General features: G+C 33.2%; 7 protein-coding genes across 12 annotated transcripts; 4 read left to right on the forward strand and 3 right to left on the reverse strand.

Moving 5' to 3' along the window:
• Positions 1–6,958: 6,958 nt before the first annotated feature.
• LOC108474238 (protein EMBRYO SAC DEVELOPMENT ARREST 30-like) lies at positions 6,959–12,406 on the forward strand. The gene is made up of 11 exons (XM_017776179.2): positions 6,959–7,430; positions 7,540–7,760; positions 7,887–7,971; positions 8,586–8,656; positions 8,737–8,825; positions 8,907–9,150; positions 9,344–9,456; positions 9,660–9,750; positions 9,890–10,018; positions 10,772–11,325; positions 11,482–12,406. The coding sequence occupies exons 2-11, from the start codon at positions 7,596–7,598 to the stop codon at positions 11,906–11,908; spliced, it is 1,968 nt and encodes a 655-aa protein (XP_017631668.1). The 5' UTR covers positions 6,959–7,430; positions 7,540–7,595; the 3' UTR covers positions 11,909–12,406.
• A 328-nt stretch (positions 12,407–12,734) lies between these two features.
• LOC108474239 (syntaxin-132-like) lies at positions 12,735–17,465 on the reverse strand. Of its 2 annotated transcripts, none has more exons than XM_017776180.2 (13): positions 17,153–17,463; positions 16,457–16,558; positions 16,222–16,278; positions 15,663–15,711; positions 15,364–15,452; positions 15,190–15,263; positions 14,446–14,488; positions 14,309–14,369; positions 14,193–14,218; positions 14,035–14,112; positions 13,630–13,710; positions 13,181–13,246; positions 12,735–13,081 (listed from the first exon to the last, which is right to left on the reverse strand). In XM_017776180.2, exons 1-13 carry the CDS (start codon positions 17,168–17,170, stop codon positions 12,896–12,898), a joined length of 930 nt encoding a protein of 309 aa, XP_017631669.1. In that variant the 5' UTR covers positions 17,171–17,463; the 3' UTR covers positions 12,735–12,895. The 2 variants fall into 2 exon arrangements, 1 of the variants encoding a protein (XP_017631669.1); XR_001869878.2 differs by having other exon boundaries at positions 12,927–13,081; positions 13,181–13,350; positions 17,153–17,465.
• An 898-nt stretch (positions 17,466–18,363) lies between these two features.
• Positions 18,364–19,731, forward strand: LOC128283553 (uncharacterized). Of its 2 annotated transcripts, none has more exons than XM_053020962.1 (2): positions 18,364–18,558; positions 18,943–19,731. In XM_053020962.1, exon 2 carries the CDS (start codon positions 19,045–19,047, stop codon positions 19,540–19,542), a length of 498 nt encoding a protein of 165 aa, XP_052876922.1. In that variant the 5' UTR covers positions 18,364–18,558; positions 18,943–19,044; the 3' UTR covers positions 19,543–19,731. The 2 variants fall into 2 exon arrangements, with proteins under 2 accessions (XP_052876922.1, XP_052876921.1); XM_053020961.1 differs by having other exon boundaries at positions 18,365–18,558; positions 18,955–19,731.
• An 8,357-nt stretch (positions 19,732–28,088) lies between these two features.
• Positions 28,089–31,942, forward strand: LOC108471703 (uncharacterized). 3 transcript variants are annotated; one of them, XM_053020865.1, is made up of 2 exons: positions 28,089–28,312; positions 29,850–31,942. In XM_053020865.1, exons 1-2 carry the CDS (start codon positions 28,255–28,257, stop codon positions 31,619–31,621), a joined length of 1,830 nt encoding a protein of 609 aa, XP_052876825.1. In that variant the 5' UTR covers positions 28,089–28,254; the 3' UTR covers positions 31,622–31,942. The 3 variants fall into 3 exon arrangements, with proteins under 3 accessions (XP_052876825.1, XP_052876827.1, XP_052876826.1); XM_053020867.1 differs by having other exon boundaries at positions 28,118–28,418; positions 29,906–31,942; XM_053020866.1 differs by having other exon boundaries at positions 28,119–28,418.
• A 561-nt stretch (positions 31,943–32,503) lies between these two features.
• LOC108470765 (uncharacterized) lies at positions 32,504–35,558 on the forward strand. Of its 2 annotated transcripts, none has more exons than XR_001869381.2 (3): positions 32,504–32,671; positions 33,175–33,288; positions 33,705–35,558. XR_001869381.2 is itself a non-coding variant. In XM_053021925.1 (3 exons), the coding sequence occupies exons 1-3, from the start codon at positions 32,580–32,582 to the stop codon at positions 34,011–34,013; spliced, it is 525 nt and encodes a 174-aa protein (XP_052877885.1). In that variant the 5' UTR covers positions 32,504–32,579; the 3' UTR covers positions 34,014–35,558. The 2 variants fall into 2 exon arrangements, 1 of the variants encoding a protein (XP_052877885.1); XM_053021925.1 differs by having other exon boundaries at positions 33,695–35,558.
• On the reverse strand, positions 35,503–38,846 carry LOC108470764 (uncharacterized). Its single transcript, XM_017772210.2, has 10 exons — positions 38,685–38,846; positions 38,039–38,291; positions 37,743–37,947; positions 37,580–37,670; positions 37,352–37,497; positions 37,016–37,259; positions 36,839–36,943; positions 36,583–36,765; positions 36,290–36,494; positions 35,503–36,202 (listed from the first exon to the last, which is right to left on the reverse strand). The coding sequence occupies exons 2-10, from the start codon at positions 38,268–38,270 to the stop codon at positions 35,715–35,717; spliced, it is 1,899 nt and encodes a 632-aa protein (XP_017627699.1). The 5' UTR covers positions 38,271–38,291; positions 38,685–38,846; the 3' UTR covers positions 35,503–35,714.
• A 3,623-nt stretch (positions 38,847–42,469) lies between these two features.
• LOC108472448 (uncharacterized) lies at positions 42,470–46,416 on the reverse strand. The gene is made up of 10 exons (XM_017773973.2): positions 46,193–46,416; positions 45,595–45,840; positions 45,285–45,489; positions 45,103–45,193; positions 44,852–44,997; positions 44,060–44,303; positions 43,841–43,945; positions 43,587–43,769; positions 43,240–43,444; positions 42,470–43,154 (listed from the first exon to the last, which is right to left on the reverse strand). Exons 2-10 carry the CDS (start codon positions 45,818–45,820, stop codon positions 42,625–42,627), a joined length of 1,935 nt encoding a protein of 644 aa, XP_017629462.1. The 5' UTR covers positions 45,821–45,840; positions 46,193–46,416; the 3' UTR covers positions 42,470–42,624.
• Between the last annotated feature and the right edge of the window lie 24,448 nt (positions 46,417–70,864).

The following is a 70,864-nucleotide window of genomic DNA, read 5'->3' on the forward strand; positions in this document are numbered from 1 at the left end:
GCACATGATGTTTTGGTTGTGAACTAAGTGATGAATATGTTTGTTTAAAGAAGAAGATGTTGAAGAATGATTGTGAAATTGCAAGCACATTCGGCCTAGCACACATATGAGTGCTTGATGCTATAATATAAGTTTTGAGCTACAATATGCAAAGCATTAACTAGTAAAATGCATGCTGTTTTTGTGAGGTATTAAGTGCATAATTGGCCTCAACATGGACATGAATATTCGGCCTTAGGTAGCCTATTGAAGGCCTTAGCTTTTCCTTGATGCTCGAATGAATTGTATTGAATTGCTTGATGTAGTATAAAACGTGCATGACCATTGTGTATTCAAGCTAAAGGGTGGCCATATGACCATTTAAACTCCTTGTCATATTCGCCATAAGCTAGCACAATGAGGTTTTAATAAATTGAATTTGTTTGAATTAGCTCAAGAGCTTAGAGGGCCACAATTGGACAAGGGAAGGAAAAAGTGATCGAATAGCCGTAAAAGCCGTTCGACAACATCCGAGGTAAGTCCTCAAGAAGTGACCTTAATTGAATTATGTGGAATGAAATATGGATGTATTGATTATTGATTTATGTGTGTATGAGTATTCGAATGATACCCGGCTAAGTCCCAAGGCGATTATGCTAATGATTATAATTGTGTTTGAGCCTTAGTAACGAAAATGAAATATGTATGTCCAATGATTATTGATGTATGTGTGCATGAGAAATTGAATAATATCCGGCTAAGCCCCAAGACAATTATGCTGGAAATTATAACCGGTTAAGACCAAGGCAATGGTGCTAGTGGCTATATCTGGCTAAGACCAAGGCATTCGTATGAGTCATTCTATCCGGCTAAGACCAAGGCATTTGTGCAATCGTGATATCCGGTTAAGTCCCGTAGGCCTTGGTGCGGGTTACCATATCCGGCTATGTCCCAAGGCGTTTGAACGAGTAGCTATATCCGGTTAAGCTCAAGGTATGTGATTTGAAAATTATAAGCTTGCTGGAAAATTTCAGCTAATACACTTGTGAAATTTCCCAATAACAAGGTAGGTGTGGTGTGTGCTTATGCTGCTAGGAGTAAGAGCGTATGCATATCCGCTCCTATGATGGAACGAGTTATCGGCCTTAACGAAGCCGTTAATTGTGTATGAACCTAAGAGTTGGGATGGTGAAGTAAGTATGATTATGTGAATGTGTATTAGTGAAATGATGTATTTGGTTATGTGAATGTAATGCTTTAATTAAAGCTGATTTTATTCCTTGAGACTTACTAAGCATAAAAATGCTTACCCGTTGCTTTGGCTCTCTGTCTTATAGATTTTGCTCGATAGCAATCGGATTCGGGATCATTAAAGTCAAGTCATCCACACTATCAACGCCTCTATTTTGGTATAAATTTTGGTTGAACTTTGAAATGGCATGTATAGGACTACCCTTGTTGGTTTAAAATGTGGTGATGTATATGTATACGGCCATGCGAAAATGGCTCGTAAAAGTGAAGAATGAACTTAGACTATTTGCGGTTTGTATATATATATATGGTGTCATGATGTGACTATGAATTGGAAATGGGAATGTTCGTCACATGATCAGCCATTGGCATGGTTAAAATGATCATATGTGGACCTATGTATGGCAAGACTAGTTGGTTCATGGAGACTACAAAATAGGTAAGACCTACCTTAAAAAACAGATGCTGCCAGCTGCAGTAACGTGAATGTGAAAAATCACCAAAATTTGTAGGAATGGTATTAAATAGTGAATCAGCTATGTAAATTAATCTTGATGAGTCTATTTTCATATGGAAGAAACGAAATGGTCATAGGAGTTACTTGTTAAGAGATATTAAAGCTATTGTGAGACAGGGCCAGAATGGTTTCTGGGTCCCCTGTCGCAACTTTAAAATTTACTATAAATTATGCAGAAAGAATTAGGAGTCATGCCTTATATGTGCAGATTCCATTTTGAGTCTAGTTTCATTAGAAATAAACGGCACCAGTATTAAAGCCCTGTACAGAGAGATATTCAAGTTGTAACGCGCGAAGGTCAGAGCAGTCGATCCCTGTAACATGGGTGACTTTAACTAATAAACTGTACCAATTGGCCCGACCAAAATTCTAGAAATAAATCCATGGATGGATATATGAGTCTAAATTCATGGAAAATTTACGAAACCAGTTTCCGAGTTTTGAAACTCGAGATATGATTTTTAAGGTGACAGTGACGCAGTTTTCCAGCCCGACTGGAAATGTCAAATTGGTGGGCAAAATATGTGGACTTGGCTTGTTAACCCCTCGTGTCCGACACCGGTGATGGTCTCGGGATCGGGGTGTTACAAAATTCATTACCAACACATATATCAAAATGACCAAAGTTCCTATACATGCCATATACTTAAAATACTTAATTTCAAATGTACTAAAGAGATAGTTGGATAGTGTGATGAAGTCTTCGATGGTCCTCGAATCTGAGCTAGCTTTGAATTCACTATAAGACATGGAAAATTAAACAATTTAAACTATAAAGCTTAGTAAGCTCGTATGAAGATATTAAGCAATACTTACCATTTAATTTACCATTCAAAATATGCATATAACATACCACAAAATTATTAACCACAATGTTAACATGTATTCAATCATCTATATAATCATGAGCTCACTTCTTTCATATGTTCGATGTATATATAGTTTCTGTACATACCTGTTCTGATACGTATCTATTCTCACTATTTCATATCTTCGATATATCGGTTGAACCATTTGGAATAATACATGATACTCAGGAATCTCGCACCCTAAGTGCCAATATTTATAGTCGAAGCTATCTCAATAAATCTTGCACCAAAGTGCCAATACATAGCTATCTCAATATCATATCTCAATAATGTTCACTTTCGAGCTATCAACAGGTCTGCTCAAATAAGTTGATGGTCATGACATAACTACACAGTGCTGCTCACATAAGCTGACGAGAATCTGCAACACATGCTGGATAACTCAGCCACCAGTAGAACGTACGAACCAGCACCCAAAACAATAATAATCCCTAATGACACGTCATTCGTATCTTAATCTATTCCTAAGGTTCAACCGGGATTTCCTCACTTGCCGATTCATCGTCGAACATGTCCGTAGATTCGTACTCACAATTTATGCAATATCAAAGCATTTAAAACACAATTATAACAAAGCTTATTACATACAAACTTACCTCGAATGTAAAAACGATGAATTAAGTTGATTAATCCGAAACCTTATTCTTTCCCTAATCTAAATTCGTATTTCGACTTCTTGACCTAAATATAATCAAAATTAACTTATTTAATAGTCACTCTATTCAATTTAATTCAAAAACACACAATAAGGAATTTTTACATTTTTACCCCTAAGATTTTAACATTTTTACAATTTAGTCCTTATTTCATAAAATCACAAATTCATGCAATTCAACCAAAACCCATGCTATCCAAATTTCAATTAGGTCCCTATCAGTCCATATTTTTTTTATTTATTTCACACTTTAACCATGAATTTTACACATTTTACAATTTAACCTCTAATTGACAATTTTGCCAAAAATCACTTTACAAATATTGTTTATCTAATAACAAGCATGCATTTTCTATCATTAAACACCAAAATACCCATAGATTCATCAATGTAAAAAACCCTAAACCTTTAACAGTTTTGCAAAATAGTCCCTAGGCTAGCTAATTAAGCTGCAATAATCTCAAAAACATAGAAATCATTAAAAACGAGACAAAATTGAACTTACATGCATGAAAATTTTCTTGGCCGAATATCAAGCTTCTCCCATGGCTAATTTAGGTTGAATTTTCGGTGGAGGAAATATACTAAGGAAGATGATGGCTTTGTTTTTGTTATTTTACTTAATTCAATTCATTAAATTACTAAACTAAACTTAACTATTAACATTAAAACACTAGATAAAAATGTCCATAAATGTCCACCAACTAAAAAATTGGTCTAATTACAACATAAAGATCTCCACCTTAATATTCCATAGATGTTAGACACCTTTAACTAATAGAACACAAGTTTTACATTTTACGCGATTTAGTCCTTTTTATCAAATTAAACACTCAAACGATAAAAATTCTTAACTAAATTTTCACACAATCATAATATCATGCTGTAAATATTAAAATAATAATAAAATAATTATTTTGACTTCAAATTTTTGGTCTTGAAACCACTGTTCCAATTTGACTGAAAATGGGCTGTTACAAAAGAATTGAGCACAAAGGTTGTTTGATTGATCTTTAAGCTTTGATAATCTCTTTAATTGTTGTAGGGTATTTTGAAGTTGTTATTTATACCCTCTAATTGATTTCAAACTTTTGAGGTTGTTGTGGTAGTCAATAGAGTCGTTGGGGATGTGAAAACTAAAGCATTTAATACACTTGTAACAACGAGTATCGAGACCAGATAAAAATTTATTGATATTTTTTGCAATAAATGCTAAATTCAATTACCGTTGGAGTTTAACGATCGATACCAAAACAATTTTTGTCGATACTTTATGAAATGGTATCGATACCGTATCAATACTTTGTTGATTTTGTTAAAAACATAACGCCATTTTGGTATCATTTATTTAAAGGGTATCAATATTTCAAAATTATTAATACTTGGCCAAAAAGGTATCGATACTTTTTGGCTTGGAGCAATTCTGATTTGTTTGAAAAACAATTTTATTTGTTAAAATCATTTTAACTTGATTTTAAAGTTGTTTCAAAAATTTTCTAAGAGTTAAAAGTAAATATGCAAAAAATTTCTCTTAGAATTTAAATTGAAAAATCATTTTGTCAATTTTGTTCAATTTTAAATTTTATTCAAAAACACTTTAATTTGTTATATCAAAATATTTTATCAAATAAAGCTTGCATTAACAATTAAAAATGAGCCCTAAGGGATGAAATGAATACGATGAGTCACCATACTCCAGAAATGAGCAGAATGGTATAAAAACCAAAGCAAAAGAGATTAATATCATGGTACATAAATGATATGATCTTATTGACATATTGTATAAATGCATAAATGAATGCTTAATCATGGAATGGTATGGAATTGGTATGAATTGAATGATTGTTAATGGTTTAATAAGTTGAAGATATATATGTAAAAATGTTTGTAAAGTTGTTTTGGACTTGTTATAGGTATGTTACATATGCAAATTGATGATAGAAAATTGCTTGTCACTTTGGCACATGAATTGGTTGAATATTAAGTGCATATAAGCATGTTTTATCTTGAGATGTATTGTTAATGCTTGTTATATATATCTTGAATAAAAAATGTACCACTGAGCATTATTGCTCAGTAGACGGTTTTTTTTTTCTGTGTGCAAGTTCAGGTGTTTCTTAAAGTCCCAAGATTTGAAGTCAGCATCTACAGTACCGTTTCTAACTCAACAAAGTTTGTATAGAGCATTTCATTTTGGTATTTTGGCATGTTGTTAGGGACATTTTGTTTAATGTCACAAATGGTTAAGTTGTAAATGCATGTGTTAATTATGTGAATTGATTAGTGTATATGCTTATAAAAGATGTGGTAATGTTGAACATGGCGTTTTAGGCTTGTTTTAATGAGGAATGGTTGAAATTGAAGTCTTGAGTTTTGTAATACATGGTTGATGATGTTTTGGTAAGGTTCATTTAGGTACCAATTTGAAGTTTTTGAGTTGTAGGGATTACGTCGCGATGACATACCCCCAATTTCGTGACAAGAATTAGTTTAGGGCTCACTTACGATGATGTAGCCTTTAGGTCACAACAAGCCCTAGTCAAAAAGTCACATCACAACGAGAAAACCCCCAAAGTCGCCACATCAACTCAAAATTTTGTAACATTTATAATTCGATCCTAATTTAATAAAAGAGCTTTCGTAGGCTTGTCTAAAGCCCATAATTGATAATGCATTGTATATTTAACATGAATTACTTGTATTTAAATATATTTTGACATTGAATTGGATATTATTGATTGTAGTTGCTTTGACAATGAATGTGACAAATTGAACTCGAACTCGACGATCGGGTTGGGTATTGAGGTGTTACAAATAGAAGTGGATTTGTATGAATGGAAGTGGACTTGTATCGGTAGATGTCCCAAGTATCAATAAAAGTTTGGAGGAATGCTTGGGGTGCTCTCTAACTTGCTTTTATCGGTAGAGCTTCCTCTAAGTATCAATGCAATTTCTCATAGTTTAAAACACTTAAAAATATTTTGGATTGACCAAAAAGCATTTAGATAAATTATAACACATTTAAAACATGTTTTAGAGTAGTTTTACAAGTCTTTGAAATGCTTTGAAAATATTTAACAAAATTTTAATAATTATTTTCACCAAATGAATTAGGAAATATAAATAAAAAATTATCTTAAATATTGCTATATTAAAACTTATGACATCAAAGCTAACAAACATTATTTAAGGATCAAACACAAGACCGACAAATTCAAGTGAAAATTTCTTATCACTCCACCAATAATAATTTGTTAAAATACTTTTAGAAATATATGTTTTAATATAAAACATTTCCACTCACCCATATCGTGGGTGTGATAAAATCTATTACTAATAATGTTGTTGATTAAGTTGGTGTCATAAATTAACTCAATACTAACTTAGGAATGATGATAACACCATTATAAATAATTGCATTCATTTAATATTCTTAATCTGATTTACTCACATTTTAATCTAATTTTTTTAATTTTAAGTTTGTAAATATTTTACGTGGCATTATTTATTAATTTTAAACAATATATTTTATTATTTATTTATGTTATTTTAAACACCTGATTTTCAAACTCATAAAATTTTGTTTGTAATAGTTTTTTTGGTCAAACTTTTAAAAATAATTAAATAAATTAATAGTAATACACTCAAAAACTATTTTACCCATTTTTCTATAAAAATTTAGAAGTGAAGAACTGAGAAAAAAAAAAAAGACAAAAAAGAAGGGGGTTAAAGAATAGATTTGGTTGGTACTTCCTCTAGTAAAAGATACCACTTGAATCACTTCTATTCCTCTCTTCTGTTGCTTTCACACTTCGCTGACACCCCCAGTTATCAAAAACAACGACCTTCCTTTCTGATTTACGCTTCCGTATATACCACTTAACCCTCCTTACATTTTATTTATTTATTTTTCTCTTTTGTCACTTTCCTAGAATTTCCCTTTTTTTTTTTAGTTTCCCTTTCCAAAGAGACAAATCTGTTTTAAATCTTAATCTGGGTCCTTCAAGTTTAGCCTTAGATCCTTTGTTTCTTTTTCAGATTTGAACTCTACCCATTTCCAGTTCTCTATTTTCCTGTACAAATCAAAGGGGGAAAAAAGTTTAAATCTTGGATTTCGAGAATTGGGTTCTCTTCACTGGGAGCTTATACTACATTCCAGGTAACAAAAAACTGTAGTTTTCTTTTTTTAATTATACTTTTGTTTGACTTGTTTGAGTGTCCTTTTAAATTTGGAAGGTTGATATGTTTATTGGATTTCTGGACAATAGGGGGAATTGGGTGTTAAATTCAACATCCAACAAGTAACTTTCTTTTATGAGCTAAGATGGTGTTCAAATCCAAGATTAAATGGGTTGCATTATTAGTTTTGACTTTATCATTGGGATCAATGGTGGCTCATCTTTCAATGACAAAGTTTTCAAGTATGAATTTAATCCAGTATAGCGCAAAAGATGCTTTAAGCCATGATTTTCCTAACATTGTATCGCCTGTAAGTTCTTTTTTTTTTTTTTTTTTGCGGATTTGGATTCAGATTTTAAATGTTCTATCTTCATTTGTTTGCCTGTAATAATGTTGATTTGATGATCTTTATTTTGTTCTTTTATGTTGATGAAAGGTCATCAGAAATAAGAGACTATGGGGTACTGTCAGGTCCTTGGAGTCTTTGCAGCCATATGCAAACCCAAGAAACAGCTATCCTGGTATTGGATTTTGCTTAAACCTCGTAATTATGTATTTATGCTTATTTAGTGCCAATATTTAACTTAACATTCCCATCTATTTCATCGAGTAACTTTGTTCAATTGATATGATTTTGGAATGGAATAATGATGGATGTATCTTGGTGATGACAATCTAACTAGAACTTGCACTTTGGATCATATTTTTAGCATTCTTAAGTATCACATTGCCTGAATCGATATCTGAATGGAAATTCGTGATTAATTGAAAAAAGATGGAAAGATGCGGATAGCTGAAGTTTCAAGAATGTCATAGCACTGTCAATATTGAAACGTGAATGAGGAGTTTCGTTTTGATGATAAAGATGAAAGATACAGATTACATTTATTGTAGTTTGTTTAAGTCTGATAGAACTGGTTTGTAATAGAGGCAGGCAATCTAAAGAGTTGCTAACTACGAACTGTTAATAGGTTTCCTATAAGAACAAGGAAAGATTGAGATTTTCTACGATAGTGTAGTCTGAAAAGAACTATTTGGAGAAAAGTCCATGTAATCTGTTTTTTTTTTTTTTTTTGTCCTTGTTGCTTGATAATTTGTTTGGTCTGTTAGCGACTGATCATCTCTCTTTTAACAGTTCCTAATGAAAATACTAATGGTTTCATCTTTGCAAAGATCTTTGGTGGATTCGAGAAGATAAGATCTTCGGTATGATCTATTAGATCCACTAAAGTTATCTTAGTACTATACTTTGTTGGCCGTTCATAACATTTTTGTTAAATTTTTAGATATGTGATCTTGTCACCATATCCAGGCTTCTAAATGCTACTCTTGTAATTCCAGAGATACAAGAAAGCACTCGTTCAAAACAAATCAGGTATAGTCACTTACTGATTTTTGTTATTCATTTTTAGGCCCAATATGAAATATATTCTTATCCCCTTTCGTTATTATACAGTTATAAATTCAAGAGTTTCTCCTATCTTTATGACGAGGAGCAATTCATTGCCTCACTTAAAAATGATGTGAATATCGTAAGAAGCCTGCCTGAGCATTTGAAGGCTGCAAGAAGAAGCAATGAGTTCCCTATTTTCAAGCCCAAAAATTCAGCTTCTCCAAATTTTTACATCAAGGAAATATTACCAAACTTAAAGAAAGCCAAGGTTGTTGGGTTGATTATTACAGAAGGAGGATGCCTACAGGTAGATGAAAGTCTTATAATTGTACATAAACATATGTATCAGAACTGCGAAAAAAAGGGTTCAAGCAAGCATGATGTGTATACGTTAAATATTTGTTTTTTGAAAAATGTTCACTGTTTCTGGTGATTTTCATGCTTTCTGATTATATGTCAATATATAAGATTAATATTAAAGCAGTAACGTTACCTTTCAGTCGATTCTTCCACCTAGTATGTCCGAGTTTCAGAGGCTTAGATGCAGGGTTGCTTTTCATGCACTCCAGTTTCGTTCTGAAATTCAGACCCTTGGTCGACAGATGGTAGAGAGGTATAATTTTCGTTTGCCTTTTTGCTAAAGCCTTAAGAAATGAGACTGCGAGTGTGAAATACATGAAACTGATCCATTGAGCTCGAGATTTATCTGATTCCTTGTGCTACTTGTCTTTTGCTTGTTAACATGTCTGGAACTATAACCACACAACTATTGAATGCCTGCTTTTGATGAATCCGAGCTTTGTAACCTTCCTGCAGGCTACGAGCGTGGGGACAACCGTTCTTATCATATCATCCTGGTTTAGTAAGGGATACCTTGGCATATCATGGCTGTGCTGAACTTTTCCAGGTCTGCTGTTTACACCTCTTCTTTCCGCCATCCTTTTTGTCTAGCCTAGGTTGCATCTTTTCTTTTCAAGCATTTGATTGACATATTTGTCCAACTTTCTGCATTTTTCATTCATCTTTAGCGTTGGTGTTTGTTGTAGGATGTTCATACAGAACTTATACAATACCGAAGGGCACAGATGATCAGGCAAGGGATCATTAGTGACAAACTAAACGTTGACTCCCACTTGCACAGAGAAAATGGTTCGTGTCCTCTCATTCCTGAAGAGGTATGCTACAAATTGAATTCACTGTTGCAGCCCTGGGTCATGCTAATGCTTTGTATGTGTTTATTTGTGTACTATTCCTTGATAGTCCCAACAATTCCTTGTTTCTCTCCTTTTTGAAGTTCTTCTGATTGAAAATTAAATATCAAGGTTTATATGCACTAATTATTGAGGGTTTTTTTTTCCAATAAATATTGTTAAGTTTTTATTGGTTCTCCTAATAATGAGAGCGAACTATGATAAAATGTGGATTCTAATGCAGTCTTTATTGGTTCTGAATTCTAATTTGTTTCGAAAAAATGGTGATTAGCAAAGACTCAGTAACCACTTAAGAAAGCTCTAAGCTAGCGCTGCTAAAAATGAGGGAAACAGCTTTGAAACAGAGAAGTGCTAATTGATTGAAATCTTTTGCTTTATTAGCATATGTGGCAACAGCCTTGGAACCACATACATATTCGGTGATGATAAATGCTACGTAGGGCTGGAAAAATACAATGGAGAGAAAAAACAGGACTGAAAGAGATGGAAAACCAGGAGAGAAAACGAGAGGGGTGGAAATAGAGAACAAGTTGGAAACAAATTGATTCGAATGATCAAATACTATTGTAGCACATTACCTTAATGAAATAGGAAATCTAATCTAACCTTTTTCAAAGTATAGCCTAAAAAGGGCTTAAGGTAGTCCATCATCGAGAAGACATAAGGATGTTTAGTGATATTCTTCACTTATATTTGCCTATTCCCTAATTTTTGCAGGTTGGACTTCTTCTTCGTGCAATGGGCTATCCTTCTAAAACAATTATATACTTGGCAGGTTCTCAAACTTTTGGTGGTCAACGTCTTCTGATCCCTCTACGTGCTATGTTTGCAAACCTAGTAGATCGGACTTCATTGTGCAGCAAGACGGAGTTGTCAGACTTGGTTGGTCCTGAAACACCTCTTCCTTCTGATATTTTTCAACTACCTCGTCCTAAAAGTGAGTCGGAACTTAAAGAAGAGTGGAACAGGGCTGGTCCCCGGCCCCGGCCCCTTCCTCCACCTCCTGAGAGGCGCATATATCCACATGAAAAAGAAGGCTGGTATGGCTGGATTACTGAGACAGACAAAGAACCAAACCCATCACCAAGGGATCTTAAGATGCAGGCTCACCGGTTACTTTGGGATGCCCTTGATTATATAATATCTGTGGAAGCAGATGCATTCTTTCCTGGTTTTAACAACGATGGTAGTGGATGGCCGGATTTCTCAGGATTGGTTATGGGACAGAGGTTGTACGAGAGGGCTTCTTCTAGAACTTATCGACCAGACAGGTTTGATATGCAGATGCATTCATTAATATTTTTGAATTAATTAAAGCAGTATTTTATCCCCCCTTATTCCTTTTTCCTTTAATGGTAAGAGAGAAAAGAATTTCGTAAGTTGCACAATTTTCCTGTAACACCATCCTTTGTATTTTGTTCGGACAGGAAAACTATTGCTGCGCTTTTTGACATTACCCGTGATAATATGTACCATCCCAAGCATGACTGGACACTCTCTGTCAAGGAACATCTCAACAAAAGTTTGAGCGAAGAAGGCCTCATCCGGCAATCGCTGTTGTCAAAGCCAAACTCTTTCCTATCGCATCCACTTTCTGAATGCTCTTGTAGAATTTCTTCTCTCGAAATAACAAAACAAACAGAAGGCAAAGACGGCAGGGTTTTATATGGAGATGAACATGAGTGCCCCAAATGGATGCAGTCAGCTGAGGCTGTAGGGGTACAAAATGACGACATTGAATCAGCTGAAGATGATAATGATGTGGTCGAACAGCAAGAACGCAATGGCCCTGATTTCACGACTAACTTAACTTCTATGATCGATCATGATGAAGAATGGGATCCTAATGACTAACTGGATTATACAGATGAGTAGATAACGCAATTTCCTCTTTTATAGCACCACCTGGCAGAATTGAGCATACGGTGAAATTCTTCCGTAATGAAAATTTTCGTGACTTGGAGGGTAACAACCGAAACCATTCTTTCATTTCATAGTTCCCCTATAGTATTTTGAGACAAATAAGGTAGTCAAATTTTGTCTTTTTGAGTAGATTCTTTCAAAGTTATCCGGTCATAGAAAACCAAAGATTTTATTTATATGGCTTACACATCAAAGTTTTCTAACATGAGAACAGTGGAAAGATTTGATATGCAGTGATGAATTACAGTCTGTGTCGAAAAAAAAAAAAGAAAAAGATTCTTTTCTCCTTCAGAAGCTGAAATCCTTTGTGATCTTTGAAATGGTGCAACATTTCCTGTTGTGCCCTTTTTTTATTGTTGAAAGTGTAAATTTGTATTGTTATGATCATTCTTTTATTATGGATTAATTGAAATTTATTAAATTTTTTTATATGGTGATTAAAGGCAAATATTGTTAAAGATTAAAAGAACTGGGTTGCAGAGAATTGAAGTAAATTTAGTTTCATTTCAAGTTATAACACTGAGCTTTTTAATCATTTTAAGTTCAATGCTTTAAGTTTAAAATAAAATCAATTTAATATAAAATCTTAATCATTGGAATTGTTTTTCCAACATTTTGATAAGACAAATATAAATAATTTACTTTCCTCTATTTTAACTATTGATGCTAATATCCCACAAAATATACAACTACTATCAATTTGACAACTTTCAATACATTTCCATTATTAAAACATATCTCTATATAAATCAATCAATACCATAACATTATATTCTATTTTTATATCAAAGGAATATTATATAAAATTTTCAAATTTATCAACCAACAAAGAGACATGGGGCCGCAATGTTGACCCAATTCACACATATATTTACATACATACATACATACATACAAATTAATTGCACACAACACAATCTAAGCAGCTTTTTCTTTTTCTTTTTTGCTGTTCCAGGGCTTGAGCACAGCAAGTGCAATAATTACAAAAATTATGAGAACGAGTATAACTGCAATGCACCTCCACTTCCTGTTGCTCTTCTGTTTCTCCCTCGCCTTTACCAACACCTTATGCCCCGACTGCACGTGATCAACTGCATTCGAGACCTGGAAATTTCGAAATGGCAAGGGGAAAAATGGTTCTTCTAAGGATTATCTAGATTGCTGATGTCTTTGATCAAAGATTCTATGGAAGGGTTCAGCTACCTGCGTTTCTATGTCATCTAGCATGTCTCCTTGTGCGTTAACCAGAACCGCCATATCCAAAAATACCTGCATAAGGAACATTACTGATAATGTATTCCAAAAATACGTCCTCTGCCATATGTGATCTTCAATGCAACTTCAGTCCTATGGTGATCTGTATTTTCATGCATCTGCTCATATTGAACAACTGTACATATTTAAAACATATCCGAAGGGAATTGCTCCAAAACCACAAATTCAAAAGATCTGATAATAAACCCGCATACACACATAGGACAAGGATAGTCCGTATAGGTAGTTTATATGCTTTTTACCATGACAGTAAAAGCAAAAACGCCTATGAATATGACTATTAAGATACTTTTTTTGCAAGTACAGGCATGGTCCCGAATTTTTATTATTATTTTGATGAAACCAATGCCCCTCAAGGCAACAAGCTGATTAAGTACCTGCTGTAAATCAAGAAGCTTTTTCTCCATATCTTTTACTGCATCATGGCGCTCTTGAATTTCGGACACAGTGCTCATGACCTGCAAACGCACCCAAATTTAATTTAGCCATAACCAATTTCTAGTCACTTATATTTCACCAAACCACAGTCCAACTAAGTCCAATATGGATTGTGTCACTGCAACATGAGATGGCATACAAGAGAATACTGAAAATCAGTCCTCAAGCTGTCAAATGAATGTTTGATTTTGGAACTCTTATAATAGTATAAATCATTATCCTTCCAATAAATTCCACAAAACAAAAGAAGGCTCTAGAAATGAACAATAAGTATTATCTTTGTGAAATTGCTGAAGTAAGAAGCTATACTAGTAAAGGAAGAAATAAGGAAAAGTAAGACAAACCTGGCCTCGCCCTTGCTGCTGAATTGCTTTCTGGAATATTTGTTCGCTATCTCCAGTATCTATCAATCTGTCAATTGTCTGTACCATGTGCAACAATCAGACATGCTCTGAACAGGATAGAGAGTTATTCATAATACAAGGAGTGAAGCTTATCATACCTCTTCATCTGGCCTTGTGCCTGTCACTGGAAATCATAATAACCAGTGCAGATAAATATTAGCTGCATATCATGCAATATTGTAGCGGTTAATAAGTATCAGTTGAACATCTTAACCTGTGAAAACACGTCGCTCAATAACCTCTCGGTACTCTTGCTGGATTCTCTCCTTAAGAATCTGCAATAGCATGTAGGAAGAACTTAGAAATACCGGTTCAACAAATAATATCTTAAAGCATCAAAATCTGACCTACCTGAAACTCAGCCATTTTGTCTTTCAACTTCTTTTTCACGGCACTGCAGCAAAAACATGGCTGTTATGGGGTTAAATTCATAGTTTCTTTTCTACTTTAGGACGGGACTTGGAGGGTATAGCATCGAAATCATTAATATGTTGGACTATATTAAACTACAAGTTAAGAAACAGTCACTGCTCTTTCTTATACAGCCCTAATCATGAACCGGATGTAGTGACTATTTGAAACACCATGACAAGTGTAATCATAAAGAAATATGGCACAAAAACAAGCTTCAGGAACTGAAGAGTACAGTCAATCCATAAGTTACTTCCAACAAAAGCTATAAAAAGGCTTTCAATATAATATGCTAACAACACATGTTCCAACATTATGGAAAGCTTTGCCATTATAGCTCTGCTGCTCCAGCAATGAATACAATTAAATTTTAGTTTTTTGTTTTATACTTCTAGTATGTTTAACAAATAAAATGAAATAACAATTTATACTATCACCAGTCATACGCGTTGCAAGAAATTAAGCAGAACCAATCATTTTATTTTTTAAGTATCAACAAAATAGTAAGCAGTCATGGATCCTTAGAACCTGTGTCAGATTTCATCAAACTAATCATGGCAGCAAAAGCCAAATAAACTGACTTCTGCTTATCATATTTTAGATCCACATTACAAGTACTCATAACAGTTTCGATCATGTATTAAAAGGGACTAAAATAAAATAACAAAAAGGATGGTATATTACAGAGTTGTTGCAACCCTTGACCGGTCAACACCTGATCCCTTTCCGCATCCACGCTTCTGCCTATTGGCTAAATTCTGTCCAACATCAAAAAAAAGAATAAAAGAATAAAAAAAAAAAGAAATGATAAATCAATCAGGCAGCAATAAACAAAATAAAAGCAGTAATTAGTCTTACATCTTTATCCAGTTCATCAATTTTCCCCTTTATAAATCGAGCAACTCTTAAAACTTCATCAATGTCTTTCTCCATTCGCTGTTTGATAGCTACAGATGATAATAGCATCCATCATGAGCTTTAAGTTCAAAACAGGGTAACCAAGATTCAGTTAATTAAGAATAGGCTTTTATTTCATATATTTTCAACATCAAAGTGATAAATGAAAAGATACAAGCACAGACCTCATCATTTGTTTTCCCTGCAGCTTTCACTGAAACTATGAATGTAAGAGAAACATGAAACAGAATATTGCTTACATTTCATGTCAGGAGCCTTAGCTACTGCCCTTGATTCCTCATGTGCATCCTGCATAAAATATTTGAATGAAAATGGCATCCGAACATCTTAATCAATAGCCAATGATGTCGCTCACAAGATTCATCACTCACAAATCATCCAGCAAGTATATATCTTGGCCTTGGATTCACGAAACACTAAATGGGAAAACTTGGAATTTAGCAACCTAAATAGATTTCTTCACTATAGGTTTTATGGCTAGAGAGAGAGCGGGATGCTAGTGCTTTCAAACTGCAGTCTTGAAAATCATAAAAACAATACTAAAGCTGAACGAACTTTAACATCAGGAAGGGATGAAAGATTAAGTAATGTCAAAGCTCAGGAAAGATCCAAGCCAAAATTTTTGCTCTTCTTCCATATCAGTATTAAAAACTGAGGAATCCTCAAGGTTTCAGTCAGTTTTAGATGAATTACATCCAACAATTCCTAAAATTCATACTAGTAAGGAAAATATTGAAGGCAGATATCTTGAAGCTTCGGTATCATACAAGGAATCGGGAAATATATTAAATAAGATACCTGAAGCATTTTGAGTAGCTTATCCAGCTTCTCATATTGTTTATCTATCTCCTGAACCTGGAAAAGACAAAACATAGCAGGAGATCAGTGATTCAAGCCATAGCTTATTCCATAAAGAAATTTAATTCCACCTAAAGAGATGAACACGAAGAAAAGTTGCAATTGCAGTTACGAATCCAATATATTGCAGCTTAGCTTACAGAGGATAATTATTACATCAAGAAGTCTATAGCACCTTTACAAAGAATTCTTGAAGGCAGAGTTCTCCAGAGTTCATTGGAGCTCCTAACTCGACATCTCTACCTTGGGATCCACCTCTAGGGAATTCACAGGACTCCTGCAAGAAATAGAGCACGAGTGCAACTAGTTTATACCAACCCAAGATAAAATTTACTAAAGCATAATTCAAGGCAGACAAGCTCATCTGCTTATTCTAAACAGACCAAGAATTTACAAAGAGAGCCTTCTGAAAATATCTTAATTATACCTAAAAACATTTTTCTATCCACACAAAATTTAAAAATTACATAACACAAGTTCATGCTCAGTTTTTTTTTCCTTTTAAATTCAACGAATGCTGATTACATTCCTTTACAAGCTTAAGTTATAAGTTCTTTTGATCTAGTTTTCAACTCCTAAGACTAATTAATTAATTAGCTTGATAAACTTCTAAATTGATTCAATTCCTACTGAATTAACAGCAATTTATATTAACCTTCGTCTTATAAGAAAAATTAGCTCACTAGTCTCCTAACAATCATTTTCCAATAACGTTAATTTTCTGTTCTTTTAATCAGGATCCAAATAAAATATACAAAATGCAGCTATCCTCATCAATAAAAATAATAAAGAAAAACTTAAATCGAAACAAAAACCAACACAGGCAAACAAATAAATGAGTAGAAACAATTCGAAAGTTGCAAAATGTTACCGTTAAAAGGTTGTTCATTGTGGAAAGATGAACAAGACTAAACGAAGCTTCAAAGAGAAGAAACAAAAAATGGAGAAAGCTAAAACGATATTATTATTAATTTTAATTAATAATAACACTATAACTATTATAATTGTTGATAAGACCTGGTTTTTTTTTTTTACATTTAAAAAAACCAGGTCTTTTTTTAAATTTTAAGGTTTCAACTTTTTTTTTTCTTTTTTTTTTTTCCTGTGAATTTTTAAGAGAGAAAAGGGAGAAACAAAAGAGGTGGGGATCCGTTTCAGAAGAATGGCAAAAGCAAACTTCAAAAAAGCGTGGAGACAGATTATCAAGTACGGTGAATTGTAGGGAAATTATTTAATCATAGGCGTTGAAATTTGTAGGTCCCTGGTTTGATGGATGATTAACGGTCATTGTTGATTAGACACGGTTTCAGATGAGGAACATTCTTTCTCTTTTAGAGTTTAGGCCGCGGAAACTCGAAACTTTGGCTTTCCTTGTCTGAAAATGATTCTTTTTAGTTTACACATTTGTCCTTGTTACCTTCATTTGTGGGCGGCGCCACGTTGGAGCAAAGGCTACAGCTACACAAGGTTGTTTTTTCAACCCATTTTAAACATAAATTTTATTTAATATTTTTATAACCTTTATTATAATTATAATTACATTATTTATAAAATATATTTAATATTGCACATATATGAAGGATAATGTTTATAAATATATGACCAAGTGGTGTGGGTTTTTTTTCTTTTTATTTAAAAATCATTTTATTGTTTGAAGTATAATACGCATAACTATACTCAATTTCCTTTATCGACTTTTATTTAGATTAATAAATATTTTTTGTTAGAATTTGATATTACAATATATATTATTAAAATTGATAAAAATAAAATAAAAATAAAAATTATAAAATATATTATATATTATTTGACTGATTTTATTGGAATTTTTAAAATTATACTGACAGATAATTTTCGTAGTTAGAATTTTTAAACGTATATTTTTGCAAAAAATTATATTATTTTGAGTTAAAAACATATTATTTACTATTTAGTATATTAATAGTAGAAATTTTTTATTTTACAAATAAAAACTATTAAGTAAAAAAATAATATATAATAATGTATTTTTAAAGTAATATTTTTCTTATCAAGATCTAGAAGGGGGTTTTTCATCCTCTGGCTGAAACTTTTTATTTACTTATTATTTTCTCTTATTCAACGTTCAACATTTTCATCCCTTCAACTACCTTGGATCATTGGCGGGCTGATTCAATCAAATATTCAATACCCAACTTACCCCTTTATATAAAGCAATTGAACCTTCCCCATTTCCCACATAACTCTACTTCTGTCTTAAAAAAAACCTTTGCATCTGCCTGTCTTAGCAAGTCAAAGGTACATACATCTCTAGATTTCATTTTAATTATGTTGCCTTTGGATCTTTATTTCATTTTTCTGAAAGCTTGTTAATATGAAGGGTTTGATTTTTACTGATCAATTGTTTTGATCGTTTATCTGGGGAAAATGAATCTGGGTTTCTTTTCTTGGCTTGTGAAATGATGTAGAGATAATCATCCATGTTGATGAATATTGTATGTTGAATATATAAGATCTTGATAGTCTTGTGTGTCTGTCAAAGGTAATTTAGTGCTGGGGTTGCATTGGGGAACTGTTTTTCTTGTTTCAGATATTTTGAATATTGTTACATGTTGTAATGTATCAACCATTCCTTACACAGTTAAGTTTAATTGTACTCTGTACTTGCTTATTTATATGCAGCATTTCTTTCAGGGAATTTGTAATAAAAAATAAAACATAGGAAAGGTTTACATTCGAGTTTGGAGAAGAAAGAAGTGTATTTCAAAGTCAAAGGCAAAGGATATGGAGCCAAGCCATGAGAAGGAAGAGAAGCTAAAGACCAAATCAATGGAGAAGGAAAAGCTAATGCATAAGGAGGAAAAGGGAGAGAAACATAAAGAGAAGGATAAGGACAAATCGAAGAAGGAGAAAGAAAAGAAGAAGAAGAAAGAGAAATATAGAGAAGAAGACGAGGATAATGAAGTTGGAGAGATGAAGAATACATCAGAAGAGAAAAAAGTTAAGAAGGAGACGATTCACAAAGATGATGAAGCCGGTGTGAACAATGAGAAGAAAAATAAAAAAGATAAGGAAATGGAGATGAAGAAAGAAGGGATCATAGAAGAAGGCGAAGAGAAAGATGAGAAGAAAAAGAAGAAGAAAGACAAGGAAGAGAAAGAGAAAAATAAAGAAAAGAAGCATGGTATAGAAGAAGATGAGAAGAAAAAGAAGAAAGACAAGGAGGTTAAGGAGAAAAAGAAAGAAAAGAAGTTGAAAGGTGAAGAGGAAGAAAGACAATGAGGCAAAGGATGATGAAGAAATAGAAGAGAAAAAGAAAGACAAAGAGGTAAAAGAAAAGAAGAAGAAGAAGAAGAAGAAGAAGAAAATTAAGAGAAAGCAAACATATATGCATGTAGTTTAGCTTCAACTATGGGGGTTGAGACACTATTTTCAGTTGAAACTTAATAAATATTTTTATTAATGATTTAAGGTTATGTAATTTGATCATGAAGCTTGTTTGCCCTATTAAACTCTAAATTATTGGAACCAAACTTCCTAATTTATGATATGAAAAAGAAAATAAATTGATTTACAACTAACAATGCTTAACATAACTAAAATCAATAAAATACAAATTTTGGCTTCCTTAAGTCTAGATTTTCTCTCAATAACAAAAATTATCTCATACTAATAATAAATCATTCATAATTTAGTATTTACATGTTCATATGCTTAACATTGTATTTGATATCTGAATTAAGGTATTTATGATATGAAAGCGGGGCTATGCTTTAAGCATGTGGTCCCTCTTGAATCATTCCCACCATTAATAGTCAAAGTAAGCTCAACCCCAATAAAATGTAAAATTTGAGTATATTCTTTAACAAAACAGAGGAAAGTCCATATAAATATATTCATTCTTGCTATTAAATTTCATGTTATTTGTCACATGTTAGTCATACATTAGCTATTTATATTCCTTATAAAAAAACTAACATCATTAGTGTTTTGGTTAATTACTATAACATTTGACAAGTTTAGATATTAAATTAGACCAAAAGAAATTTTATATACCAAATTAGAAAAAAATCAAGTTCTAATATCAAAGTGGGCAAAAAAATTTAGCTACCAAATATTATTTTAATCTTTTAAAAATAATTACCATTCGATCAATATTTCAACGGAATAGTAAAATGTAAAAAAATTAATATGATATATTTTAATAATTAAATGTAAATAGAAATATTTTTACTATATTTTAAACTATAAAATGAGCTCCTAATAATGGGTCGGGTCAAAAGCAAAAATTTATAAAATTGGTCTGGCCCGACTCAAAAAATAAGTCTAAAATTTTATCCAAGCTCGACTCAGATAAAAAATGCTAAATCTGAGTTTGGCTCTGTCAGTCTATATTAATTTATATATATATATTATTTTTATATAAAAAATTAAAAATATAATACATCAAATACAATAAAACATAAATTTTTTAACATGACAACTTGTATGACAATTCATATGTACTTCATGCTATTTTTATTTTTAAAATTACTATAATTTTAAATTATTTATTGACATTACATATAAGATAAATTGTACCATATTAGCATGAAGTACACTTGATTGCCATGTTAGTTGCCATGCCAATATTGTTAAAAAAATAAATGTTTTAGTAGACATTTTTGTTAAAAATAAGCTATTTGACACTTTTTGAAAGATTAACGGCTAAATTTAGCTAAAAAAATTTAATAAAAACTAAATTGACCAAAAAAAACATCGAGGACTATGTCGAAACCATTTTTTTGAAAAACGGGGTCGACTGGATTTTGGAAACGAAAACGAAAGAAACGGGAGTCGCCACCAATCCTTTTTGATGAGGTGTGATCAGATCACCTCGTAAAAGTGGTTGTTTTTAATAAATGTTTTGATTTATTTAAACAACGATTTTGGCCTGCGAAATTCAGATAAACGGGTTCGGGAGTCGGTTATGCGTGAGGAAGGATTAGCACCCTCGTAACGCCCAAAAATTGGTACCTAGTTGATTAATTAATGTCTTAGTGTTGAAAATTGAAAAACTTGAAAGATTTTGAAATACAATCCCTCTTTTGTAAAAAAAAACACTCGAATGTTAAAGATCTTCTCGTTTCAAAGTGATAAAATGTCACATCCAGTAAGTTAGGACGCGACATCTCGAACTTTTGAGAATGAGCTTGCCTTTACTTAAAATTCGTGTATTTTAGCTTTTTTAATAGGGTATTCGATTATTTAGAGTAAACGAGGAAAAAATCAAAACCCAGTAAGTTAGGGCACGATATCCCGAACTTCCAAATACCAAATATTGCCTTTGTTTGCAAAAATCTTATCTCGAGGTGACAAGTTGTCATATCCAGTAAGTAAGGACACAACACTTCGTATTTCTGAGAATAAATATTTTATTCAAAACTCGTGTTACAAAAAAGAAATATGCCATTATTTAGGTTGAACGAGAAAAATCGAAACCCAGTAAGTTTGGGCACGATTTTCTTGAAATTCCAAATACGGATCATTGCCTTCATAAAAGAATTAATTTTGGGTTAGGTAAAATATAAATTCGTAATAAAACGAGATAATAAAGAATGCGTAAACAAATAAAAATTTTGGTATTTACAGGCATAACAGAATAAAAATAAACATGAATGTGAACGATAATGATGATAAGAGAAAAGATAAAACAAATGAGTAAAATGAATAAGCTAAAAAAAAGCTAAAATAAAAAAATTGAAATTAAAAGGAACTAGTAGTAAATAAATAAATATTATGTAAAACTATTAAAAATGATAGTAATAGTAGTGATAATAATAATATGAAAAATATAACAATAATGAAATGATAATATAGATATAATGCTTAAAATACAATAACAACGAAAATATAAATAGATAGAAATATAAATAGATAAATAACAATAAAATTTATATAAATGAAAATATAATAGTAATAATAATACGATAGTAATAATGATAATAAAATTAATAATAATAATAATATGTTAAATAAAAGATATGATAGTGACAATAATTAAAGAACGTTATTAATAATAATAATAATAATAATAATAATAAATAATAAAAGGAATAAAAATAGTAGTAATAATAAGAATAATAATAATAATAATAATAATAATAATAATAATAATAATAATAATAGGAATAACAATACATTAATGATAATAATATATGTTGATAACAATAATAATATAAAATAGGAAATAATAGTATGCTAATAAGAATAGTAATAGGTCACTAATAATAATAATAATAATAATAAGAGTAATAATAATAATACCATAAATTACAATAGTAAAGTAATAATAATAGTACAATAATAATATATTAGACAATAATTGTAACGCCCCCTAACCCTATACCGTCATCGGAACAGGGTTACGAGACATTACCAGTCAGTACAGTCCAATTTCGGTCATTAATTAAAATAAATATTTACACACATCCTAATTTTAAGATGTCGTCCCTTTAATGGGCCATCGCGGTCCAATATGAACAGTAAATTCAATTCGGGACTAATTTAGAATCACTACGAATTTTTAGTAAATTTCAAAATTCATACTACATACCGTTGCCAACCATAATTTACTCATTTCATGAGTACATCTACAACCTAAATGACTCTCATAAAACATCCTAGGTACATACCGTTACCAATAATTAACACACTTTACCTTAATGAATTCGGGATCGAATTGGGATGCTGATTCAACGTTCTATCTTTACTAAACTCACAAGCATGCGAAAACAAACCGTCACTGAGTATGGTATACTCAGTGGTATTTCCATAATCCGAACACTTAATAATATAACAATTAAACTTAAAATCACAATAACAATTATAAGTATTCATTTATTTGTTTTATAGATAAAATTTCAATTACTTACCATATAAATTCTATACAAGTCATATAACAAACACAATAACATATTTGTTCAATTCTTTTCATTTACTTACCGTATAAATTCTATACAATATATTCACAATTCACTTGTTTTCACACTTTACTTCTTAACAATATACCATTTTAATTCATTCTAACATCAATCATCATCCATTTGAACTTCACTCATTTCATGAACCTTTTGGTTCATGTTTTCAATCTCATATCTCAATTTCAATTCTCAATTCAATTTCTCATTTCATTCCAATAGCTCAATCAATCAAATTCACTCGACTTATCTTTTCACTTATTTACCCCTATTAACAAGACTCGGACCTTGGCGGATACACGGATCCAACCAAACACACCAATATGGCACCCAGTGCCTCATCGGATAGTTCGAAGCAATATTTGACACCCAGTGTCTCATCGGCCTAGCCAAGTAAAGTTGGTACCCAGACCTCATCGAATCTATCCGAAGAAATATAGTGACACCAAAGGTCTCATCGACTCGAGGTCGAAGAATCCTGAACACTTCCAATCCTATGGCATGCCAACTATATCCGACTCAGCCCGATCATCATTAATAGGGTATTCAATTCACTTTTCAATTTTTTCAATCAATACACATTTTAATTAATCACATAAATTCATAATTCAATACAATTCAATTCACTTTTCAATAACAAATATCCAAATATCACAAATCTCATATTTAAAATTTTCAAACAATTTATATTTCAATTCAATTCAAATAATCAATATATATTCAATATTCAATATATATATCTATATATATATACGCCAATTCAATCAATATAAATTCAATAAATTCATCACATACTATATCAATCCATTTCATTTGCAAAACACAATAATTCTTACTTCAAAACACTTAATATACATATTAAGAAATAAATTCAACAATTAAGTATTAGGTTTGGATTATAGATATACAAACCGTAATTTTCGAGCTAACTCCGTTGACTTTGTCTTGTCCTTTCTTAGCGAGATTTCGGTACCACATTGACTACGAAATTAATACAATTCATAATCATTAATACATTACTAATTCATATCTTGACTTATAGAATTCTAAATTAAGATCTGCTAATTTTTCCTGAAACTAGACTCACAAATCTTCTTACAATAAAATTTTCAGAATTTTGGTTTAGCCATTAAGTACAGTTTATTCTTTAAATTCACCCTATTCTGCTGTCTGATAGTTTCGTCCCTTCCTCACTAAAAATTAATTATCTCACAGTACAGAACTCGGATAACATTCTCGTTGATTTCTAATGAAAATAGACTCATTAGGGATTCTAAACATATAACTTTAAGCCTCTAATTATTTTTATTCAATTTTGGTGATTTTCCAAAGTCAGAACAGGGAACCTGAATTCATTCTGACCTTGTCTCATAAAATTCATTATATCTCATAATTTACAATTCAATTGCTTATATCGTTTCTTCTATAAGAAACTAGACTCAATAATATTTAATTCCATATTTTATTCATCCTCTAATTCAATTTCTACAATTTTGGTGATTTTTCAAACTTAGACTACTGCTGCTGTCCAAAATAGTCTTAGTACAAAATGTTGATTTACTTTAATTTCAATTTAATTCTAACTAAATTCACTTACTTTTCTATCTTAATTCATACTTTATTTCTATTCAAATTTCATCCATACTCTCATTTAAATATTAAATTTCCAGCATACTTTCATAATTTCAAAATTTCATCAATTTAGTCCCTACAACATAAAACTTATAACTTACTTTACAATTTGATCCTATTATCAATTCTAGCTTGAAATTTACTCAATTAAACCCTTAATTCACTATTTTATTCAACATGAACTATACTTGAAAATCTATAAACTCTCAAAATATCAACTTAATTTCATCAAAGTCTTGTTCCAAAGCTTCTAAAACATCAAAATTTAAGAAGAAATGACTTAATTGACTTACCAAATTAAACTTTGAGCCTTGAAACCCAAATTTTCCTTTTCCTTTTTCTTTCTTTCTTTCTCCCCTGTTTCTTCTCTGTTTCGTTTGCTTTCATTCTGTTTCATTCTGTTTCTTTACTTATTTATATAATATAATATATAATATACCATAATATAATAATAATTTAATATATATTTTAACACATAAAAATCTCAGATTTTTATGTTTATGCCGCCTCACTTAGGACAAATGGCATAATTGCCATTTTGGTCCTCTTCATTTTCTTTTAATCTACAATTCAACTTTCATCATTTATTCAATTTAGTCATTTTTCCTAATTACTCTTAATTAAACTAAATTTACTTAATTAAACTCTAATTAACCACTCAATTGACTTTGTAAATATTTTTAATAAATATTTACGAATCCATTTTTCAGAAACAGAGACCCGAAAATACACTTTTTCGGTAACGGTAAAATTCGGGTCGTTACAATAATAGTAAAATAGTAAGTAATAATAATATATTAAATTAATTAATTTAATTAAAATATTGAAAATGACAAAAAAGGCTAAATTGAACCTAAAAAGAAAGTTCGGGGCCAATTTGAAAATTAATAAAGAAGAAAAAGACCAAATCGAACGCGCGAACAAGAAGGATGGACCAAATCGGGCAATAAACCCTCCCTCTAAAACGCACAGCATCGAGTCGGACCTGATTGAAATCCAAGTGCGAATTCGGGCTAAATTAAAACCTAAAAAAAACTCAATTTCAAAGTAACAAAAAAGCGAAAGGGCTAAAAGCGCAATTATCCCTTCCACTTAAAAACACGAGGATCCTGAGGCGGGTTAATGCAAAACGTCGCCGTTTTGGCACCTAAATATCAGGCCCAAAACGACGTCGTATGGGCATTGTTATAAAACTCAAAATTTTTAACAAAAAATTCATTTTATCCTTCCAAAACAAAAAAACTAAAAACCCTCCCCTCTTTTCTCTCTACAAGCTTGAGATTCGATGAGGAATCCGGTCGGTCGCCGCCGGGTTGGCCATTGCACACGGTGGCTGAAAAATAAAAAAGGTATGTTTTTTTTTCTTATTTTCTTTTATATTTTTATATATATCTCTATATATATATGCTATTTTTTAAAAAAGAAAAAATAAAAGAAATATGTATATATATATTCGAAGGAAGAAAATAAAGAGAAAAGTAAACTAAAAAAAATCGAGACCTTTGCACGATGAATCGATTTTTGATTAGCTTGCTGTGTTTTTTTTGTTTGAATCTGTTTTTTTATTCAAAAAATCCCCTTTTACATTGCTTTTGTTCGGCTTATATAGCCATTTACACTGCTATTATTCTTGTTTTCTGTCTTTTCTTTTTAATGCTTGCAGGTGACTGTGCAACTTGGAGGACGGTGGGGCGGTGCAGAGGTGGCGTCAGAGGGCAGGTGCGACTGGTGGCAAAAGATAAGCTAGAGTTTCAACTTTTCTAAAACACTAGTTTGACTAATGGATTTGGGTTTGGGCCATTTGGGCTTGTTTTGTTGTTTGGGTGGTTTTGGATTAGGATAAGTTGAGTTTTGGGTTTGGGGTTTTATTTTAGCCCAGGCAGAATTTGGGCTGTACAGACTATATTTAAAATTATACTTTTTTTAACCACCTATCAAATTTTAGTAGTTAATAAACTCCACAGAGCCTAATAATCAGATTAAAATATGCCATAAATCTAATACTTTTCAAAAATTTAAAATTTAGTATTTATAATTTTGTTTTCATAAATTTAGTCTTTTATTTTTAAAATTTTAAAATTTAGATCTAATTGTTAACTTTATTAATTTTTTGTGAATTTTGGTGTGACATTTTGAAAAAAAATACTCAGTTGGGAGTTATATAACTAAAAAATGACATTGTAATAAGCTTAGATTTAATAAAATAATTTCAACAATATTAACAGTTGAACTTAAATTTTAAAATCAACAAAATAAAAGAACTAAATTCCAAAAAATAAAACTACAAAAACTAAATTTCAAATTTATAAAAAGTAAAAATGTTTATAACATATTTTAACCTCATCCAAATCTATAACTACTAATAAAAAGTAAATACATGAAAAACTGAGAGGAGGGCTAATAAAAGGAAAAATAAAGAAAATGTGGAGGAAATGAAGAAATGATAAAAAAATTTAAATATGGATATTTATTTTAATTTTCATGTTACATTTTAAGGTTTTTTTATCTATTCAATTTAATTACTTATATATTTTAAAAAGTTTGGTCAATTACCTATTTAAAAATATTGATTAAATTTTAATTTAATTAATATTTGTATTATTATCAATGGATTTGGGTACATTAAAATATATTTTCCTCTCATTTAAAAGTTGTTGAGGAACTATAAATAATTTTAAATATTATATAAAAAGAATAAATATAATAAAATTAATGTTGAAAAATATTTGAATAATTATTTAATTTCAATTTCAAGCTATTCATTTAAAAAGATTGGTTTGTATGTTTGACTGGCATAATAATTTAAGATATTATTGACAAATTAAAAATAAAATTATGCTCATTTCAAATTTAAATTGAATGATTTATTTAAAGAGGTGTACATATCCAGCGTGGCCAATTCGCATAGAATTTCTTTGTATAAAAAGTTATATTTAAATAAGTTAATTTATATAATGATTTAATCTTTTTATATTTATTCTATAATTGATCTATAGAATAATTCATAAGTCAGTATAAAACTGGTATCCAATTTTGAATCATTATTTTAATTTATAATTAATAAAATATCATAGATAGTAATAATCATATTATTAAATTTTAAAAATAAAAATTTAATAAAAACTATTTACTATTAATTAATTAAAATTATAATATATATATAAAAGAAGGTAGAACCGCGCGTAAGCTGGGTGCTCATTCGGTCATTCTAGTATTTATAAAAAATGTATAATCTCTTTTATTTATATATTTATGAAGACCTGGAATCTCTTGAGGCTTATAACTCCATTTTTGTTTATTTTATATTTCTTTATTTTGTCATGTCATCCCTTCAACTGAGTTGACCCCTCTTTCTATCTGCAACTTAAGGCTTAAGTCTTTGTGTCCATTGCGTGTGCCAGCTATGCTTTGGATCCTTGGCGGGTGGAACAATCTATACCCAACTGCCTGCTATAAATTGAGTATGTTAACCTTTCCCACTTCCTACATAAATCCACCCACTTCTGTTTCTGTCCTTAAACAACAAAAATAAAACTACTTTGCATCTGCCCCTCTTAGCCATTCAAGGTACATATCTCTCTGGATTCGGTTTTTGGATGTTTCAACATCTTTCTTGTTTATCTGTTCTACCCATTTCTTTTTCTGACTGCTTGTTAGTATAAAGGTTCCATTTTTATTGATCCGAAATTGAATCTGGGTTTTTTTCTTGGTTTGTGAAGTGATCTGTAGATACTCCTCCTAGAACGAATAACAAGTTCTATTATTCTTTTGGCTAATAGCATAATTATAGTTTAGATTTAAGGAAGATGATCAATATATTTCAGGAAGCATGTGCTTCTCTTTCATTCCCATTAAATCATCTTCATAAAACTGTTCCTTTCTATTGGTCTAGCAGCAACTTCTTAATTTCTTCCTTCTTACAATAATTCGAGTTATATCACTGAGAATAAGGAAATTGGGAATTTCTTGGGAGGCAAAAGTGTAAACAATGGAACGCTTATCTGTCAAAGGTAATTTACTGGGTGGGATTGCATTAGTTAAGCTTGTTCTAGGACAACAAATGTTCTTGTTTTAGATCATTTGGATTCTTACAGATTGGATAAATGATGGATATAGATTTCAATAACTTGTGTTTTTCTTTAAATACCTTCATGTTGATGAATATAGTGATTAAGATCTGGACTGTTTAGTGTATCATGTGGGTGAATATCTGTGTCTGTTGTTTTAAACATGGAATTTACGATAACATGCTTGAGTAAGGATTACAAAGGTCAACTCCATTGTGACTCGGTCGATCTTGAGGGTAGCGGCTACTGGTTGTAATGACTTGTCCTCTAGGTTCTAGGGGTTGTAATGATGATTGGAGACTGGCTGAATCTGGTAGCAGTGGAGTTTCTGCTCCCTGCAGTAGTATAGTGTGTTTTACAATGTCGCAACAGGTTTGGCAAATGTTTTTGATATCTAAATCCATTTCTTATACGCATGCGTATGTCACCAGTCTATATTAACCTTCTTCTTGGAAGTAAAATAGGTATAGGGAGTAAGAAAATGCCAAGGGTACGGAAAAATTTGTGTTGATTTATCATTGAAACCTTTTATGCTGCCACTGTTTTTCCTGCTATTATATTTGCTTGAAATGTCAGTTTTCTCATTCCGTTGAATCAAATTAGTACAACCTTTTTTGGGTTTCGTTGTGGTTTATTTTTCTCTTTCTGTTTTTTCCTTCTATTAGCATATAATTGTAGTGGAAGTATACGGAATCAAGTTAGTTGAAGGGCACATATTCATCCTTGCATAAAAGCCAGATCACTTTTCTGTTTGAAATTTTGAACATCATGCTTCTACTATCAGAAGTTTTGTGCTAAACTTGCTTTTATATGTAATGCCAGTAGTTGTAATATACCAAACATCATGTTGTGTCTTTTAATGAATCTTATAGTCTGTTCATGTTTGGTTGTATTTTGTCCGTGCTTATTTATATCTGGCATTTTTTTTAAGGGAATTTGCTGAAAAATCAGGGAAGACTTACATTCGAGTTTCAATTTGTGGCAAAGGGTTCTGAGTTGCAAGGTACATTTGAATCAATTGTTAGCGGAGGAAAAAGGGTGAAGAAGGAAGAACTGCATTTCAAAGCGAAGGTAAAGGATATGGAGCCAAACCATGAGAAGGAAGGGAACGTTGAGGTCGAACTTGAATTGAAGACCAAATCAGTGGAGGAGGATAAGGGGGAGAAACATAAAGAGAAGGAAAAGGAAAAACACGAGGATAGTGAAATTGGAGAAATAAAGAACAAAGAGGAGAAAAAGAAAGAAAAAAAGGAGAAGATGCACAAAGATGAAGAAGATGATAAGAACACAAAGAAAAAAAAGAAAAAAGACAAGGAGGTGAAGATGAAGAAAGAAGGAAAACACGAGGATAAAGAGGTGGTAGAAGATGATGAAGAGAAAGAAGAGAAGAAGAAGAAAAAAGAAAAGAAGCAAAAGGAGAAACAGGTTGAGGGAGAAGAAGATGAAGAGAAAGATGAGAAGAAAAAGAAGGAGAAAAGTAAAGAAAAGAAGCACAAGGATAAGGATCATGAGTTAGATGAAGATGAAGAGACTAGAGAGAAGAAAAACGAGAAGGATAAGGAGAAAAAGAAAAAAAAGAAGCTGAAAGATGAAGAGGAAGAGGGAGAGGAGAAAGCGACAGAGACAGAGAAGAAGAAAGACAAAGAGGCAAAGGAGGAGAAGAAGAAAGAAAAGAATAAGGATAAAGTAGAAGGAGATGAAGATGAAGAAATAGAAGAGGGAAAGAAAGAAAAGAAGAAAGACAAAGAAGCAAAGGAAAAGAAGAAAGAGAAGAAGAAGAAGGATGATGTAGGAGATGAAGATGAAGAATTAGAAGAGGGAAAGAAAGAAAAGGAGAAAGACAAAGAGGCAAAAGAGAAGAAGAAAGAAAAGAAGGATGAGGTAGAAGAAGATGAAGAAGAATTAGAAGAGGGAAAAAAAGAAAAGAAGAAAGACAAAGAAGCAAAGGAGAAGAAGAAAGAAAAGAAGAACAAGGATGAGGTAGAAGATGAAGATGAAGAATTAGAAGAGGGAAAGAAAGAAAAGAAGAAAGACAAAGAGGCAAAGGAGAAGAAGAAAGAAAAGAAGAAGAAGGATGAGGTAGAAGAAGATGAAGATGAAGAATCAGAAGAGGGAAAGAAAGAAAAGAAGAAAGACAAAGAGGCAAAGGAGAAGAAGAAAGAAAAGAAGAAGAAGGATGAGGTAGAAGAAGCTGAAGAATTAGAAGAGGGAAAGAAAGAAAAGAAGAAAGACAAAGAGGCAAAGGAGAAGAAGAAAGAAATGAAGAAGGATGAGGTAGAAGGTGAAGAGAAAGAAGAGGAGGAGGAGAAGAAAGACAAAGAGGATAAAGATAGTAAGTACAAGGATGAAGAGGAAGAAATCGACGGGGAGGAAAAGAAGAAAGTCAAAGTGGAAAAGAATGTTGTGAAGGGTGAGAGTGGCATAACCTCCAGGGAAATTGTAATAGAAGATACTGGGAAAGAACCAGAAGGTGAAGGAGACCAAGAGAAGCAAAAGGGTAAAGCAAAAGAAGAGAAAGATAATAACAATAAATGTGAGAAGAAGAGAAAATTTGAGGGGAAGGACAAAAGCAAAGATATTAGCAAGCTGAAACAGAAGTTAGAGAAAATTAATAGCAAAATAGATGCCCTACTTGAGAAAAAGGCAGACATCCTAAGGCAGATTAATGAAGCTGAGAACACGACCAATGAAGTTGCTGTGTAATTGCATACATGGACTGACTGTGGTATAGCACTATGCACTAGTGTGTTTTACACACGCATTTTTTTTTTTTGTAATAGTATGTATAATGTTTACATGGATAATATAGATTCCCCCAAAGGTTCATATATCCATCACTCTGATATGAAAATGACAGCTAGAAATTTACAGCGTGAAAATTTGTGACTTTGGAATTGTAAGAATCTTATAATAATGAATCGTTCCAGTTAGCATTGATGGAACTGTTATATGGAGATGATCATTTTATGTATCCTTGGAAGAAAAGTTGATCCTGGAGCCTTTATTGAATTATCTCTTTTAAAACTGAACTAGAACATGTCAAGTAGCCACTTGCAAACTCCCATTAAATGAGAGTCAAATAGCCATAAACTTGTGAATATGAGGGTTAAGTTTGCAGTATGTCAAACAGCGCTGTTGGACTCTTTGAGATTTAAATAATGTAAAGGAGACCTTTAGTATACAAAAATAATCAGGATTGATAGTAACAACTGTCATCGCATTCTTTGTTCTGCTAATTTTTCTGTTTGTATATTTTCAAGGAGCAGAAGCCATTGAAATTTTGAGTCTTTTCTTTATGTTCTAACTTATGAGCCCTCTTTCATTTTTTCAATTTATTTGTGTTAAATTATAATTAAAATTATTAAAATGATATTTATATTAAATTATAATATATATTAGAAACTATGCTGTATTAAACAATAATTACAATTATCTTATATTTGAAATCAAATTATTAGGAAAAAATCGTAATATATGTATACTAAATAATATCTATATATATTAAAATTATGTTATATTAAGTAATAATTAAAATTATATATATTAAAAATAGAGATTCTTCAAAAAGAAAATAAATATGAAGGGGGTTAAAGGAGGAATTATTCTTTTTTTGGGGTTCCAGTCTATCCGCTGGACCTCTAACTTCCTGTTAAAACTTGAGATGGCTGTGAGATTGAAAGTAACACCCCAGTGGAGGTGTTCTAAACACATCCACAACTTTCTACTCTTCTCTTTTGTCTTAGCAGATTCAAGGTACATACATACGTCTCTACATTTCTTCTTTTTTGTTTTGGTTTTGGGTGTTTCAAGATCTTTCTTTTTCTTTTTTGGCAGCTTGCTGAGATGAAGCTTTCATTTTTATTGATTGCTTGTTGTTTTGATTTCTTTTTTTGAATTTTTAATGGGAAACAGTATCTGGGTATTTCTTGATTTGTATAATAATAGCTTAGATTTCAGGAGGATGATCAATTTGGTCATTTCAGGAAGCATATGTTTCTTTCCTTTTAAATCATCATCATAAGCTGTTTTTCTTGTTGTAGATAATTTGAATATTCTTACAGGTTCATAAATAGAGATTTCATGTTGATGAATATATTGAAAATGATTTGGACTGTCTAGTGTATAATTTGGGGTGAATATCTAAATGACAATAACATGCTTGAGTACTAAGCACTACATAGGTCGACTCAATTGTGGCTCGGTCAATTTTGAGGCAGTGACATTGGGTTGTAATGGCTTGTCCTTGGTTGTGGCAGTTGTCATGATGGTCGGAGAGGGGCTGGGTTGGCTGCATCTGATCGCAGCATTGTTTATGGTGTTACCAGTGGTGCAAGGTCACAATATCGCACCGGGTTTCACAAATATTACTGGTATTTAAAATCCATTTCTTATAAGCATTCATATGTCTCCAGTCCATAGTAACCTTATTCTTGGAAGTACGAAAATTATAATGGTTTGAAAAGAATCTTATATTGATTTGTCATGAACACATTTTATAGTACCATTTTTTTTCCTTTTATTATATTGCTTGAAATGTAAGGTTACTTTTTCCAGTTGAATCGAATTAGTACGGATTTCCGGGGTTTTCGTGTGTTAGAAAATGGAAACAATTTGCTGCTACCATCACAAGTTCTGTGTTAGAATTGATATCATGTATAATGCCGGCAGTTGTAATATACCAACCATCTTGCTGTGTTCTTTAATGAATCCTATACTCCATCGTCATTTACGGTTGTATTTCGTCCTTGTTTATTTACATGTCACGTTTCTTTCAAGGAATTTGCAGAAAACTCAGGAAGGCTTTACATTCAAGTTTGAGTTTGTGGCAAAGGGTTCACAGTCGCAAGATACATCTGAATTGATAATCAGTGGAGAAAGAAAGGTGAAGAAGGAAGAATTCCACTTCAAAGTCAAGGCGAAGGATGTAGAGCCAAATCATGAGAAGGAAGAATTGCATTTTAAATTGACTGTGACTCTTTTAGTCTCGAAGTACTGCGTTAACTTGGCCCACCAGCCTCGAAAGTCAGTGCCATCAAACCGGGGGCACTCCAGCTTGTGGGATCGTGAAACAATGTCCATCCTACCTTGGCATTGAGGAGAGGTCAAACTTCCAATCTCCACTCGATGAAGGGTTGGCAATGACTCCCTAGGGGGGAAACATGGTGGAGGCCCTTCCAATACGCCTTTTCCTTCGTCTATTGATGGTCCAGCTCCTGAAGAACCAGTCAACTTTCCCAAGTACTATTCAAACAACTCCTAAAGGTCTGACTTGAACTCACCTCTCAAATCCTCCTTCAAATCCTTGAATCGTTCCTCCAAATGAGTATCCCACCGGGAGACCTTAGTTTTCAATTTGGTCATCTCCTACTGAAGATAGGTCACCTCCTTTTGCAAGTGAGTGGAAATCCCTTCACCGGCTATGAGAACCCAAGCTCTGATACCTTTGTTAAGGATGAATTCCAAAAATAAAAAAGAAAACGAGAAAGAAAGAGGCAGAGAATGAGGAGGAAGAAAAAAGAAGCAATTTTCATTCCATAATTGTTTGCATAACCATTCCCTTCCCTCTGCTGATAAACAGGAGGGAGAGAGTTTGATTTTCAGTTAGTGGCCGTTACGGCCAACTGGAGGTATGAAACACACCGTTTCATTAAACGGTTGTAACATACCCGTAGCCAAAACGCCCTCGTTTGCTTCTCACCCCCAAAACTCATCGTTTCATTAAACGATGTTCCTAAAATGTGGCGTTTAATTACAAAGCAACAAAAACAAAGAAAATATAACAGAAATTACGGAATTTTGAATCCATTTGCAACCAAATTATATCCCATAACAAAGGATAAGAAGAAAGACAAACGACAATAAAGATGCAAAGCACAAGGATAGAGAAAAAGAAGAGGAAAGAAACAGATAAGGAGGAGAAAAAAGAGGAAGCCGGAAAAATTGTTGTGAAGCATGAGTGGCATAGCCTCCAGGATAGTAATAGAAAATATCAGGAAAGAATCAGAAGGGAAGCAAAAGGGTAAAGCAAAGGGAGGCAAAAAGAAAGATGAAGATAAATACAATGAATGTGAGAAAAGAAAAGAAATTTTGAGAGGAAGAACAAAAGCAAAGATTTTAATAAGCTAAAGCAGCAGTTTGAGAAAATTAATACCATATTAGATGCCCAACTAGAGAAAAAATCTGAAATCCTGAGACAGATTAAAGAAGCTGAGAACAAGGCGAAGTTGCTCTGTAATTGCAGACATGGACTGATGATGGCATAGCACAATGCACTGGTATGTTTTACATTTTCAGTATTGCTTTATAATAATATATCTAATGCTCTCGTAGATGTTATATTCCCCCTGGAGTTCATATATCCATCACTCTGATATGAAGATGACAGCTAGAAGTTACAGTAAAATACTTGTGGAACTTTGGAATTGGAAGAATATGAAAATAATGAATGGTTCGTGTTAGAATAGATGTGAATAGATGGAAATTGTTGATGTGAAGGTGATCATTTGATGTAGCTTTAGAAGAAGTTGATGAGATTTATTTTTCAATATTCAATTTTACTAATAGTAGTTGCTATAGTTGGACTCTTGTATTGAAGTAATGGGAGGCTTATGAAATCTCTCCACTTGATTTATTAACAAAACTTCTATTTATAAAATTAAAGATAAAGATAAATAATTACATATAATATAGAAATAAGATAAAAAAAATTCAAAACTAGGATAGAAAAAAATATAAATGAAGTTTGTAAATGGATTCAAACTACTTGAAAGTAGATGTAACTTATAGAAAAGATTGGCTACTGTGCTTTGGCTGGTTGAGTGGTGAGGCCAAATCCTAATGGGAAGAGGGGATCATAATGTGGATCTCCAACATGCATTGGCAACTGATCAACAGTCTTGAACCAGGTGAATGAAAGCTTGCCAGTAAAGCCAAAATCACCAAACAACACATCAGCAACTCCTTGACCCTCGCTTCCTGGCAGCCATGCAGCGACAAGAGCTTCAATGGAGGCAACATAAGGTTGGATCACAACAGGACGACCAGAAACTACAACCACAACGCATTTCACAGTTCCACATACATTTGTGATTGTGCTTGGCCCTGGTTCAGGAATTGTCAAGTTTAAGTTGTCTCCTTTTGTCTCTGCATATGGATGCTCCCCTACTACAACAATTGCATATGAGAAACCACCGGACTTGACAAACTCAGCATCAGGGTTTTCATTGTATACTACTTTAGAAGTTGGATCAACTGTGTTCTTGATGGCTGTGAGGATTGTAGTACCTGTTTATGGAAAGGTCAGTTGCATAGATTCTTAAGGATTCTTCAGCAAATTGAAACAAGCGGATAAATATGAAAGTATTTTATTACCGGTTGTGAGGTTGTTTCCACTAAATCCCATCCACTTAATTGTCCATCCACCACATTGGTAACCCAGATTATCAGCATGGCTACCAGCCACTAGTATATTTGATGCCTTCTTAGGCAAGGGAAGTAATGGAGCATCTGCAGATTTTCCATTCTTTAGCAACACAAGTGATTTTCTCACTGCGTCCCTAGCCAATTCTCTGTGTGCCTGTTGAATTGGTAAGGCAATTGGTAAGGCAAAATCAGGAAACTATAATCATCTTGGTAATCGAAAGAAACTAAGCTAGTTGGCTAACCTCACATCCAAGTTGCTTAACGAACCTTTCATCTGCTAGTGGGTTCTCAAACAGACCCATCGTGAACTTAACTAGCAGAATTCTCTTCACTGCATCATCAATGCGGCTCATGGGAACAAAATTATTCTTCACCAGGTAGGTTAGTCCATCAATAAATTCTGTGTAGTTGTATGGAAGCATAATCTGAAGGATTAAAAAACAATGACCATTAGCATTTAAAGGGAAAAAAAAGCATGAAACAGCTTAACAAACTAACCATGTCAAGGCCAGCATTTACTGAAGCTTCAATAGAATATGTATAGTTAGCATGGGGTGGAGAAGTGATTCTATCAATACCCTCCCAATCTGAGATGACAAAGCCCTGAAACAAGGTCCCAACATACATGCATAAGAAGATTTCTTTTTATTGTTGTAAAATTAGAGGGTTTGGTACCTTGAAACGAAGGTTTTTTTTAAGGAAGTTGGTGACCATCTCATAATTAGCATGCATCTTAACTCCATTCAAGCTCGAATAGGAGATCATGACTGTTGCAACACCTTTTCTAATTGAACTGACGTAGCCTGGCAGAAGAATGCTAAGCAAACCTTTATTGTCAATCACTGTGTTGTTTTCATTGATACCTTCGGTTGTTCCACCATCACCTATATAGTGCTTGGCACAAGCGGCAACACTTTCCCTGGATACCAAAACACAGATGAATTTACCTTTTCATATTACTTAAAACATGCCTTAATTATGTGTTGTTCTTGTTTATAATTACTTGCTTACATTCCACCCACAAATGGAACACCCTTGGGATAACTAGAAGGGATTTGTCCTTGTAATCCTGGTATAATCTCAGTCATGTCTTGAACAATCTTGGGATCTTCACTGTAACTTTCATAACATCGACCCCATCTCGGATCTCTACATACCTGCCCCATATATAATGCAATTCACTTAAAAGTTCCAATTATAAACAAGAGATAATATTTAACGTGGTTCGGGAATGTTTACCGCAATACAAGGTGCAAATACATAGTGAATGCCTGTAGCTCTGACTTCAAGAGCTGTTACAACTCCAATCCGACTAACTAGTTCAGGATCCCTGGTTCAAAATTAATGAGAACTTCCTCCGATTTCTGATAAGGTGATGGCTAGCAAAAGTATTCAAACTTGCCTGGTAGCACCGAGACCGATGTTGTGAGGAAAAATGGTTGCCTTGTAGACATTGTTATGGCCATGAACAGCATCAATCCCATAAATCATTGGAATTCCTAATCTGGATGATAATGAGCCCTTTTGAAATTCATTGACCATGTCGATCCAATCCTTCGGTGAAGCTTGTGGAGTTGGCTCACTCCCTCCTCCACTCAACAAACTACCTGCCAAATGCAAATTCATTCGCCCTTTGAGTCTAGAGGTGTCCATGGGCAATATCATTACATTATGAAAGTAAATTGATGATAGGCTTACCAATGAAATACTTTCTCATGACCTCAGGTGAACTAACGTTGCGCTCAATCTGGATCATTTGTCCAATTTTTTCCTCTAATGTCATCCTTCCGATCAAGTCTTTGATTCTAACATTATATGGCTGGTTTGAATCTTTATAAATCATTTTTGTATCTGCATTTGCTGAAGTTGCCAAGCAGCACCAAACCAGGATTGCCATCAAAAGGGTGCCAACAATTCTTGGTCTTTCCATTCTACTCTTTCAATGATTTTCCTTCAAAATTGAAACAAGAAAATTAACAATCCCAGTTTCAGGGTAAAATCTATATTATGACAATCAATGTTATTCATATGACATATTCTAAAATAAATTATTAAGTAAACCTAAGATTATTGAAAAGGAGAAACAAAGAAAAGATTGAAGAAAAGTATCCAAATATCCATATCATACTCCATAACTACTTTATCAAAAGATCAAATAAAAAGGAGGACTCCAAACATGCACCATAAAAAATCAGACTTCTAAAACACCCTAAGATCTAAAACCAAAATTCACCAATAAAAAAAATCCTAAGCTTGTTTTGCATGTCACCATGGATATTGCACTTATCAGCTTCATACATACATTATGCAAGAAAAGAAAAAGAAAGGTAGAACTGGAACATACAGGAAAATCCCAGAAATACAATAATGGTGTGGTAGTGCCTACAAACAGAGACTGTTTGAAGATACAGAAAATGGTGGGTTGGAAAAGAGAGAAGGATTATAATGTTGAAAAAGAAAGCAGGGTAGTTTGGAAAACAAAACAAGAATTTTTATTTATAATATGTCTTACATCCTGAGTTTCGTAGTTGCTTTAAATCGTGTAAAAGAACAAGCGAATAACACGGATTCTCCAGTTAAAAGAGATGATGTGGTAGATAAGCAATCATTTATTTTCTTACCTTAATTTTTTTTTTCCGAACTTCAATTAATTTGTTTATCACTAAATTAATTACGATTTTTTTGCATTAGTATTACATAACAGATTTCTAAATCAGATCATAAACCAATATCAGTCTATGATTTAATTCTATATTTTGTCATTTAATTTAGTGGAAAGTAAGCACTAGTTTATTCATGTGATTGTTTTTCAACATTCCATTTATATAAATCAGATTATGCTTATTACTAGTCAATTTTTAAAAAAAAAAATTAAAGTTTCTTTTATTAGGTGTGATTGGTCACCTAAAACATATCCTTTTAATAAAATTTTAAAATTTAATTAAAATTGATTAAAAAATAATTTTTAGTCTAAAAAAAGAAAATTTGGGATCAAGAGTTCAACTACGTGTAAGGAAGATATTAATACTCTCACAATGCTTGTTAACAAAAACAATATCATTTAATCATATATTATTCTTGACTTGAAAATATTGAATTTAATTTTGATGTTTAAAAGAAATTCTCTCTTGTACAATCATTTTATTCTAAATAAAAATTAAAAAGAATAATAACCCCAAGGAAACCTAATAATAATTCTCAAATGATAAAAAAGAAAATATTTTATCCATGGAAGGATATTCTTTCTGAATAAATAATTATTGAAGGTCTCGGCGGAAACTTGACAATGACATTCAATATTGTCTCAAATTAGAATATTACCATATTTATTTTAGAAAGAAAAAGAAGAAAATCATTTAAATTTTATAAACACATTTAATACATAAATAATTAAACTAACATGCATATATGAATAGTTTTGTTTCCAAGCTGAGAATCCCAACAAAAATCCGAAAGTAATTATCTCAAATATGAATTATAAAATTTTACCTTCTTTTAGAATGAATAATTAGTGAATGTCTCATTAATGACTTTCAATATCCAATCATGTATATTCATGGAAACAACAATTGAATTTCTTAAAATGTATTCCTTTTGCTTAATAATCATAAAAGATACACAGAGATGTACAAGGATATGAATATATGTGCACTCATTTTTAAAGACAACCAACAGTGTGGTCAAACATACAAACTAAGCGCATCGCTGTGCTTTATGGTTCCAACCACTTTTAGTTATGATTTGTATGAAGATGAAATGAGCCCTCTTTTCTTTTTCCTTTTTCTCTTTTAACTCTAAATTCCTCCCTACCATGCTTTCTTTTCAACTGCCCTCTCAAAACCTCTTTACATATCCCTTTTTTTTTTTTTAAATAAAAGTTTTTTAGTAACCTACTAATTAAGTTGGAATTCGATTATTGGTAACATCAATCCAACCAAAATTTAATTTTTAATTTTAATATATAGTATTGATTTACAATTTTTCTTATCCATTTGCAACGTTTTTGTTTTTTTTTTTTAAATATTTGTTGAAATTTGCAGTTGGGATACCAAATAAAAGGCAAATGTTGATTGAATTTAGGTTAGCAAAAAAAAAAAAAAAAAAAAATTGATAAGAGGATAATAGAAAAGTAAAAGGAGAGTGACTTTTTAAATTTGTTTGATAGAAAACAAAATAAAATAAAAAAGGAAAAGAATTAAATTAAAAAATATATCTTTTTCACATTTATTAACAAAGTCAATTAAAGAGGTCATCCAAACTTAGAAACAAAATACAAGACAAAATAAGAATGATGTAAATCCAAGTGTATATTTATATTTGTGTTTGTTTTACGTCTCATGGTTAGGGTTAGTGGTTGCTCCTCTTAATAATATCATTTTTAAAATTCAAACTTGGGTCCTCCCATTGAGAGTACAATGTACCTTACCATTACACACAATCATTTATTAATCCTTTTTTATTTTTTTTAATAACTCACAGGTATAAAAAGGTCCATAACAAAAAAAATAAATTAATTGAGCTTAAATTAAATTTGTACTCAATTGAGCCTTTGTTGTTAATAAAAATATCACTTAAGTTCCTCTGCTAATAATATTCGCCTTTGATCACATTGATCGTTAAAATCAATTAAGAGACCATTTAAACTGTAATGTGAGGCATCTTTTGATTTAATCTTATACTTTTAAAAATTTTTATAAAATACATAAAAATTTAAAAATTATATAAACTTATAAAAATTCTAATAAATTATAAAAATAATAAAAATAATAAAAATTAAAAATATTTAAAATATTTAAAACTTATAAAGAATTCATCAAAACTTATAAATATTATAAAAGCTTATAAAAATTCTAAAAGTTATAATAAATCATCATACAAATTATAAAATTATCATTAATTATAAAACTTATAAAAATCATAATAAGTTCTAATAAATTATAAATAAAATTATATTTTTAATAAATTTATAAGATATTAAAATATATAAAAATTATAAAAATATTTATTAAATCATCATTTTGAAAATTAAACCCCTAAAATCAAAATAAACACCTGACATTAGACCAATAATTGGATAAAAGAAATAACCGTTAAAATCAATGTTATTTGAATAGGACCAGATTGATCGATTGGACCAGTTGAATTGAGAATTGGTAATAGTATTAATTGGGAGAAAGCTATTAGACTGATTGACTCAGAAATTGATACAGACCTACTGAATAGTATTTTTCTAATTTTTTTTATTTTTTAAAAAAAATTAATGAATTTTTTAATTGAATTGGATGGACTAATCAAACTGATCGAATCAATGAACCACGGACCTAACCGATTTGATAATTAATTTAGTTTTGAAAACTTTAATTAAAATATTTCATCTTGATATATACTAATACTTACAATTATTAAGTAATGAAATTTTGGTTTGATAGGATCTAATTATACCAAAATCACTTTTTATATCATACAAAACTTAGCTAACAATTTTCAATTTTTCAATATACAAACTACTATACTTAAAAATTTAGAGATAATTTAAAAAATTATTAATAAAAGGAAGAGTTCCACAATTATGGTTTTATTTGTGGAAGATTTAAAATATTTTATTAACATAAAAAAGACTTTAACGATTTAAAGACTATTCCCATTATATAGCGATTGGTCAAATCTCATGTGCTCATTATGATTTTAAGAATTTTAAATGACTTTTTAAAAAAATTTCTATTATTTGTAATTATTTATTATTTATTTATAATTTATTATAAAATTTTAACTATTTTAAATATGTTTTATTAATTTTATAAAATTTATAATTTATTAGAAATTTTATAATATTTATAATATTATATAAATTTTAATATTTTTATGATTTTTAATCATTTTAATGATTTTTTATATATTTTAATGGAAAACTATAAGATTAAACTATAAACTATCATGTGTCACCATTTGATTAGCCAATCAATTGATTTTAATGATTAATATGGTTAAAGACGAAAACCGTTAACGAACGATTTAATTGATTTTTTTGTTAACCACATTAACTCAATTTAATGTAAATGATTTTTTAAGACAGTTTTGTACTTATAAACCTTTTTTTAATCATACTAAAGAATAAATGGAAGGAAAATATTTTTAATTAATAATACATATCAAATGTTGAAAACCTGACTTTACTAATGGTATTGGGACTTTACATTTGTTTTTCCTATAAAATATCTTACTATATATATGAACATATATAAAGAATTACTGAAGTTCAAAGCTAGTTGTATAGCAAATGAAAATTAATTGAAATAAGATGAAATACTTAAGAATGGATTGTCGTCGCTTTGCCTTGTAGTTGGTTCAGTAGTAATGCCAAACCCAAATGGATAGAGAGGATCATAATGCGGATCCCCGACGTTCATCGGCAGTTGATCGACCGTTTTGAACCATGTACGAGGAAGCTTGCCTGTAAAACCATAGTCACCAAATACAACATCTGCAACACCTTGTCCCTCGGTACCAGGTAACCAAGCGGCGACAAGAGCATCTATGGAGGCAAGATAAGGTTCGATTACAACGGGGCGACCGGATATTATGATAACAACACATTTCATAGCTCCACACACATTTCTGATCGTGGTTGGACCAGGGTCTGCTATTGTCAAATTCATGCTATCACCATCTGTTTCTGCATACGGATGTTCCCCTACTACCACAATGGCGTAGGAGAAGTTGTTGGACTTGACGAACTCTGCGTTGGGATTCTCCTTGAATACGACATTGGTGCTTGGATCAATCGTGTTCTTGATGGCAGCTACGATTGTTGTACCTGTTGGTAACAAGATTCATTGTAATGGTTAATGCTTTAAGGTTTATAAAAGCTAGGAATATATTGGCACAGGACTGAGAAATACCAATTGTACGGTTGTTGCCGTTAAATCCTTGCCACTCGATTGTCCATCCACCGCATTGATAGCCCAAATTATCGGCATGGCTACCTGCAACTAGTATTTTTGAGGTCTTCTTAGGTAGGGGAAGCAATGGCCGATTCAAAGATTGCCCATTCTTCAGCAAAACAAGCGATTTTCTCACTGCTTCCCTAGCCAACTCTCTATGTTCCTGTTGAATTGGTTCGGAAAAGTTACGACATTATAATCATCTTAATCTTTAAAGCTGAAAAACCAGGCCAATAATTTGTATGGTCCAGCATATCCCCAAGAATAACCAGTTCCATACACTTAAACATAGCTAATAAACTAACCTGACTTCCCAGTTGGTCAACCAAGCTATTATCAGCGAGTGGGTTCTCAAATAGTCCCATTACAAACTTAACTCGCAAAATTCTCCTCACTGCATCATCAATGCGGCTCATGGGGATGACATTGTTTTTCACATGGAAGGTTAGCCCATCTATGAATTCTTTATAGTTGTACGGAACCATGACCTGCGATTAGTTCATATTATTATTATAAGTACATCCAACACTTTAAAAACCCAAGAAAAATGAACACTAACCATGTCGATGCCCGCATGAATTCCAGCTTGAATTGAATATGAATAGTTTGCGTGTGGTGGATATGTTATCCTATCAAGACCTTCCCAATCCGAGATGACAAACCCCTGAAACAATGTGCAGAATCTATGTTATGCTCCCGGGTTCTTTTGAAAAGCGATGTTGGTGGGCCTACGTTACTCGAACTTTTTATTTATTGGTTCTATGAGAAACAGTTATACCTTAAAACCAAGTGTGTTCTTGAGGAAACCCGTGATTAACTCACGATTAGCATGCATTTTAATACCATTCCAGCTTGAATAGGAGATCATGACTGTTGAAACACCTTTCATAATTGAAGTATGGTAAGCTGGCATATGAATGCTGAGCAAACCTTGCCAGTCTATCACTGTGTTGTTCTCATTTATGCCTTTGGTTGTTCCACCATCACCTACATAGTGCTTAGAACAAGCCACTACATTGTTCCTGCATACCAAAACAGGGAGAAAAACTTAGACAAATTGGTTTCGACTTTTACAGGCCTCATAAATTCTGCAATTAGAAAGTTGGAGTATGATATTTTACATAAAAATAAAGTAACAAACCAACATTAAAACATAATAACCTCTTATTTAAATGATTTCAATCTGTCATTAAAGCTTATACTAAGACAGTATAGGTATCTATAGGTTCCTTCTTAAAGAGCAATAAATGCTTGGAACCCCCTACATATGTTGTGGATAAGAAGTAAGACCAAGCAAGTTAATTACATGATGCATTCAAACTTTGTATTGTGGATGCAAGTGGGCACAATATTTCTACTTTTGTTTTCTTTTTTTAAGAAGCAGAATTCAGTTTACACAACATTAATTTTTCCCTTCAAAAATAGAGGTACAATAATTTATGGCATGACATTTATGGCATGGAAAGTTAAAGGCATGACTTCTTGTTATATACAGTAAACTATGTAAAATAAGATGATCTCTTAAATGTGAAATTGAGTTGAACATGTGTAGTTTGTGAAAATTGCTTACTTTCCAGCAACGAATGGAACTCCCTTTGGAGAGTCAGTAGGGATGTTTCCTTGTAATCCAGGTATAATGTCTGTCATGTCTTTAACAATCTGGGGATCTTCACTGTAACTTTCGTAACATCGACCCCATCTTGGATCTCTACACACCTGTTCAAAGTTTACTAGTTAAATTTGCTTAATTATATACCATGATAAGAAGTTCATACATCCCCAAAGATGAAAATGTAACAGGAAAAGGCAAATGAAAGCTACCGCTATACAAGGTGCGAAAGCATATGGAATGCCAGTTGCCCTGGTTTCAAGTGCTGTTGCAGCCCCAATTTTATTCACTAGTTCAGGGTCCCTGGTTTATAAGAAAAATAATTCAGCAAGGATGTAGAAATGTAGAACCATATTAAAGAATAAACCCAAACAGCAATAGTGCATCTACATGCCTGCTTGCACCTAGACCAATGTTGTGAGGAAAAATAGTTGCCTTGTAAACATTGTTGTTCCCATGAACAGAATCAATCCCATAAATCATCGGAATTCCTAATCGGGTTGATAAACTACCTCTTTGAAAGTCATTGACCATGTTTATCCAAGTTTCTGCAGAAGCTTGAGGAGCTGGGACACTCCCTCCTCCACTCAATACACTTCCTGTCAAAGCAAAAGACACCCTTTTCTACTTTTGAGTATGCCTTACTCAAAAATTGCTTAATTTGGTACAATTTGTCAAAGAAGAGTGTGATGGATGCTGCTTACCAATGAAATACTCCTTCATCACGTCGGCTGAAGCAACTTTGCGTTCGATTTGGACCATCTGTCCTATTTTTTCCTCTAATGTCATCCTATCCAACAAGTCCTGGATTCGAACAGGTATAGGTTGTTTTGGATCTTTGTATTTCATATATTCTGCTTTTGCTGGGGTTGTCAAGCAACACCAAAGCACAACTCCCATTATTAAGATGGCAACTCTTGATCTTGCCATTCTGATTTTCTTCCAATTTCCTGCAAATTAAAGAATAAGCATCAATCCATGAAGTAATATATGGAACAGCTCAAAACATTCAATTATAAGTACTTGAAACAGTGGGACCAAGAATTGCAGAGAACCCATTTATGAAATAGCTCAAAATAACCCAAAAACTGCAATGGAAACTACATCTTGACTTGAGCAAAAGCAATTCAATCATAAGTAGTTGAAGTTCTGAGGGTTGTTTTCTATGTGATAATATTTGCAAGTACACATGAATATTTTCTTGGATTTTGACAAGACGGCGTAGCGAAATATCTAACACAATGCAAACAGATTATCATGCAAAGTGAAAATGAAGAGAGTTCATAAGTTAGAAGAACATACAGAAAACCCAGAATTCCAATGGCTTCTGCTCCTTGGAAAGAGACACAAACAGAAAGATTAAGAAAGAGACAAATCAAAATGTCATGTTGCTCACTCTTTGGGAAATCAAACTTGGAAAAGGTGGTATTTATAAAATGATTGCTTCCAACCTCCATCAAAAGTCCAACTCCCATATTTAGTGATTAAGAATTCACTCGGATTTGAACAGTTTCGTGCATTGAATATATTTTTATCTTATGTGATCGTACATCAAAGTCAAAACTCCAAACAGTTGCTTATTTTTTATTTCCTTAGAAAATAAAAATAAATAAATAAAAATTGTTGAAATCATGAAAAGGAAAAATGGAGATGTGACTCAGAACCGCAGGTAATCAAATCGAAAATAAAGTATTTTAATGGCGCCAGCATATCATATAACCCAAATCATCATCATTATCTTTTAAGAAATTTTCATAATTTTTTTAAATAATTTTCTATTATAGTTTATGTTTCTCTTAGTTTCCGTGACTTTAACGATAAGTGAATTGTAAATCGGACGAGGACATGTATGATTCAAAATTTATTTTGTAAGAAAATTATGAAGTGCTAAAATTTATTTGATAAATCATCACTCTAGTGTCTCTCAATTTTAATATTAACTAAATTGGCCTCTCTAAAAAAAAACTAAACAATTTAATCATTGTCAATTTTAAAAGCGTGCAATTAATCACGATATTAATATTTTTCATCGATTGTACATAAATTTGATTGGTTTAATAATAAATTTAGCTTTAAAAATTTATAGGTTCTTTCAATTTTGTTTTGATTTAACAAATTTAACCCACAACATTTGTACAAACGTGTAAATGTTGAGGCTAACTTTGTTAATTTTTAGAATAAAAATTAAATTGACAAATATGTAAACATCAAGGGCTAAATTTGTTATTATACCAATCAAAATTATGTACAATTGAAAGGAAGACATTGGCTTCTTGATTAATTGTCCTTACTTGGTCACTTCATAATTGACAGGAATTAAATTGCTCCGATTTTTTTAGAGGGACCTATTTGCTTAATTTTGAAATTGAGAGGGACTGGAAAGGTCTTTTTACTAATTTATTTATTTATTTACAAAATTTAATTATTTGACATATGTGAGTTTTAATTCAGTTTGTTGATTTTAGTCATTGTTGGAATGGCTTTACCTAGATGTTACCTCATTCTCGAATAAGATTAGCTTCAAACATTAAAATGAGCGAAAACACCTATGGTTATATAAAAAATATATATTTTGTAAGAAAATTATAAAGCACTAGATTTTATTTATTTATTTTTAGTCTTGAACAAAATTTAGTTATTATATGCTTAGCACGTGTGAGTTTTAGTTTAGTTTAATTTATCAACTTTTATTTAGATTATTCTAATTCTTAATCTGTTTGTGTTATAATAATTTGATACTCGTAATTATTGATACATCTATTTGTAACCTTTTGAAAAACTAAATAAAATAATTGTTATTGTAAGGAATAATTGTTATCTATAACTAAATCTAATAATAAGAATTTTCATTTAATAATAGAATTTTATTAACAAGCATTTTAAGTTTAGGATAAAGTCCACAAGCTCCTGGGATTTTCTGAAAAGTATATTATAGCAAATTAAAGATTAATGATGGATAGATTGGTAAAATTCTTAAAGCAGAAATATAGATGAGGTTTTTCCAATTGTCTTAGGGCATGTTGTGTAGTGCTTAAAAAAAATACTTCTAACTCTAAAAGTACTTGTAGAAGAAAAGCTGTGCTAAACAAACTGCTTTTCACTGAAATTTTTAGTTTTTCAGAAGTATTTTTCAAAAACACTTTTAAGAAGGAGAAACTAAAATTTTTAATTTTCCCTCTTTAAAAAACACTTTTAGTGCTTAATTACTTTTCACCTCTCGATAACATAGTATTTGACCATTTTTTTCTTGGTGCTTAATTACAAATGTATTAAAATCATAATTAAAAATAAAAATTATTTTTAAAATACTAATTATAAATATTTAATGGTTATATTTAAATATTTAAAATATAATTTATATATTCTAATTAAATTTTATAAATAATTAATATTTATTGCTTAAAATATTTCAAATTTATATTTCATAAATTAAAATATTAACAACAAGTTATAATAAATTTTTATATTCTTACTAAAATATAATAATATTAATTAATTTAAATATTATTTAAATGCATATTTGTTACTTGATAATAACATATTTAAAATGAATATTTTCTTTCTCAAAATACTTTTTAACAATGTTAAATACTCAAATTTTAAATTAAATTTTTAAAACACTTCTGAAAAACACTTTTAAAAATATTACCAAATTAACTTTTGGGAACAGGATTGCTTTTGTATTTTTGGCCATAGTCTTACTTTTGTATTTTTCTTTTTCTTACTATATGCAAATAGTGATCAACATGATGAACATAACTTTGTCTCTTTTAAATAAAAAATGAAAAAGTAGACAGGATTGCTGATACGCCCTATACGTTTTCCTACTAACAATTTTAACATTAAAATTGAATCTCATATATATAAAATAAATAATCCGTAATAAATTATTAATAATTGGATTTAATATTTAAATCATGATGAATTTTAATATTAATTATTTTTATAATTAAATTAATTAAATATTTTTAATTACATTATTTTTAATTTATTAATGGTCTTTTTCTTAAAAAGAAAAAACTTATTAAATTTTTAAAAATAATTGATGTTATTAACTTAAGATGCACAACCAAGGTGATAGGAGAATATAAATTAATTATAAAACAGAATTGGCCCATACGTTTTGATTTCAAGATCTATCAAATCCGTCCACTTGTTATGTTCTTACATATTTTATATATTTTTCTCCACGTCTTTTCTTCCTTTTTAAGAAACATAATTTTCTAACATTTATATATATTTCTTTTGTTGGGGGAAAAAATATTTTATATTGTTGTGATGTTGCGCACTATATTAACCTGATTTCTTTTGTTAACATTATCCACGTTGCACCATCAACCACAGAAATCAAACATTAAACAAATTAATCCAAGCTATTTATTTTCGAATATCTGATCACTAATAAAAAGCAAAATGGTTGAAAAATATGAAAATCACATTTGAGTGTCAAGGGAGTGTCACCTTACCACTAGAGCTATTTAAGATAGTTTTCATATTTGAAATGTTGACAACTTATTTAACGATATTTATGGGCTATGCTGATTATGTGGATGCTATCTAGTCCATTATTAAAGATCATATAACTTGGAGAAACATATATTGGAGATTGGATCGAATTGGATTACTTTATTTAATCCTTTGGATCATAGATATTGGATTGAGTTGAAACACTGATTGCTTAACTGTCAAGAGTTCATGTTTGCTTTGTACTTTATTATTATATTGTATTCAACTTATTCTTTTGCTATGTGAGAGTATCATTCTTCAAGGTGTAAAGGTGAGGAAATTGTCACTAATGTGTGATAGATTAGGATCACTTGTTGTTAGAATTAAATAACACGAATCTTTATTTAAATAAAATACGATTGGTAAAATAAAATAAAAGTAAAATTCATATAGAACTACACTTATTTTATTTTATTTTAGAATAAGGTTTTTAAACCTTATTAAACCCCATCTATTTTATATTGATTAGAATAAGGTGTTTCAATCTTACTAGAATATGGCTTTACAAGCCTATAAATAGACACAATCTATTCCTCTTGTAATTATTCGAATTCAACATAGTGAATTTTCTTCTCATCTGCCCGTTGTTGTTTCCCGAAAGGGTTTCCACGTAAAATCTATGTGTTCTTTATTTTATTTTTTTTTATTTTTCACAAATTGGTATCCGAGCTTCCGGGTAGTTCATCTCGATCACGATAATGGCGTCTTTGAAGTATGAAATTCAGTTGTTGGATCACAACACCAGATTTGCATTGTGGGCAGATTAAGATGCAAGCAGTTCTTGCGCAGATGAATCTAGAAGATGCCCTGCTAGGGATAGATAAGATGCCTTCAACATTAACAGATGAAGAGAAGAAGCGTAAGGATTGAAAGGCGTTAACACAATTAATTCTGCATTTGTCCAACAAAATTTTGAAGGATGTGATGAAGAAGAAGATGGCCGTTGCATTATGGAAGAGGCTAGAACAAATATGTATGTCGAAAACTCTAACAAGCAAGTTGCATATAAAGCAACGTCTTTATGCTCATCGTTTGGAGGAAGGTGCGTCTGTACACGAACACTTAACAGTGTTTAAAGAAATTCTCTCAAACTTGGAGGCCATGGAGGTTCAGTATGATAAGGAAGATCTAGGGTTGATTCTATTTTGTTTGTTGCCCCCGTCTTATTCAACCTTTAGAGACACTATTTTATATAGCCGCGAGTCTCTCACAGTTGATGAGGTTTATGATTCTTTAACCTCGTATGATAAGATGGAGCATCTTGTGGTTAAACTCGACTCTCAGGGAGAGGGTCTCATTGTTTGTGGGGGACAAGATCAGAATGCTGATGATGATCGTGGAAGGACACAGGAACGAAATCCTCGCGGTAAATCTTTAAACAGAGGTAAAACTTGTAACTTCAGCACGAAGAAATGGCACATTAAATCTGATTGCTATAAGCTACAGAACAAGATTAAAAGGGAGGTTGCGAATCAAAAGGGAAAACAACCAGAAAATTTCGGTGAAGCTGATGTTGTAGAAGACTACAGCGATGGGAACTTCTAGTCGCTTCTGTCAATGATTCTAAAGTAAACAAGGAGTGGATACTTGATTCATGCTGCACTTTCCACATGAGTCCTAATCGGGATTAGTTTACAACTTACGAAACAGTGTCTGAAGGTGTTGTTTTGATGGGAAATAATGCTTCGTGTAAAATCCTAGGTGTTGGAACAATTAAAGTTATGATGTTTGATGGAGTTGTCAGAACACTTAGTGACGTACGACATGTTCCAGAATTGAAGAGAAATTTAATTTTATTAAGTACTCTTGATTCAAAAGGGTACAGATACACAGCTAAAAGTGGGGTTTTAAAGATTTCCAAAGGTTCCCTTATCGTGATGAAAGGGCAGAGAAAGACTGCCTATATGTTTTACAGGGTTCTACTGTTACTGGTGTAGCTGTTGCTTCCTCTTCCTTGTCAAATGATGATGCCTAGGGCATATGAGTGAGAATGGCATGGAAAAATTAAGCAAAAGAGAACTTCTTGATGGGTAAGGAATTTGCAAACTGAATTTCTGTGAGCACTGTGTTTTTGGGAAGCAAAAGAGAGTTTGATTCACCAGAGGAATCCATAACATGAAGGGAATGTTAGAGTATATTCATTCTGATCTGTGGAGGCCATCTAGAGTGCCTTCGAGAGGTGGAGCTAATTATATGCTAACTTTTATTGATGATTTTTCCAGAAAAGTTTGGGCATTTTTCCTAAAGTAGAAAAGTGATGTGTTTTTCGCATTTAAGTCTTGGAAACCTATGATTGAAAAACAGATGGGAAAATAAAGAAAATACCTTAGCACAGACAATGGCTTAGAGTTCTGTTCTGATGAGTTTAATAGACTGTACAAGTCAGAAGGGATCGTGAGACACTTGACAGTTCGTCATACTCCATAGCAAACCGGTGTTGCAGAACAAATGAACAGAACGATCATAGAAAAGGTTCGATGTATGTTGTCAAATGCCAACTTACCAAAGTCGTTTTGGGCAGAAGCAGCCTCTACTGCATGTTTGTTGATCAACCGATCTCCATCCGTTGCTATTGAGAAAAAGACTCCACAAGAGGTATAGTCTGGTAATCCTGCTAATTATTCTGACTTAAAAATCTTTGGATGTCCTACGTATGCTCATGTTAATAATGGAAAATTGGAACTAAGATCTATTAAATGTGTTTTTCTTAGTTATAAAGCTGGTGTAAAAAGGCATAAGTTATGGTATCCTGAAAATAAAAAAGTTGTGATTAGCAGAGTTATCGTTTTTGATGAAACTGTTATGTTACCTAACTTATCTCTTAAAGACTCTTTCAATAAAGAAAATCAAAAGCAGGTGGAGCATCAGATTAATACAGAGTCAACTCCTCAAGCCAGTACAAAAATTGAGAATAGAGTTGCTTCTTTACCATAATACTTTATTGCCAAAAATAGAACTAGAAGAGAAATTAAACCTCTAAAGAAGTATACCGAGGCTGATTTAGTTGCTTATGCTTTAAATGTGGCTAAAGATATAGATGCAAACCGAAAGCCATCTAATTATTCTGAGGCAATTAGCTGTGAAGACTCAGAAAAGTTGATGTTTGTTATGCAAGAGGAGATGGAATCACTTCACAAAAATAAAACATGGGATCTTGTGAAACTTCCTAAAGGTAAAAAGGCTGTTCGTTGTAAATGGGTATTTAAAAAGAAAGAATGGACTCCAGGAGCTGAAGAACCCTGATATAAAGCAAGGCTTGTTGCAAAGGGTTACAGTCAAATTCCAAAAGTGGACTTTTGCAGATGTGTTCTCCCTAGTTGTGAAGCATAGTTCGATTCGAGTTTTACTTGATATTGTGGCCATACATGATTTGGAGCTTGAGCAGTTAGATGTAAAAACTACATTTTTGCATGGAGAACTTGAGGAGGACATTTACATGCAACAACCAGAGGGTTTTACAGTCTTAGAAAAAGAGGACTATGTTTGCTTGCTGAAAAAGTCCGTTTATAGTTTGAAACAGTCACCAAGACAGTGGTATAAGAGGCTTGATTCCTTTATGACTTCTCATAATTTCAAAAGAAGTAGTTTTGACAGTTGTGTTTATTTTAAGAAAAACAGTGATGGTTCTTTTGTGTATCTAATTCTTTATGTTGATGACATGTTGATAGCAACAAAAGATAAAGGAGAGATAAGAAAGGTTAAAAGCCAACTAAGTGAAGAATTTGAGATGAAAGATTTCAGACTAGCAAAGAAGATACTTGGTATAGAGATTCTCAGAGATAGAAAAGCAAGTAAATTTTAACTAAGTTAGAAGGGGTACATTGAGAAATTTCTTTGCAGGTTCAATATGCAGAGTGCTAAGCCTGTTAGTACTCCTTTAGCAGCCCATTTCAGACTTTCATTGGCTTTGTCTCCAAAATCAGATGATGAGATTGAGTACATGTCACATGTTCCATACTCTAGTGTAGTGGGATCTCTCATGTATGCTATGGTTTGTTCACGTCCGTTTATCATATCACGGTCGATGCAGTTAGCGATATATATGCGAATCCCGATAAAGAACACTGGAAAGTAGTTCAGTGGATTTTAAGATATGCACGAGGTACTACTGATGTCTGCTTACAGTTTGGAATAACTAGAGATGGAGTCATAGGGTATGTTGATACTGATTTTTCTAGAGACCTTAATAGAAGAAGATCTCTTACAGGTTATGTCTTTACAATCGGAGGTTGTGCAATCAATTGGAAAGCCACTTTTCAAACTATAGTCGCTTTGTCTACCACTGAAGCTGAGTACATGGCGATTACTAAGGCTTGTAAAGAAGCTATTTGGTTGAAGGGACTCTTTAGTGAACTCAATGAAGACCTTCAAATCAGTACAATATTTTGTGATAGTTAGAGTGTAATCTTCCTTACAAAAGATCAAATGTTTCATGAGAGAACAAAACACATTGATGTTCGGTATCATTTTGTTGGTGATATTATTACTCGTAGTGATATTGTTGTGAGCAAAATTAGTACTCATGAAAATCCTGTAGATATGATGACTAAGTCACTTCCTATAATCAAGTTTGAGCATTGCTTAGACTTGGTTGGTGTTCATTGTTGAAGTTAAACCCTTAGGGGGTTTTATGGAAGAGGTGGAGAACTTGTTCATTAAGAGTTCGCGATGAAGAACTTGTTCATTGAGAATTTGTGTTAAGGTGGAGATTGTTAGAATTAAATGACACGAATCTTTATTTAAATAAAATATAGTGATAAAATAAAATAAAAGTAAAATTCATATAGAACTACACTTCTTTTATTTTATTTTAGAATAAGGTTTTTAAACCTTATTAAACTCTATCTATTTTATATTGATTAGAATAAGGTGTTTCAATCTTACTAGAATATAGCTTTACAAGCCTATAAATAGACACAATCTATTCCTCTTGTAATTATTCGAATTCGACATAGTGAATTTTCTTCTCATCTGCCCGTTGTTTTTTTCCCGAAAGGGTTTCCACATAAAATCTGTGTGTTCTTTATTTTATTTTATTTTATTTTTATTTTACACACTTGTTGTAAGTTTTAAAGATAGTGGATATTTCTCACAAAGTTAGGCTCTGCGGACGTAGGAAAACTGAACTGTGTAAACAACTATTGTGTCTTTTGTTTGTTTACTATTTTTCTTGCTGTGGTGAAGGAGTGTCAATTCCCTTGTCACTCCTCCATGGTTTATAACTTTTATTTCAGCAACGATTTTAAAGCTTCAAAAGCTATCAAAGCTTGCCACTTAAAGTAGTTAATGGGGATCCTTGGTGTTGCTAGATTCAAGCTACAGAAGGTTCTTTTACTTTAAGACCCTCTATGCTAGAGGTTGGCAATTATGCTTATTGGAAAGCTTGTACGGAGGCTCACATTAAGTCTATTGACGATAGGTCATGGTGTGCTATGTTGACTAGATGGGAACTACCCAAAATGGATATTGAAAGTGGAAGGTTGTTAAGCTCGAAGCACAGTGGACCACTGAGGAAGAGAAGTTGGCAAATGTTAACTCAAAAGCTTTATATGCAATATTTTTTGGAATTGACATGCAAGAGTTTAAGAGAATGGTAAAATACACAATTGCTAAGACTACTTGGGATATTTTAAAGATTGCACATAAAGAGAACATCCACTATCAAGCAGTTAAAGATGCAGATGTTAACTTTGAAGTTTGAGAGCATAAGGATGCAAGAATTAGAAACAATTGGAGAATTATATGCTAAGTTTTGCGACTTATCGACTCAGGCTTTTTGCCTTAGGTGAACAGTATTCTAATGGCAAGCTAGTTAAGAAGGTATTACGGTCTCTTCCTAAGAGATTTTCCATTAAGATCACAACCATTGAAGAGGCTAATGATATTGAAAGGTTGGCCATTGATGAGCTTATTGGTTCCCTACAAACCTTTGAAATGAATTTTGATAACGCTAAACATAATAAAGTAAAGGAGGACAGAAATATTGCCCTTTAAGTAAATGAGGTAGTGCCAACTCCCCAACCAGCTACCATTGAAGACCTTCAAGAACAAATAGCTTTACTTACTAAGAATTTCAGTAAGGCTTTCAAGAAATAGGTTAGAAGCTAGTGTTAATAATCCCAAAAATAAGTCAAAGGGAATAGTTATCAAGGAGGAACATGATAAGGACAAAAAGAAGGGGTGCAATGCTTTGAGTGCCAAGGATATGGTCATATCCAATTTGAGTATGTTAATACTCTAAAAAAGAAGAAAAAGTCAATACATGTATCTTAGAGTGATGAGGAATCATCTAGTGGATTTGACTTAGTAGAGGATCATTACAATTTTGTTGCTTTTGTTGCTAGTGCTATTAATGATGACAATTTTGATAATGATTTGGATGCTAGCTCAGGTGAAGAATTTCTGAAGACATATAGAGAGATATTAGGAAAATGGGGACAAGTCTATGAAATCAACATTTAGCTATCATAAGAAACAATAAATTAAAGGATGAAAACATTGTGTTGATTAAACAAATTATTGCTAAAAAAAGCTCTTCTTACAATGGAACTAGATAATCTTATGAAGATAAAAAAAAAAAAACTTAAGAGACCAAGCTTATGCTAAAAAAAGTTCACTACCAGTAGCAACAAGCTTGATGAGATTTTAGTAAGAAGAAGAAGAGATTTAGGTAGGGGAGGTCTAGGCTTTGTTGATAAAGGAAAAGTTGTAATGGAAAGCCCCATAGTCTTTGTTGAAGAAACTGGTGTAAAGAAGATGGTGAAAGTTCTAAACTAATGTTATTCAAGTCATCCAAGAATAATGTTCATTCCCATAAGTGATTTGACACTATTATGGTGCCCCTGGTCATATAGGACCACATTTCTTTAAGATGCTACATGATTTAAGATGGAGGAGTTTAGTGCCTAAGACAGTGCCTACTCCCCCTAGCACTACAACTAGAATAGTGCAAAAAAGAGTATGGGTGAAGAAAGAAGCTAAATGCTTGCTAGTTTCTCATTGTTCCTTAAATTCCACTTTTAATGGAATTTGGTATTTTGATAGTGGTTGTTCATGAAAAATGACAAGTAACCAGACATATCTCACTAACCTTGAAGATTTATCTTGTTGGAAAAGTGACTTTTGGTGTGGAAAGAAATGTCATATACTTGGTAAAGGCATCTTGAATGTTCCTGGCATGCCTCAATTGAAGAATGTGTTGCTTGTAGATGATCTCAATGTTGGATCTGGTTCCCTAAGTGTAGTATATTCGTTTTTCGTTATGTTGTAATTTGATATGTCAAATTAGGCTCCCATTACGCTGAAAGAGCTTGTTTCCGAGTAATTTATATTTTTTTTTGTGTTTTTATTTAGTGTTGTTTATTTGCCTTAATAAGTGAAATAATGAGTTTTATGCCACTTTTGAGGCCGAACTGGCCAAATGCACCATAAGAAACCTAAAGGTTGATTAAGTGTTGTAGAAAGTCATCGAAGGCCCGAACATGAGTGAAAATATCACCTAGAAGGGGGTATCTTTAACTCTTTAATTGACTCAATTAAAGAGTTAAGTATTGTAGGATTCCCCCAAGTCAATTCTAACATATGTATCACAATACCAAACCATGGGTATCGCAATACCCCTAATGAGAAGAGACAAAAAATGATTGCAAGGAAAGACCTTGTCCAACTTCAGCACTAATAAAAAACACACTAAGAGACATTTTAGGCATAAATGTTGGGTTAGAAAAAACGCTAAACTTGGCCAAAATTGGCTGAGAGAGCAAACACACTTCACATTAACTAGTTTGACATTTTTCTCTTTATCTTTTAGGGTTTATTTCTTCTTCTTCATAGCTTAGGGTTTATTCTTTTGTTCATCTCTTGTTTTTCTTAGTTTATTTTATGGTAGTTAAGCTAGTTATTACTGTAGCTATGATTTATTTACTTGTTAAGCCCTTCAAACTTTCTTGTATTTGAACTTTAACCAATTAAATCAATATCATTCCGCTCTGTTACGTTTCCTCTATTAAAAATCTTATCTTGGGTGTTTTTATTTTCCTTTTTTGTTACCATTATTGTGTTCCTCAAGCTTTTGTAAGGAAGCTTGAGTATTTATTAATTTTTTTATGTTAAGTTAATTGTGTTTCTACTTAATTCCTTGTTGTTAATAAGTTCAAATATAAACATGAACAGCTAAATCCTAAGTGGATGGTTGATGGAAATGATGGGTAATTGATTTTTGGGTTCATGGACTAAATCGTAAAAATTAAACTAAATCGAATAGACTTCAAAACTTATGATTGACGATCCTAGAGAAAACTAACATAAGTGAGACTGAGAGGAGATCTTATCGAGCATCAATTTGATAGTCTCGGGTTAGTTTGGTGAGGTTGAGAGATAAATCAGACTAATTTGTCAAAATTGGTAAAGTTGAGGCGTAGAGGTAAAATTAAACCAATTTAGAACTAATAGCAATTTAGATCCCGAATTTGAAGATCAACCAATCCCATGAAAATCAACCAACCACTGTCTATTATCATATTTTTTTGTATTTGTTAGTTTAATATTTTGTTTATTTACAATTTAGTCCTTCATTGTTTTTAAAGTAATTAATTAGTGTAATTAAACTTGTGAATGGCCTATTATAATTTAGTACTTAATGAGTATTTAGTTAGACTCCTTTGATTACATGTTTATAGTTGATGAATTGCTTAATCTTCGACTCTTTTAGGTTTAACCCTTGGAACACTCTTGTGTTCCATTGGACAATATAAATATTACAACTGACACTGTCCGCTTGCAATTAAAACCATATTTTAAAATTATTTTATAAAATTATTTGTTTTTATGTGAACAAGCAATGCAGGTGTCAATTTTAATATTTATATTACCTAATAGAACACCGAATATTTCGAAGGGTCAAACCTAAAAGATTCAGTGATTAAGCAATTCCTAAAATATAAACATGCAATCAAAGGAGTTTAGCTAACTCTTATGGGATACTTTGTTAAGGCCATGGACAATGAGGCCAATTTAGACCAGAACACTCAAATTGAGATGGTGTTCAAGGGTTTATCCAAGGACTTGGCTAGCTTTCGGGATGCATATAACCTTGGCAACAAAAATCTGATGCTTACACAACTCATGAAGGAGTTACAATCCTATGAGTTGATGTTAAATGATAGTCAGTCGGTTCGAAAAGCATAAGCAAATATAACTATAGCTTCTTTCTCAAAAGGGAAGGGAAAGCGTGCTAAGAGAGGAAAGAATAAGGTCTCTAGGCTACTACAAAGAATAAGGTCTCCAGGCTACCACAAGTAGAAAGAAGAGAACCAAAATGCTTAAAGACTTATCTAAGTCTAAATGCTTCTTTTGTAGTAATAAAGGGCATCTTAAGACCAGCTGTAGAAAGTGGAAGGAAAACCTAGCCACCAAAGGCAAAGAGGTTCGAAGAGACGAAAGATCTTAGAGATAAGAATCTCTCGTTATGGGCTGGAAACGGGACAATTGTAACAGCTGAAGTAGTGGGAGATGTACATCTATACTTTGATAATTTTAGGAAGATTATTTTGAAATTCATTTTCTATGAGCAAAGTTTCAAAAGAAACTTAGTTTCAATTGTAAGTTTATATAAATGCGACTTGATTGTGAATTTTAATAATGTTACAATATTTAGAAATCAAAATCTTATCTGTAATGGATGGATGTCAAATAATCTCTATTTTATTAAACCAAAGATGTACACATTGCTTGAGACTGAATATCGAATAAGAAACTGAAAAATCTCGCTCTATTGAAGTGTAAATTTGACATTTGAGACGTAGTCATATTAACCAAGAAAGAATCACTAGACTTCTGAAAGACAAAGACTTAAGTTTGCTTTAAAAAAATCAAAATTCCACAATGTGAATCTTGCTTGAAAGGAAAGATGACCAAGTGGTCTTTTAATGCAAAAGAAACGAGGGTCATAAAACCCCATAGAACTTGTGCTCACTGCTGTGTGGCCTTATGAGTTTCAGTGCAAGAAGTGATTATGAATATTATGTAACATTTATTGATTACTCTTCTAAATATGGGTATCTGTACCTAATGCACAGCAAGAATAAAACCTTTGATAAATACAAAGAGTTCGTACGAAAGTGGAGAAAAATCTAGGTTTACCCATAAAGGTACTTCGGTCTAATTTAGGTGAGGGATATTTATTAGATGAGTTTTATGATACCTCATAGAGAATAAGATTTTATCCTTATAGAACTTGCCGGGTGCTCCACAACAGAATGGCGTGGCTAGATTAGGAATCAAACATTGATAGAAGTGGTATTTCGATGTTAAGTTATTTAAAGCTGTCAATCTCTTTTTGGGGATATGCAGTACGAATGGCTTGCTATATTCTGAATGATGTGCCTACTAAGGCAATATCGAAAAGTCCATATGAATTATGGAATAGCAAGAAGCTGAATCTTATTACTTAAGAATTTGGGGATGCCTAGCTCACATATCAGACAAAAATGCAAGGAAGCTGGACTCATGGACAAAATTATGCATATTTGTAGTATATCCAAAGGGAACAAAATGTGGTTTGTTTTATAACCCGAAAGAGAAAACTATAATAGTTTCAACTCATGCTACTTTCCTTGAAGAAAGTTATATGAATGACTTCAAACCTCGAACTAAAGAGGTACTCGGGGAACTTTCCAGAAATATACAAAACCTTACAGAAATAGTTCCAGAACCAACTCCTAATATTAGACCTGCAAACATCAGTAGCATAAGGTGCCTTGTTGCAGTGGGAGGGTCTGTCGTAGGCCTGAGTTCTTTCAATCTGGCGGGAGTGTTTTTAACATTGAGTCTATCGAACAAGAAGATGATGACCCGCTCAAGTATGATGAAGGGATGCCAAGTGTTAATTCCAAGATCTGGCATATAACTATGAAAGCTGAGATGGATTCTACGTATTCAAACTCAGTGGTGGAACTTGTAGACTTATCGAAAAGGTTAAAACCTATAGGGTGTAAATAGATCTATAAAAATAAAATAAATACGGATGGAAAAATGGAAACTTATAAGGCCAGACTTGTGGCAAAAGGTTATACTAAAAAAGAAGGTATCAGTTACGAAGAAACCTTCTTTCCAGTTGCCACATTCAAGTCTGTCTGTATACTGTTATCTATTGTTGTGGCTCTTAATTACGAGATCTAGAAAATGGATGTCAAGATAGTATTTCTGAATGACTGTCTTTAAGGTAGCATCTAGATGATGCAATCCATCGGATATATAGCTAAAGGAAATGAGCATAAAGTTTGCAAACTACTTAGATCCATATATGGACTTAAGCAAGCATCCCACTTATGGAATCAAAGATTTGATCAAGCAATCAAGACTTTTGGATTTGAGCAAAACGTAGATGAACCTTGTGTTTATAAACGTTTAGGGGATAGAAATGTGGTCTTTCTCGTTCATATGTCGATGGCATTCTACTCATTGGAATTTATGTAGGGACATTGTCATCAGTTAAGTTGTGGTTAACCCAACAATTTAGAATGAAGGACTTAGGAGAAACTTGTAATACCCTGTACCCGAGTCCGTTACCGGAATCGAACACAAGGTGCACACAAACTTAGTTTAACTATCTTCACAGTCCATTTAGAAATTTCCAGACAAGCTGGTTATTGCATCAGTGTCGCCTTAAAAATCATATCTTGAGTTTCAAAGCTCGAAAATTTGTTTCGTAATTTTTCCCTGAAACAAGACTCATATTTCCATCTACATATTTTTTTCTAGAATTTTTGGTCAAGCCAATTAGTACAGTTTATTAGTTAAAGTCTCCCCTGTTGCAGGGATCGACTACACTGACCTTCGTGCGTTACGAATTGGATATCTCCCTGTACAGGGCTTCAATACTGATGCCGTCTGTTTATATAGAAACTAGACTTAGAGAGGAATCTATACATATATGGAATGACTCCTAATTATCTCTGGTTAATTTACAATGAATTTCTAAAGTCGGAACAGGGGATCCAGAAACTGTTCTGGCCCTGTTTCACGAGAACTTTAATATCTCTTAACATATAATTCATATGACAGTTTCCTTTCTTCCATATGAAATTAAATTCATCAAGGTTCATTTACATAATTTATTCACTATTTAATTCCATTCCTACAATTTTTAGTGATTTTTCAAATCCACACCACTGCTGCTGTCAGCATCTGTTTTTCAGGTAAACCTTACCTATTTCGTGGTTTCTATGGACCAACTAAAGTTTTGTCATACATAGGTCCACATATAATCCTTTTTTTAGCCATTCCAATGGATGATCATTTGCTCACACTTCCATTCAGTCCGTAGTCACATCATAAAACCATACATATATACATAAGCACAAATGGTCTAATGCCATACTCCACTTTTACGAGCCATTTTCGCATGGTCGTACACACATACATCACAAAAGTACTTAAAAGCGCAACAAAAGGGTAGTCCTATACATGCCATTTCAAAATCCAACCAAAATATATACGAAAGGGACTTTGATAGTGTGGGAGACTTGACTTCCAGAAATCCCGAGTCCGATAGTGACGAGCCAAAATCTATAGACAGAGAAAGCAGAGAAAGCAGAGTAAGCAATTTATGCTTAGTAAGTTAGAGCAAGGATTCCAGCACAACAAAAGCATAACATTCATATAGCTAACGGATAATTTCATATGCACAAATTCTCAATATCATACTTATTTCACATTCCAACCCCTATATTCATACATAAGGGGTTCATCTTAGCCAAATGCAAAGCTCATTTCTCGATTGAGCGAGTATTATTCGAAGGAATCAACTATTCCAAAGCACATACGAACATACCTCGTTGCTGGAATTTTCAAGCGTATTAGCTGAAATTTTACAGCAGTTCATTCATTCTTGAATCACGTATCTTGAGTTTAACCGGATATGGCTACACATTCAAATGCCTTGGGACATAGCCTAATTCTGATAACTTCGCACGAATGCCTTGGGACTTAACCCGGTTTAGTAGCTCGCTCGAAAGCCTTCGGATCTTAGTCCGGATTTAGTAACTTCGCACATATGCCGTCGGATCTTATTCGGATTTAGTCACTTAGCACAAAGCCTTGAGGCTTAGCAGGATATCATTCGAATAACCATGTACATTTATCAATAAATCATAACACATTCATATTTCGTTTTCATTAGCAAAATTCAAATACAAGTCACTTATCACATTTGCAATTTCGGCTCAATAGCCACACACAAAGAGCATGATTTTAATTTGCTTTAAACATGATCTAATCAATTCGAATTTAAGCTCTATTACTCAAGAACTTACATAGGATGTCGTCGAGCGATTTCAATGGCTAATCGACCACTTTTTCCTTCCCTTTGTCGGATCTAGTTCCCTTTGCTCTTGAGCTTAATTTAACAAATAAATCGGTTTAATCATTTGAGCATCGAAGAGGAATACAAGGTACTTAGCCAATATATATACTCGTTAGGCATCAATATGCTTGCCTCTAACCGAATGCATGCACACCAATTTCCCTCATGTGGCGAATATGCATGTCCATGTTGAGGCCAATCATACACTAATACCACACAAAACAGCATACATTTTACTAATTAACGTATTACATATCGTAGCTCAATACACATCTCTCATTTATTTCATAACCGAAACATCATCATATGCAAAATATATACCTTGAGATAGTATATATGTCATACCAATACATCATGTGCAACATATATGCATGTAGGTGCAAGGGCGAATCTCAAATTGATTATAACTATCCCATATATTTTCATCATGGCGAATGTTCCTTCCACACCATTTACCATCACAAAGCATGGATTTCATCATCCAACTTACAGGCTTACAATGTCATGAAGTTTAATCTCATAGTATCTATCAAACTCTCACTCAAAAGTGTTAAAAAGAATATTCAAAAATCATCAATCCACCATCACATGCACCATTACAAAGTTTCACTTTTAGCATGCAAATGATGTCAACACAATCTCACCTTAGCCGAATATCATCTCCATGACATAGTGAGGATTTGAACCATGGCTAGTTAGAACTCAAGCTAACTACTAAAATATACATGAATCTCATGGCAAAACATAAACTTACCTTAATCTCAACACAAGTATGGCCAAACCTCCTCCTAATCCCCCCTCCAAACCAAGCATGAAGCAAGACCCCTTCCTTCTTCCTTAGAATTTCAGCTCAAAGAAAGTGAAAAAAAGATGAACAACAATTTTTTTCTTCTCTTTTCCTCTACTCACGGCAATGGGGGGGGGAAGCCTTCACACACATTTTTTTTTCTTTCTTTATCACCCATACTTATTTGTTTATTGTTTCTCCCTAATGCACCAACAAAACATGTTTCATGACATGTTTAGCCCATACACCCTTGTCATGGCCGGCCATTAGCTAATAAATGGGGAAGTTGACATGCAAACCCCTCATTTTTGCATGCATGATCAACTAGTCATTACACATTTCCCCCTCATACTTTTAAAGTTTACTACTAGGTCCTTTCTAGTGAAATTCACATTTATAACTCTAAATTAAAGCATCAAAAATGTCACACATGAGTTAACACATATTATAGGCATCAAAATAAATATCAAATTATTTTTATGCCTCGGTTTTGTGGTCCCAAAACCACATTCCGACTAGGGTCGTTTTAAGGCTGTCACAACTCTCCCCCACTTAAGAAATTTTCGTCCCCGAAAATCTTACCGGTAAATAGGTTTGGGTAACGCTCTTTCATAGAGCTCTCGGGTTCCCAAGTAGCTTCTTCCATCCGTGTTTGAGCCATAACACTTTTACTAATGGAACCCTTTTGTTTCGCAACTCCTTCACTTCACGAGCTAGGATACGAATCGGTTCTTCTTCATAACTCATATCGGATTGAATTTCAACCTCTGATGGACTAATTACGTGCGACGGATCAGATCTATAGCGCCAAGCATCGAAACATGAAAGACGTCGTGAATCTTTTCAAGTTCGGGGCAAAATCAAACGATACATAGCTGGACCGACTCGTTCGGATATCCCATATGGCCCGATGAACCTCGGGCTCAATTTGCCTTCTGGCCAAATCGAGTATCTTTTCCAAGGCGAAACTTTAAGAAACACTTTATCTCCACTTGATACTCAATGTCTTTTCGTTTGAGATCCGCGTCGACTTCGACGATCGGAGGCTATCTTGATTTTCACGGATTACTTTTACTTTCATTCAAATCTTTAATCAAATCCACTCCAAAAATTTTGTTCTCACCGAGCTCGGTCCAAAACAATGGTGTATGGCATCTACGCCGTACAAGGCCTCGTAAGGCGCCATCTTAATACTTGATTGAAAACTATTGTTGTAAGGAATTCAATCAAAGGTAAGTACTGCTTCCCATGAACCATCGAACTCGAGGATGCAACATCTCAACATATCCTCAAGTATCCGAATTATCCGCTCGAGATTGACCATCGGTTTGGGGGTGAAAGGCGGTCTTTGAAATGCAACTTGGTACCCAAAGCTTCTTGCAATTTCTTCCAAAATCGCGAGGTGAATCTCGGATCTCTATCGACACAATGTAAATCGGTACCCGTGTAATCTCACAATCGAGAAACGTATAATTCAGCTAGTTTATCCAATGAAAAATCCGTGCGCCAGGATAAAGTGAGCCGACTTAGTCGATCTATCAACAACAACCCAAATCGCGTCCTTCTTACTTGCGACAATGGCGGTCCGGACACAAAGTCCATTGTGACTCGATCCCATTTCCACTCGGGTATCGTAATCGGTGAAGTAATCCACGAAGGCACTTGATGTTCCGCTTTCACTTGTTGACATATTAAACATCTCAAACAAAGTCGGAGATGTCTCGTTTCATACCATGCCACCAAAACCGACGTTTCAAATCGTTGTACATCTTCATACTCCCGGGTGGATTGCCATTCGGCTACAATGGGCTTCGTTCGAATTATCGAAATAAGTTCAATTCTTTGGAACACACAGACGACTTCGAACCTCAAACAATCGTCATCATCAATTTGAAACTCCGATTCCTTGTTCGGATCACACTCACCCGTTTTGCAAGCAACTCATCATCATCTTTCGAGCTTCACGAATTTGATGAGTCAACAATGGTTTGGCCTTTAATTGGCTACTAACACATTGTCGGGTAGGATAGACAAGTGTACATTCATCGCTCGTAAAAGCGACAGTGATTTCCGCTTAAGGCGTCCGTAACCACATTAGCCTTTCCGGGTGATAATCAATGACGAGCTCATAATCTTTTAACAACTCGAGCCAACGTCTTTGTCGCAGATTTAAGTCTCTTTGAGTCATCAAATATTTGAGACTTTTGTGATCCGAATACACATGGCACTTCTCACCAAATAAGTAATGTCGCCATATCTTTAAGGCGAATACGATGGCAGCTAATTCGAGATCATGGGTCGGATAATTTTTCTCATGTGGCTTTAATTGTCTCGACGCGTAGGCTACAACTCGACCTTCTTGCATCAATCGCAACCTAACCCAAGTAGGGAGGCGTCACTATAAATGACAAACTCTTTGCCGATTAATTTGCGCACTAAAAGCTGGAGCTTCATCAAATGAGTTTTCAATTGATCGAAACTTTTCGACACTTTTCCGTCCATTCAAACTTGACATCCTTCTGAAGCAGTTTCGTCATGGGTGTGGCTATCATCGAGAATCCTTTTACAAACCGTCGGTAGTAACCGGCAAGTCCCAAAAAGCTCGAACCTCGGTAATATTTCTTGGAGGTTTCCGATTAAGTATGGTCGTAATTTTGCTCGGGTCGACTCGAATACCGATCTGAGATACCACATGACCCAAGAAGCTAACCTCTCTTAACCAAAACTCACACTTGCTGAACTTAGCGTATAACTGCTTATCCGTAAAATTTGCAACACTAATCTCGGTGTTCACATGTTCGGTCTCATCTCTTGAATAGACCAAGATGTCATCGATGAACACAACTACTGAACCGGTCCAAATCTTGCCTAAAGATCCGATTCATCAAATCCATAAATACCACGGGGGCATTAGTGAGCCCGAACGGCATCACCAAGAACTCGTAGTGACCATACCTCGTTCGAAAGCGGTTTTGGATGCGTCCAGAATCTCGAATTATGGCTGGTAATACCCGATCTCAAATCTATCTTTGAAAACACTGAGGCTCCCTTTAGCTGATCGAACAAGTCATCAATACGCGGTAACGGATATTTATTCTTTATCGTCACTTTATTCAACTGACGATAGTCAATGCACAACCTCATGGTTCCATCATTCTTTTCACGAACAATCTTGGTGCACCCAAGGTGAGAAAGCGGGTCGGCGAAACCTCTATCCGTCAATTCTTGCAACCGAGCTTTCAACTCTTTTAACTCGGTTGGTGCCATACGATACGGAGCTATCGAAATCGGCGTAGTCCCAGGTACAAGCTCAATACCAAACTCTACTTCCCGAATAGGTGGTAGACCCGGTAATTCTTCGGGAAAAACATCCGGGTATTCACAAACCACCGGCATAGATTCGGGTTTCTTTTCCAATTCCTTGTCATCAAGTACATATGCAAGGTATGCTTGCACCCTTTTCTCACATATTTACGGGCCAACATTGCGATATTACGGTGGCAACCCTTTAAGTCCGTAGACTCAACTCGGATTATCTCATTATTTATGCATTTCAAATCAATAGTCTTGCCTTTGCAATTCACAACCGCATCATGCACGGTCAACCAATCTAAACCGAGGATAACATCAAATTAAATCGAATAGCAAAAGCATCAAGTCCGCGGAAAACAGGATCCTCGAATTACTAGGGGCATTTCTTACACACTTTGTCAACAAGCACGTAACGACCCAAGGGATTTGACACCAATTACGAACTCGATGAGACTCAATAGGTAAAGTCTTCTTGGATGCTAAGGTTTTGCATATATAAGAATGAGTGGAACCGGGGTCAATCAAAGCAATCACATTAGTATCAAAGAGAGTGAAAGTACCGTAATAACATCCGGCGATGAAGCATCCTCGCAGGTGCGTATAGCATAAGCTCTAGCAGAGCGCGAGCCTCGGATCTGGTCGTAGCATCTCTAGATCCTCTCGACCACCACTAGCATTGCCCATATTTCTAGATGGTCTACCTCGGGCGTGGTAGCGCCCGGTTCCCACTCGATCTACATTCTGTTCGAGACAACCTCGGGCAATCTTTAATGAAGTGGTCAACTGATCCGCACTTGTAACAGGAGCGGTCACGGAATCTACAACTTCCAGAATGCCATTTGCCACAATGCTGACACTCCGTTCTATCTCGACGTTCATTCCCAACACTGGCAACCGGTGCCTCGTGTACCTTGAAGTCGATCACGATCTCGTCTAAAAGGCCCGAAGTGCCTCTAGACCGCCCACATCATCTCGAAATTTCTTGATGCTGTTGAAGAGACTTTCCGAGGATCTTTTACGAAACTCTCCGGTTCCCACATCAACTTTTGTTTTTCTTTTCTAAGCTCCTCGGCTTTACAAGCTCGCTCGACAAGTACTACGAACTCTCGTATTTCAAGAATGCCAACGAACATTTTATATCTTCATTCAGCCCATCCTCGAAGGGTTTACACATGATAGCCTCGGACGAAACACATTCCGAGCATATCTACTAAGTCTAACAAATTTTCGCTCGTAGTCGATGGCGACATAGAACCTTGCTTAAGCTCAAGAAATTCCTTCCGTTTTTGATCAAAAATCTCGATGATATACTTCTTCCAAACTCGGTTTGGAAAAACTCCCAAGTTACTTGCTCTCGGGACACAGAAGTCGAGTACTCCACCAATAGTAGGCGAAATCGCGTAGCAAGGAGATAGTACACTTTAGGCATTCATCGGTGTACAAGATAGCTCATCGAGTGCCGGATAGTGTTGTCCAACCAAAATTCAGCTTGCTCGGCGTCGTCGCTATCCGTAGCCTTAAATTCAGTAGCCGTGTTTGGATTCTATCAACTGGGGCTTACTTGACCTTATTTGGTCGATTCTGGGAGGCATTGTAGGTCGGGGTTGTATTTGTTGGGAATGGAGGTTGTGGAATAGTCAGTATTTGTTCGAATGTATTGGTTAAACCAATCATTCATCACGCTATAGAAAGCTTGTCTAGCTTCATCATTTGGATTACTAGCATTAGGTTGAGAGTCCGCCGAGCTGTCCCTTGTCTTGAGGAGCAGCGCTACACTCTCAAGATCATCAGCTATCGCTCGGTCGGGATCGGGATCCATTACTATAAATAAACACATTTCAATTGTTAGAAATCACCACACTATCAAATAATCACATAAAATGGCATGTATAGCTAGACCCAACACATTACGGTAGTCCTAGAATCGACTAAACCGTAGCTCTGATACCAATAAAATTGTAACACCCCGTACCCGAGTCCGTTACCGGAATCGAACACAAGGTGCACACAAACTTAGTTTAACTATCTTCACAGTCCATTTAGAAATTTCCAGACAAGCTGGTTACTGCATCAGTGTCGCCTTAAAAATCATATCTTGAGTTTCAAAGCTTGAAAATTTGTTTTGTAATTTTTTCCTGAAACAAGACTCATAGTTCCATATAAAGATTTTTTTCTAGAATTTTTGGTCGAGCCAATTAGTACAGTTTATTAGTTAAAGTCTCCCCTCTTGAAAGGATCGACTACACTGACCTTCGTGCGTTACAAATTGGATATCTCCCTGTACAGGGCTTAAATACTTATTCCGTCTGTTTCTATAGAAACTAGACTTAGAGAGGAATCTATACATATATGGAATGACTCCTAATTATCTCTGGTTAATTTACAATGAATTTCTAAAGTCGGAACAGGGGATCCAGAAACCGTTCTGGCCCTGTTTCACGAGAACTTTAATATCTCTTAACATATAATTCATATGACAGTTTCCTTTCTTCCATATGAAAGTAGATTCATCAAGGTTCATTTACATAATTTATTAACTATTTAATTCCATTCCTATAATTTTTAGTGATTTTTCAAATCCACACCACTGCTGCTGTCAGCATCTGTTTTTCAGGTAAACCTTACCTATTTCGTGGTTTCTATGGACCAACTAAAGTTTTGTCATACATAGGTCCACATATAATCCTTTTTTTAGCCATTCCAATGGCTGATCATTTGCTCACACTTCCATTCAGTCCGTAGTCACATCATAAAACCATACATATATACATAAGCACAAATGGTCTAATGCCATACTCCACTTTTACGAGCCATTTTCGCATGGTCGTACACACATACATCACAAAAGTACTTAAAACGCAACAAAAGGGTAGTCCTATACATGCCATTTCAAAATCCAACCAAAATATATACTGAAAGGGACTTTGATAGTGTGGGAGACTTGACTTCCGAAATCCAGTCGATAGTGACGAGCCAAAATCTATAGACAGAGAAACAGAGAAGCGGAGTAAGCAATTTATGCTTAGTAAGTTAGAGCAAGGATTCCAGCACAACAAAAGCATAACATTCATATAGCTAACGAATAATTTCATATGCACAAATTCTCAATATCATACTTATTTCACATTCCAACCCCTATATTCATACATAAGGGGTTCATCTTAGCCAAATGCCGAAAGCTCATTTCTCGATTGAGCGAGTATTATTCGAAGGGAATCAACTATTCCAAAGCACATACGAACATACCTCGTTGCTGGAATTTTCAAGCGTATTAGCTGAAATTTTACAGCGAGTTCATTCATTCTTGAATCACGTATCTTGAGTTTAACCGGATATGGCTACACATTCAAATGCCTTCGGGACATAGCCCGATTCTGATAACTTCGCACGAATGCCTTCGGGACTTAACCCGAATTTAGTAGCTCGCTCGAAAGCCTTCGGATCTTAGTCCGGATTTAGTAACTCGCACGTATGCCGTCGGATCTTATTCCGGATTTAGTCACTTAGCACAAAGCCTTCGGGACTTAGCCGGATATCATTCAAATAACCATGTACATTTATCAATAAATCATAACACATTCATATTTCGTTTTCATTAGCAAAATTCAAACGAAGTCACTTATCACATTTGCAATTTCGGCTCAATAGCCACACACAAAGAGCATGATTTTAATTTGCTTTAAACATGATCTAATCAATTCAAATTTAAGCTCTATTACTCAAGAACTTACATAGGATGTCGTCGAACGATTTCAATGGCTAATCGACCACTTTTCCTTCCCTTTGTCGGATCTAGTTCCCTTTGCTCTTGAGCTTAATTTAACAAATAAATCGGTTTAATCATTTGAGCATCGAAGAGGAATACAAGGTACTTAGCCAATATATATACTCGTTAGGCATCAATATGCTTGCCTCTAACCGAATGCATGCACACCAATTTCCCCTCATGTGGCCGAATATGCATGTCCATGTTGAGGCCAATCATACACTTAATACCACACAAAAA

The sequence above is a fragment of the Gossypium arboreum genome, chromosome 11 (genome assembly GCF_025698485.1).
Source record: "Gossypium arboreum isolate Shixiya-1 chromosome 11, ASM2569848v2, whole genome shotgun sequence".
NCBI classification, from domain to species: domain Eukaryota; kingdom Viridiplantae; phylum Streptophyta; class Magnoliopsida; order Malvales; family Malvaceae; genus Gossypium; species Gossypium arboreum.

What these genes read in the sequence shown, in the direction of transcription:
- LOC108474238 (XM_017776179.2), top strand. Translation starts at nt 7,596, where the DNA reads ATGGTGTTCAAATCCAAGATTAAATGGGTTGCATTATTAGTTTTGACT. An exon ending in CCCAAGAAACAGCTATCCTG is followed by an intron (nt 7,972 to 8,585) that starts GTATTGGATTTT and finishes CTCTTTTAACAG; the next exon opens with TTCCTAATGAAAATACTAAT. An exon ending in AGAACTTATCGACCAGACAG is followed by an intron (nt 11,326 to 11,481) that starts GTTTGATATGCA and finishes TTGTTCGGACAG; the next exon opens with GAAAACTATTGCTGCGCTTT.
- LOC108474239 (XM_017776180.2), bottom strand. An exon ending in TTCAAGAATTCTTTGTAAAG is followed by an intron (nt 16,279 to 16,456) that starts GTGCTATAGACT and finishes TGTCTTTTCCAG; the next exon opens with GTTCAGGAGATAGATAAACA. An exon ending in TGAGCGACGTGTTTTCACAG is followed by an intron (nt 14,219 to 14,308) that starts GTTAAGATGTTC and finishes TATGATTTCCAG; the next exon opens with TGACAGGCACAAGGCCAGAT.
- LOC128283553 (XM_053020962.1), top strand. Translation starts at nt 19,045, where the DNA reads ATGGAGCCAAGCCATGAGAAGGAAGAGAAGCTAAAGACCAAATCAATG.
- LOC108471703 (XM_053020865.1), top strand. Translation starts at nt 28,255, where the DNA reads ATGCTTTGGATCCTTGGCGGGTGGAACAATCTATACCCAACTGCCTGC. An exon ending in AACTGCCTGCTATAAATTGA is followed by an intron (nt 28,313 to 29,849) that starts GTATGTTAACCT and finishes ATTTTTTTTAAG; the next exon opens with GGAATTTGCTGAAAAATCAG.
- LOC108470765 (XM_053021925.1), top strand. Translation starts at nt 32,580, where the DNA reads ATGGCTGTGAGATTGAAAGTAACACCCCAGTGGAGGTGTTCTAAACAC. An exon ending in TTTGTCTTAGCAGATTCAAG is followed by an intron (nt 32,672 to 33,174) that starts GTACATACATAC and finishes TGGTTGTGGCAG; the next exon opens with TTGTCATGATGGTCGGAGAG. An exon ending in GGGTTTCACAAATATTACTG is followed by an intron (nt 33,289 to 33,694) that starts GTATTTAAAATC and finishes GTTTCTTTCAAG; the next exon opens with GAATTTGCAGAAAACTCAGG.
- LOC108470764 (XM_017772210.2), bottom strand. Translation starts at nt 38,270, where the DNA reads ATGGAAAGACCAAGAATTGTTGGCACCCTTTTGATGGCAATCCTGGTT. An exon ending in TATTTGCACCTTGTATTGCG is followed by an intron (nt 37,498 to 37,579) that starts GTAAACATTCCC and finishes TATATGGGGCAG; the next exon opens with GTATGTAGAGATCCGAGATG. An exon ending in TAAATGCTGGCCTTGACATG is followed by an intron (nt 36,766 to 36,838) that starts GTTAGTTTGTTA and finishes TTAATCCTTCAG; the next exon opens with ATTATGCTTCCATACAACTA.
- LOC108472448 (XM_017773973.2), bottom strand. Translation starts at nt 45,820, where the DNA reads ATGGCAAGATCAAGAGTTGCCATCTTAATAATGGGAGTTGTGCTTTGG. An exon ending in GATGAAGGAGTATTTCATTG is followed by an intron (nt 45,490 to 45,594) that starts GTAAGCAGCATC and finishes TTGCTTTGACAG; the next exon opens with GAAGTGTATTGAGTGGAGGA. An exon ending in GTTCCATTCGTTGCTGGAAA is followed by an intron (nt 44,304 to 44,851) that starts GTAAGCAATTTT and finishes TTTGGTATGCAG; the next exon opens with GAACAATGTAGTGGCTTGTT.